This window comes from Primulina eburnea, chromosome 16 (genome assembly GCF_022965805.1).
Source record: "Primulina eburnea isolate SZY01 chromosome 16, ASM2296580v1, whole genome shotgun sequence".
Taxonomy (NCBI): domain Eukaryota; kingdom Viridiplantae; phylum Streptophyta; class Magnoliopsida; order Lamiales; family Gesneriaceae; genus Primulina; species Primulina eburnea.
Genome location: NC_133116.1, coordinates 29,423,527 through 29,495,615, shown reverse-complemented (window position 1 = coordinate 29,495,615; position 72,089 = coordinate 29,423,527). Strand labels below are relative to the sequence as shown.

Here is a 72,089-nt window from a genome sequence, read left to right as displayed (position 1 = left end):
CACCTCTCGCGCCCGAGCGGTAATTTTCTACTGCTCGGGCGCCAGCCTTTCTGCCATTTCCTTCTTGGCTTGCACACTTTGCTCCAGATTCGGTTTTCCGGTCATTTTTCCTGCAAATTTGTCACACACAAGTGAGACATGATCAAATGCAAATGTTTACTCTAAAATGAACAAAATGTAAACGAAATGTACGCATGCACAATGCAAACATACACGAACTAATGCACTAAAACATGTAAAAACCACGTCTATTAACCCCCTCATGCTAACCTTTTTCTTGCCCTCAAGCAAAATAGGTTACAGACTATAACCAAAACATGAAACATAAACAAAATGAACGTATTAACATAACTAGATTGATGGCGAAGTAGCAAACTGACATCTCCTGCCTCAGCGGGTTTGTGAACCACATCCACTTAGTCAAGACACAACATCCATTAATACCCCTTTTCAAAACATCACAAAACATTTGTACTTTTCCAAAAAAGTGTGGTCGTGTGTGCTGTGGACTTTTCTAGCTTGTGTTTCAGACAGTTTTATTCGCAAAACATGTAGGTCGCCAAATCGACAATTCAACGCAAGTTTCTCTCTCCTGAGTTCTGTTTCTATTCGGGACTAACCAGTAAATACATAAAGCGGTAGAGTTTCGTAGTTTTTGCCGCTGGAAGGATATTCATTCTAGGTGTAGCTACCTATGCACTGCTAGATTCGAGAGCTACGTACTCTTTCATATCCGAAACTTTCGTTAAGAGACGAAATATTATTCCTGAGGATATGAGATTGGGTTTCAAGGTTTCTATTCCTTCCGGTGACCAAATGATTACGACTAATATTGTGAAGAATCTGGAGCTTTGTTTATTTAAAGATGTGGTTCCGGCAGATCTATTGTACTCTCTATGCCTGAATTTGACATCATACTCGGTATGAATTGGTTATCGGTGAATGGAGCTTCGATAGATTTTCGTCAGTGATCAATGTCTATTCGACCGCCTAGTGGTAAATCTTTTGTCTTTGAGGCGGCTAGGAACAAGCAAATGCCGCACATCATCTCTTGTCTATGTGCGAGGAAACTTATGAGACGTGGATGTCAAGCCTTTCTAGCATGTGTCACTATCGCACCTGCTCTTATCAGTCAGAAGTTGGAGGATGTCGAGATTGTCAAAGACTTTCCTAGTGTCTTCCCTGAGGACGTTTCTGGCATTCCACCCGATCGTGAGGTGGAATTCTCTATTGAATTGATGTCGGGCATAGTTCCTATATCTAAAGCACCTTATCTTCTAGCACCCGCTGAAATAAAAGAATTAAAAGATCAAATCCAAGAATTGCTATACAAGGTTTTTATTGACCCTAGTTATTCTCCATGGGGCGCACTGATATTATTTGCCAAGAAGAAATATGGTAGTATGCGACTCTGTATCGATTATCGAGAGCTGAATAGAGCCACTATCAAGAATAAGTAACCTCTACCAATAATTGAAGATATATTTGATCAGTTGCAAGGAGTATCGATATTCTCGAAGATTGATCTTCGTTTGGATACCATAAGTTGAAAGTGAGAGAGTCCGATGTTCATAAGACATCATTCAGAACTTGTTATGAGCATTATGAATTTATGGTCATGTCATTCGGTTTGACCAATGCGCCAGCAATCTTGATGGACCTCATGAATCACGTATTTCAGCCGTATCTAGATCAATTCTTCATAGTCTTCATTGATGATATTTTGATCTATTCGAAGAATAAAAAGGAGCATAGTCGTCATTTGAGGACATCACTGCAAGTACTGCAAGATAGGAAGCTGTTTGCGAAATTCATCAAGTGTGAGTTTTAAGCCACATCATTTCTAGTGATGGAGTCGAAGTTGATCCAAGCAAAGTTGAGGCAGTGAGAGAGTGGCCAGTACCGAAGAGTGTTACTGAGATTCTTAGTTTCTTGGGACTAGCTGGCTATTATCGAAAGTTCATTCAGGGATTCTCATCTATAGCGGTACCCATAACCTTCTTGACAAAGAAGAATGCAAAGTTTGTATAGAGATCCGAGTGTCAAAACAGTTTTGACAAGTTGAAGCAAGCCTTAATATCAGCGTCTGTGTTATCTATGCTATCGGGGCAAGGAGAGTATGTTCTTTATACTAACGCATCTAAACTTGGGTTAGGTGCAGTTATGATGCAAAATGACCGAGTTATAGCCTATGCATCGAGACAGTTGAAAGTTCACGAGAAAAACTACCACACTCATGATCTTGAGCTTGCAACGGTAGTTTTTGCATTAAAGATTTGAAGACATTATTTTTATGGGGAGAAGTGTAAGATTTTCACTGACCATAAAAGTTTGAAGTACTTCTTCTCCTAAAAAGAGTTGAATATGAGACAACGAAGATGACTTGAGTTAGTGAAGGACTACGACTGTGACATTAGCTACCATCGAGGAAAAATAACGTAGTGGCAGACGCATAAAGATGAAAAGCAATTTATCACTCATTTATCACTTCAAATACTGTTGAAGTCTAAGATATAGCGCTTCGAGCTTACAGTGTATGCTAGGGGCGAGGCCCCTAATCTTTCCACCTTGATAGTTCAGTCAACTTTGAGTGATAGAATCCGTGAGGGACAGTCTACTCATGAACAATTGCAAAAGTGGAGATTGTGAGATGAAGCAAAGGGCTGGAAGTTATATTCTGAGGTGGATGGTATTGTTCTTTATCGAGATCGTTTATGGGTTCCTATTGACGACTCTTTGAGGGAACTCATTATGAAGAAAGCTCATGACACACCATATTCCGTTCATCCGGGAAGCACGAAGATGTACACAGATCTTCAGTTGTTATATTGGTGGTCGGGCATGAGACGATAAATGCTGCGATTTCTGACCGAGTGTTTGACGTGTCAACAAATGAAAGCAAACAATCAGAGGCCAGCGGGAAAGCTTAAGCCACTGCCTATTCCCGAGTGGAAATGAGAAAATATCACTATGGATTTCATTGTAGGATTGCCAAGAACTATTAAGGGATATGATGCTATATGGGTGATAGTGGATCGTCTTACGAAATCAGCACATTTTTTACCTATCAAGACGACATTCACCATGACACAGTAAGCAGAGTTATACATTCGAGAGAGAGTTCGCCTGCATGGGATTTCTGTATCTATTGTTTCTGACAGAGATCCAAGATTTACATCATCTTTCTGGAAGAGTATGCATGCAGCGATGGGGACCAGATTATTGTTCAGTACATCATTCCATCCTCAAACCTATGGTTAGTCAGAGAGAGTTATACAAATTTTAGAGGATCTACTGCGAGCTTGTGTGATTGATTTCCAAGGAAGTTGGGAACCGAAATTACCTCTAGTGGAGTTCACCTCAATAATAGCTATCAATCATCTATTGGGATTACTCCTTTCGAGGCACTTTATAGAAAGAAATGTAGATCTCCTATTCATTGGGACGAGGTTGGCGAAAGAAGAGAAATTTGTCCGGACTTGATAGAAGAGACCGCCGAGCTAGTAGTCAAAATTCGAGATAGAATGAAAACTGCAAAGCAGACAGAAGAGTTATGCCGACAAGAGACGAAGAGAGCTAGAGTTTGCGGTGGGAGATTACGTATTTGTGAAAATAGCACATATGAAGGGTGTTATGCGATTTGGAAAGAAAGACAAACTTAGTCCAAGATTCATAGGGCCATATGAGATTTTGGAGAGGATTGGAATAATAACTTATAGAGTGACATTGCCACCGATGCTATATGGAGTACACAATGTTTTTCAAATCTCGATTGCTGCGAAAGTACATAGCAAGCCCATCACATGTACTAAATAACGAACCTCTACAATTGACTCCAAATATGACTTATGAATAAAGACCTGTCCAAATCTTGTCTAGGCAAGAAAGAGGACTCCGAAACAAAGTCATTCCAATGAACAAGGTCAAGTGGCTGAATCACTCGGAAAAATAAGCTATTTGGGATACCGAGAGAGACTTGAGAAGTCGCTACCCGGAGCTATTCGGTAAATTCTAATTTTGAGGAAGAAATATTATTTAAGGGGGGAGGAATTGTAAGGTCTAAAATTAAAACGGCGTAATCCAACTGCATGCAAATATAGGGAATATGGAAAATAGTTAATTAGTTGATTTAATCGATAAATTGATTATGTGATATGTTTACGTGATGCTTTAGTAGTTTTCTACTTAAATACATTAAAATGTATTTTTAAGGGTTATCCGAGTTGCGATCGAGGAACGGAGACCGATAACTGAAAATGGAAAAAGTTTTTATTAAATAATTGTTTATAATTATTTAAAATATGGTTGATGCTTTTTCTTATTTTTGAAAATAAGGAGTTTTGAGGTGATTTTATTTGTCGGGACGTAATTTTTATCGGTGTTAGATTTTCAACAAAAATACGAACGTTTTGACAACCTAGCTAATAAATTCACAAACTTTATTAAACAAAATAATTTTTAATAGCACTATTTGGCTTAATGGGCCTAAGCTACCATTAGTGTTTTAATTAATTATTTAAGTGCAAAACCTACCCCTAAACCCATTATTTACACGCCCCACACCCTAAACAAATTACAAGACTCCTTCTCCCACCAATACACGGAACACACAATAAAATTCAAGAGGAAAAGCTTCGAGATCTTCAAGTAAATTCAGCCAACGTCCCATGTCGTCGTTCTTCGATTCGTCAACGTTAATTCGTGCGTTATACACGCAAATGCATGTCATATTTTTTCCTTTAATCATCCATCACACCATATTATGTATTTAATTATGTATTGCATGAAAAAAAGTTGCACCTTTGAATATTTTCGTTTATGCATCAAGTGTGAATTTTCAAAGCATGTGTTTTGATCCAAAATCATGTTTATATGTACATAATGGGCTGCCATGATTAAGAATTGAAAGGGAATTTTTTACACGATTTTAAGGAGTCCTAAGATGCACAAACATCGCTGCACATGAACACGATAGAAACTGGAATTGTGGCTTGCGTTTTTGGGGCCAACGTTCGGGTTTAAGGGGTTAGTCTTTGCATGGCTTGGCTTGGTGGGTCACGGATGGGTCTTGGTTTGGGTCAGGGAATGAGTCCTAGCCATGCTAGGACTCATTCCCTGCTAGGACTTTAGACAAGGGGCTGGGGCGGAGTCCTAGGAAGCTAGGACTCCCCCCGAGAAGAACCGCGCTTGCGTGCATGGGGTGTGCAGCCGCGTAGGGAAACTTGGCTTGGCCAGGGGGCTTAGATCTGGGCTAAGTTGAGTCAATAGGGTCCTAATAGGGTGCACAAGGGTCTGGTTCATGGGCTGGTCCGGTGGCTAGGGTCCTAGGCGCGTAAACATGCAGTCCTACCGCATGAGGAGTCTCGGCCGAGATGGCTTCGGTTTTGAGCTTGGGGTCGAGTCCTAAGGGTTCTAAGGGTCTAGGAGGGTTCCTAGAAGGGCTAGTCAGGGGTTGGCTCAAGGTGGCTTGAGCATGGCTCGGTGAAAATCGAAGACGACTCGAGGGTTAGTATCTTGGTTCGAATTAGGGTTTTCTTTGGGTTTAAAATTCGAAACATGAATGAATGGGGTGAGTCGTGGTTCACAAGGGCTAATTAAATATAAAAATCCTAAGTTTTTTATTTGAGAATTTTATATTAAAGTTTGAATTAATTCGGAATTAAAACGTATTAATAAGTGATAATTAAAGAATAAATTAAAAGTCATCGATTTAAGCTAAATAAAAATACAAGAAAATTAATGTAATATTAAATAATTAGGTGAGATGGTCTAGAGTTAACGGAATTAAGAAAAGGTCAAATTCGAGAAATTTTATGTCTAGGGGTAAAACAGTAATTTTACACCCGAAAATTAGTAAACGTCATGATAGTATTCTGAATGCTGTTTTATATGGTAATATGATTATTCTGCATGTTTATGGAATTTTATGATGAACGATAACGTTAAAAGACATGTTGCATGCTTGATTTAAAATAAAAACGATATATGCATATGTTTAATTTTTATAAGTAATGAAAATATGAAATTTTGAAGGAAGTGAAGTAATTGTGACTAATACGATGATACAATGATACGATGATATGTTAATACGTAAGGACAAGGCTCAGTTGACTGATGAGAGTGTCTTTGTTTTCTTGCTGCCCAGTAGTGTGGTTACATGTTTTTGGATCAATCGCACCAATATGAATACGAAAGTCATAATTAACGATCTGAATTCAACGAAAGGAAAATGGAATACGTATATGAATATGCTGAATATGTGATATGAAAATGTATATGAAAATGGTTATGTTTATATTTATGCATCATTATGAAAATGTTATTTTACGTACAAGTATTTTCACTATTGCATGTGATCTGTATATGTATTAATTTTTATCAAGAATATGGTTTGCTGAGTCTTTAGACTCACTAGGGGTGAATATTGCAGGTTATTTTGATAATAATGATAATGGAGGTCTTGATGGTTGATCTGACTGGACTGAAGGTGCACATAACCCGAGGACCAACGCTAGTTTTCCGCACTAGACTTATGATTATATATTATGATTTTTAGGATTATATAAAGATATTTTTATGACTTTGATTATGATTTTGAGTTGTTTTTGAGAGGTTGATAGTATTGACTTTATTTTTAAATATTGCTTTTAGGTTTGATGTTGGGAGATTTTGATGTTTTGACTATTTCCTCTGATTTTCGAATATAGTTGGTTGTTCTAATTTTAAATGGTGTCAAAAATATTTTATATATATGTATATGTGCTCGGACGAATTAAGTGAGGTTTAAAAAAAATCTAGTACATTTTAAGAAAACGAATAGTGGATGTTTTATCTAAGGTCTAGACGGTTGAATTCGAGCCTAGGATCGAAATTCGGTGGTTAGGTGCACCAGGGTTCGGTTTTCTTTTGTGCAGAAAATTCCAGCAACTTCCCACTGCATTTTGAGGGTCTTAAGTGATCTGGTCTAGGTGTTTTAAGGCTTGGTAGGTTGCGGTTAGGTCATGATTCAATTTTGGGAAAGTTTGGTTAAGTTTCGGGTTGATTCAGGTTAAAACCGAGACTCTGGTCCAAGTTTTAAAACAAATTATAGATTTTAATGCATGGGCTCGAGTTTACGTCTAAGAAATGATTAAATAAATATTTTAAGGTGTTGTGATAAATTTTTATGGGTTCGGGTCGAAATTTTAAGGTCCATGGGTAAAATGGTCAAATTAGGGTTTCACGGGTAAAATGATCATTTCGCACCTGAGTTATGTTTGTAGTCCTAGCAATGTCCTGATAATTGATAATGTATGTTTAAAATGTTTATTACGGAATATGGAATTTTTATGAAAAATGCTGAAAATACGTTGCATGTTTGGTTTCATGAAAATGTATGTACATGCATGAATTTTATTAGGTGATCAACATGTTTTGAAGGAGGTGAATTGGTTGTGACTAATACGACACGAACATGAAACATGTAAGGACAATGCTCTATTGACGGGTGAGAGTGTTGCTGATGTCCCCGCTGCCTTGTACCATGGTTATACGTAGATGAATCTATCGATACGTAGATGAATCCATCGATCAACAGCTGATATGAAAGTCACAAGTAATGATCTGAATCACATGGAGATGTGAACCCACGTCTAGCTGTATCTCTAAATCATTGAGGGTTACACAAGTATCGCATTCTATATTTTCGTTGAGAAAGTCAAAATTCAAAGAGTTGAATTTGGCAACTTATAGTTTGATGGAGATCAAACATGATGCTTATAAAAGAGTTTATAAGTTGATTCTATAGGATGGAAGAAATGGAAGTTAACTTGATTGTTAATTAAGAGAGGAGAGTGAAACTGTTTGTTTTAGTGAAAGAGTTCATTAAACTGACAACTGCCAATATGATAAGTGAAAAAATTTTGATCTTTGAAATTTTCATTTTTCATTATACAAAAATGACTTGTATTTTTGATACATCGACGCTCTCGAATATTCAATTGGGGTTATAATGAGTTCGTAATCATTTATTTAACAAATTGAGAATTTACTGATTAAATGATTGTGCCAGGGGTGGTGACTACAAACATACACAAATTCCCATAAATGTTCTAGAGGATTCTAAAATTAAATTAATCATTGATTTAATTGTATAAATTAAATAATAATTATTTAATTTAATTAATATATATATACATATTTTATACATTGATATAATATTTTATATTTATGATATTAATATATTATATATTAGACATTTACAACAAGTTATTCAAAATAATGAAGGATCTGTTCAAATACAGTTTAATAATGAACAAAGAAGATTATTACCCTCTTCTGTTTATGCTAGATCAAGATCTAGTCATTCTTTTATTTCTCCTCTAGATTATATGGTTGATATACCACAAACTTCTAGAGTATCTACTTCTCAAGTTAGAGAAGATTTAGAATCTACTAATACAGTAGATAATTTATTTTTAAATCAAAATAATATTGTTCATAAAAGTAATTTTCAAAAAGTTAGAGAAACTGATACAGTTTCATAAATGAATTTTAGTATTTAATGGATAGTAAACCAAAAATTGATTTTACTAAAGGATCTTCTGCTAGATCAAAGATCAATTCAGAATTTTATTTACCCAAATGGGAATCTTTCAGAGATTGGTACTTTAAAAGTTTCTCTGAAGAAGAATTTGAATATATTGTTACAACATTTTATAAATATAGTGAAAACCATAATAAATTAATACATTTTGTTCCTTGGTTTTTCAAAACATTTATTATAGATTATATTTCAATTCTTGAAAGAAATTATAAACTTTCTTCTGGACAGATTCAAAAATCTGTTTATCCTCCTCAATAATCTTTTATTATAGAAAAGAATAATAAAATTTTAAATTTTACTGCTTTTTCAAAATTATTTGAGAATGATATGTTACAAATCACTGTTAAACATATAAATCAAATAATTGAAAAACAAAATTATACAAATTTATATATTACAATAATAGGAGAAGAGATTAATTCTCTTAAAGATTGTATTGATAAGATTATTTTAGCTATCAATAAAATTAAACCAGATGTTCATATAGAAGAACCAGAAACTAATATTGTTTTTGTTGCTACTTCATCTATACAATCCCCTCCTGATATTAAGGATTTTAAATTTAAATCTTCTGTTTCTGATATAGAAAAATTATTAGAAGAAAAATTTAGAAATCTTAATTATACTTAATGAAGAGTTTGAAGAATTAGAAAAAATTAATAATCATTCTGATGAAGAAATTAATAAAATTAAATGGGCAGATAGACCTACCACAAATAAATATTACTATAATAAACCTACTCCCATGGATGTTCTTATTGAAGAAAATGAATATATTTTTGCTAATAGTTATAATGGGAAAAATATTTATGAATGGAATATTGATGGTTATAGTGATAGGCAAATTTATAATACTGCTCACAGAATGCTTATGTATAGTACTGTTTGTAAAACATCAGGCAATACTGATAAAAATATTGCTAAAATGATAACAAGCAGGATTTACTGGCCAACTTAAAGGTTGGTGGGAGAATTATTTACATTATTCTCAAAAAGATGAAATTTTTAATTCCATAAAGATAGAGAATAATATTCAATCAGAAAATGTAGTTTATACATTAATTTTAACTATGATTGAATATTTTACGGGAAAATTCACTGATAATAGTGAGCAAATTGAACTTTATTAAGTAATCTAAAATGTAAAATACTTACTTATTTTAGATGGTATAAAGATACTTTCTTATCTCGTATTTATGAGATTTCAGACTGTAATAATAGTCTTTGGAAAGCTAAATTTATAGATGGCCTACCTTTCTTATTTGCAGAAAGGGTTAGAAAAGTATTAAGAAAAGAAGATATAAATATTTCTTATGATAATTACACTTATGGTAATTTAATAAATACTTGTATTCAAGAGGGTTTAGCTCTCTGTAATGAATTAAAATTAAACAATCAAATTAAAAAACAGAATTTACTAGAGAAAAAACAACTAGGTAAATTTTGTGATCAATTTGGTATGGATTTACCTAATAAAGGTAAGAAGAAAATTAAAAATCAAGTTGAAAAGATTTATAAGAAAGACATTTGTCTGATAGACAAAGAGATAGAAAAAAAAAAAGAAAAGAAATACGAGAATCAGTGAAAGCTGATAGAAAACAAGAAAATTATAAAAACAAATTAATAATTTGTAGAAAATGTAAAAAGCCAGGACATTATGATAATCAATGTTGGGCTAAAAACAAAATTAATAATTTAGAAATAGATGATAATCTAAAAGAAACATTATTCAAAATAATAATGGATTCGAATAATAATTCTGATAGTGAAAATGAGAATTCTTCAGAATCTTATAATTCTGAAGATATTATAGATAATGAATCTGATATTTCTGATTTAGAAGAATGCAATAACTGTATATTAGGAAAATCTTGTATCAATCATATAGAGGACAATAATAAAAATGATGAGTTTTATAAACTTATGTCTCAATTTCAAGATTTGAATATTAATGTTTTAACAAACAATAATATTTTATAATTCTTTAAAATGATTAAAGATCCAGTATTAAAATCTACTATTATTGATCAAATGGAGAATAATGCTTCAACAAGTGATAATGATAATAACATTCTTGTTAAACAAGAACAAGCTTATTCTATAAAAGAAGTTAAAAATCTTTTACAGAAAAAATATAATCCAGTTACTATACAGGATTTAGTTAAAGAAATTGATAATCTTAAGGAACAAATAAAAATTTTACACCATAACAATAATAGTCTAAACTATCGTATTTCAATTATTGAAAATAATAATAATTCAATTTCTGAAAGTTTTGAAAATATTCAAGATATTTCATTTCCTGATAATAATCAGAAACATTTATCTGTTTTGAGTATGATAATATCTCAAAAATGGTATACTAATATTACTTTATTAATTGATAATTCTTATAAAAAGAATTTCATTGCAATGATAGATAGTGGTGCAGATTTAAATGTTATACAAGAAGGATTAATTCCTACAAAATACTTTCATAAAACTACTCATTCTTTCTCTCATGCAGGAGGAGAACCATTAGAAATAAATTACAAATTACCTAAAGCTTATATTTGCAAGGATAAAAACTGTATTCAAACCAGTTTTTTATTAGCAAAAGATATCTCTAGCCAACTTATACTTGGTCTCCCTTTTATTTATCAAATATATCCTTTAACATATGTTGATGAAACATGTATAAAATGAACTTATTAAGGTAATCCTATTTCATTTCAGTTTATAACTAAACTTGTTCATAGAATTTTAAATGAATTACAAGAACAGATTGAAAGAAAAACCTTTCAAATAAATTCTTTAAAAGAAGAAATAAAATTTCTTACAATAGATGATAAATTACAAAATCCTAAATTGCAGGAAAAAATAAAAATCATTTACAATAAATTTTCATTAGAAATATGTAATGATTTACCAAATGCTTTTTGGAATAGAAAGAAGCATATTATATCTCTTCCATATGAAGAAAATTTTGATGAAAAGAATATTCCTACCAAGGTTCGTCCTTGTCAGATGAATTCTAAATATTTAGAATTATGTAAGAATGAAATTCATTATTTGTTAGATAAAGGTTTAATAAAACCTTCTCAATCTCCTTGGTCTTGTACTGCTTTTTATGTCAATAAACATTCAGAGCAGGAAAGAGGAGTTCCTAGATTGGTAATAAATTATAAACCTCTTAATAAGGTTTTAAAATGGATTAGGCATCCTATTCCTAATAAAAAAATATTTACTAGATAGACTAGTACATGCAATTATATTCTCAAAATTTGATTTAATATCAGGATTTTGGCAGATTCAAATAAAAGAATCTGATAGATATAAAACTGCTTTTAATGTTCCTATAGGACATTATGAATGAACAGTAATGCCATTTGGCCTTAAAAATGCCCCTTCAGAATTTCAACAAATCATGAATGATATTTTTTATAATTATAGCAATTTTATAATTGTTTATATAGATGATATCTTAGTATTTTCTAATGACATTGAAACACATTTTAAACATTTACAAATGTTTAAAAATATTGTTATCCAAAATGGATTAGTTATTTCAAAATCTAAAATGATTTTATTTCAAACTAATATTCGTTTTCTTGGTCATATGATTGAAAAAGGGAAAATAATTCCTATTCAAAGAAGTATTGAGTTTGGATCAAAATTCTCTGAGATAATAACTGATAAAACTCAGTTGCAAAGATTTTTAGGAAGTTTAAATTATATTTCTCCTTATATTCAAAATCTTACTAAAGATTCTGTTATCTTATATGATAGACTTAAGAAAAATCCTTTACCTTGGACAGATAAGCATACTAAAGTTGTTCAAATTATTAAAGATAAAGTTAAGAATCTTCCTTGTCTTATGCTAGCAAATCCTTTTATGGGATAAAATTGTAGAAACAGATGCCTCGGATATAGGTTTTGGTGGAATTTTGAAACAAAAAGATCCCCAAACTAAACAAGAATATCTTATAAGATTTTATTATGGGAAATGGAATAATGCCCAGAAAAATTACTCCACAGTAGCAAAAGAAATTTTAGCTATTGTTAGATGTATTTTAAAATTTCAAGATGATTTATACAATCAAAATTTTATTATAAAAACTGACTGCAAATCTGCAAAATTTATGTTTAATAAAGATTTTAAACATGACGTGTCTAAACAAATGTTTGAAAGATGGCAGGCTCATTTAGCTCCTTTTGATTTTGAAATCATTTATAAAAAAGGTGAAGATAATCATCTACCTGATTTCTTAACTCGAGAATATTTATCCTAATGTTGTTATTTACAGATATGTATTCCCGAGGAAGAGGAGAGTCCTCTTATAGAGGGCGAGGTGGCAGGGGAAAACCCCCTAATAATATAGCACAGCATGGCAAACAGAGGCTAATAGCCCAGAACTTATCAAGTTCATCAGCCAGTAATACTGAGCAGAATACTGAATTATATAATGAGTTTCAAGAATTTTTGAAACAAAAGCAGAAGAATAATACAGATTCTCAGTCTTCAGCATTATATATTAATATTATAAAAGAAGATGATAATGATTCAGCTCTTTATACAGAGACAAAACATCGTGAATTAATTCTTCTTATAGAAGAAAAAGATCTTCAATGGGAAAAAACTCCATGGACTATCATGGATAGATATTTAACCAATACATCATATGTATATGGTGCTTATAAGCAAAGAGGATTTTATGAAAATCTTCTCATATCTACAAAAAGTGTTGATATAACTCACTTTTTTAGTAATACTCAACAAAAAGGAAGTTATAACTTCTCCAAATTTATTATTAAAAAGATCATATCTATAGAAGAATGGGGTATATCTCCATTAGTTGAAAAAGAATTTTATTCTGAACCTTATAAAATGAGTTTCAAATTTAATTTTTGGGATTACGTTGAAAGTTTTAATAAAACTTTATTTTATGAAAATGAAAAGAAGAAACATACTTGGTTTCTGAAGATATGTGAAAATATTTTTCATCATACTATTCCAAATTGGTTTTATATATGGTGGAAAATATTTGGTCCATCTGCAAAGATTTTGTCAGTGAATACATGGTTAAATGTGTCCCCATGCATAAAGAAATCCTTTTCTGAACATTGGATTGACGGCAAGACTTTATGTCTATTCTTCATGGAATTTGGCATTCCATGGATCTGGAGATGGCAACCAGAATGTGATTATACTGATGAAGGTATCCCTTGTTTAAAAAGAGTCAGTTATACTAAATTCTGGGATAAAATGTTACGAGAAGATCCAGCAACTGGAAAACTTCATGGTCATGAAACTCTTCTAAATATGGAGGAAAAAATTTCTTTATATCAGAAAGAATTCCATCATCAACAATAAAAAGAGAAAGACTCTATGAGTCCTTTCAAGATTCTGACTCAGAAATATTCTGAGATTTATTCCAAAGAGAAGATGATTGAAGTTTATATTGAGGAAATGAAGAAGGATTTATACTCCAACATTGGATGCTCATATTCAAAATCAGATAAATCAATGGCTTCCGAATCAAGTGAAAATCAGTTTATTCATTTAATGAAGATGCAGGATGCTCAAGACCCTGAGGATGATATTCCTCAATTTTCTCAGATAAATGACATTTTTGAGAATTTGAAGAATTCTTTAAAAGAAAATATTAAAGATGATTAAAATTGTCAGATGAAGAATCACTGAAGCTGGTGGAATATCACATCTCATCATGGCATATCGTGACAAAAAGTGGGTGGCATAACACTGTAGACTTTTTGCTTTAATAAAGCATTGTACTATTTACTTTAATAAAGTATTGTACAGTTTTTATTTAGAGATGGAATCTGGGGTTTCATGTCCGGCTCTTCTATCTATTTATAGGATGATTCTGTGTCTTTAAGAGGACACGATCGAGTTTGCTCCCCTCTATTCTCTCTTGTAAAAACCTTCTGAATTATCAATAAAAGCTTCAAGTGTTCCGATAACAACTTCGTAAGTTATTATTGTTTTTATTTTTTGTTTTTATATACTGTTTAAATAATTTATATTTCATAAGATTAGCCTGAATGACAGGCTAAAGCATTTGTGCTAAATTATTTACCTTACTATGACATGATCTATATTTATTTGTAACTTGGAATCAGATTGATATAATAAAAAATTTATTTAAATTCTTGGAATTTAATGTAATATAAGAGTCTTTGGTTAGAACATAAGGTAAGAAGATGAACCAGGAAATGGTGAACACAAGGTTCGAGTTTATCCGGGAAAAATAAATTCATGTTGTAGCCCTTCAGCCTGCTTAGCCGAGAAATGGCGTTTAAGGCGTTTATTGGTTATTTTTTATGAATTTATGATTCTTTGGGCTCTCGGTAAATCCTCTGTTGTTTAATTTCTTTGGTATATCTTTCGTAAATCCTTTTATGTTTTGTAAAATTCCAAACAAGAATCTTATATTCATTATTATTCTGGAATTTAAATTTCTCCTTTTCTTATCTCAGTTTGAGTTGGAAATGGTATATAGGCTGGAAACCAATAACCTCCATGTGTGCGAAAGTCACTAAAGAAAAGTTTGATAAAACAACGCCAAGTATCAGATTCCTCTTTGATTCCAAGCTTCAGATGGTAATATATTATATATTACTAAAAGTTAATAAATACATTATTATTATTATGATATATATATACATATATAATATTTATATATATATATATATATATATATATATATTATATGATAGTTTTACAATAATGAAATATATGGAGACTCGCTCTGTATATACTCCATGAAGGTCAAACGTTTTTGACACACTACTCAAGCACACAAAAAGACATCACAAAACTCTCCTCTTTTTGCTCTCCCAAGTCTCGGCCACCTTGATATTTACAAGGGAAAATTTCGGCCATCATGTTCTTCTATCGTCGTTGCATCGTCTCCGGATTTTGGAAATTCGGAGACTATTGTCTCAACACAAAATTGTTTGCGATTAATAGTGCAATCCAAGCGAGGAAAATATTTTCTGATCGTGGATCTGATTAGACGATCAAAACCAGAGCTTCGTTCATAGAAAACTACAAGAAAGACTATGTCCGTTTAAAACCTGGAATATTTTGGATTCTAGCGTATAACACGCGAATGTATTATTCTAAACGTTCTATGAATGATTTCAAATAGACGACGCCCAAGCAACGTTTCGATTGTCGAGACGTACAAATTTTAAACTTCCGCTGTGTTTTGTGTGCGAGAATTCGATGTCCAAACAACTATCACACTAATGTATTGAATTTATTTCAAATTCTCAATCTCTAGTGGAATGATATTAAAAGTCAACAAAATAATAATCTATGATACGATATACATATTCATAGTAAATAATATATGAGTAAGTTTTTTGTGAGACGGTTTCACATATCTTTACTCGTGAGAAATGCCAACTCTGTTCGTTTTTAATATTAGGCATAAAAAGTAAAAAAAATTCAATGGTGACCCAAATAAAAAATATATTTCATAAAATTGATCAATTACACCGTATCACAAGATTTTGTGATAATATATTTTATGAAATATGTTTAATGTAAGTCGAAATCACATATTTATATTCGTGAGATGGATCAATATGATTAATGTCTGAAATGAAAATTTATACTTTTAATATAGAAATAAAAAATTTAATAGATCGAATCAAACAAGAAATTTGTCTCACAAAATGTATCATAAGACGATTTCATAAAAGAATTATATTTTTTATAAGATATAACAACGTTAAACTCAACTCACGAAATATATTTTGAAAAAATGTCTCTGCATTTTTTTTTAAAAAAAATAAAAAAAATTCTATAATAATAATTAAAAAAAACTAGGAAGGGGGGTAAAATACTAAAATCCTAAGGCTAAAACCGATCACAGGGAAGACTACGGTACGGGTTTCTCGAAGCTTCACCCAAACGTGTACAACTCAGGCACACGCCTGGCAAGTCAACATCAGGGATAAAATTAAACTAAAATCGAGGGTGTTGCAGCAATTTCAAGGATCCTGGACTGGAAATATCTAGATGGTTATAAATAAGCCAAGCAGCTCTCTCCCATTATGATATTTGTTATGTTTGCATAACAAATCGACAACTTTATACCAACCCAAATACATTCAACAGTGCAAGAAATTTGCAAAAGATTTGAAAAATAGAGGAGAAGAAGCTGATCTGACATTGTGTTGAGGAGGGAAGATTGGTTGAGGATTTCGCAGAGGAAAAGGGGAGACTTTTTTGGGTCGGGTGCTTTGTCTTCTTTTATGTGCTGGAGACTGTCGGAAGGTATGTTAATGTGATCTGGGATTTGAGTTTTTCTTTCTTTTTTTTCGCGCGTATTTCTGTTCTTTTTTTGTTTTTTTCTTGATTTGTGTTGATATGAGCGTGTGAATCGGCGGACTCTTGGTTTGGATCTGGATACTTGTTTTCTGAATGGCGTCTCAAATTCGATTACGTGAGAGAATTGGGCTTTGGGTTTTCGGGGAGTTTTTTTTTATAGTTTCTGCTTATTTTGTGGGAATTTGTTTGGTAAGGATTGCATGGTTACTGAAGTTCATTTAACTTGTAACTTTAATTTTCAAGCCCTTTGATTACTTGGTTATTAAATAATTCTGGTTGTTAATGAGATTTTGAATTTTTTAGCTGGTTTATAACTTAATTCAAACCCAGAAGTTCGATTCTCGATTCCTTTCTTTGCTTTTGCAGAGATTTAGAGATGGCTCTGTTGCATAAAGATGCTATTTTGGTTTCTCAGCCTGTGAACAATTCAAGAACTCGAAAATCGAGAAGGCGAAAGGATGGAACGAAAAATGTGGCCGAAACACTCGCAAAGTGGAAGGAGTATAATGTGAAACTTGATACGAGTAACAATGTGGAGAAGCCAAAAAGGAAAGCTCCTGCCAAAGGATCCAAGAAAGGCTGCATGAAAGGAAAGGGAGGTCCGGAAAATGTTCGATTCAATTACAGGGGCGTTCGCCAGAGGACGTGGGGCAAATGGGTGGCTGAGATAAGGGAACCACACAGGAGAAGTAGACTCTGGTTGGGCACATTTAGCTCTGGGTTTGAAGCTGCACTTGCTTACGATGCTGCCGCACAGGCCATGTATGGGTCTCTTGCGCGGCTGAACTTCCCGAATTATGCCCCTTCAAGACTGGGTGCTAAAGATTTAGCTTCTGTGCCTACTGTATCCACTTCCGACTCCACCTATTCTAGCATATCCGAGGTTGGTCATAATGGGATCACGCCCAAGATTGAGGATAGTGATGGAATGTCTCACATTGGCGGTAATAAGCGTCTTGAACAACACGAGGCTGACACACCAATGAGCTACGCAAGGGAGGGTGTTAAGATAGAAGCAGTGGGGAAAGAAATCGATCAAAAAGATATATGGCGGGAAATAAAGAAAGAACCTTATGATTTCCTTTATAATAACGAAAATCAGCTTGATCCCCTCTCATTCGGTCAAATGTTTGATGCGGAGGATTTACTCATGGCTTTAGACTCTGCTCCTGCGAATGCTTCAGGTCCTGAGGTTGGAGTGCAGCAGACCCCGATTCGAACAGAGAAGGAAAGTATGGGATTGGATTTCTTGCAGCCTGGTCGTTCCGAAGATGACAATCTCACACTGGATGATTTGTTTTTCGATATAGATCCTTACCTGGTTATCTAGATGCTTGCTGAGGACCTTAGTAGTAAACAAAACGTCCAAATGATCATAAAGCTGATTCTCCAAGTGTTTTAAAGAATAGGGAAATTGGCTGTGAGAGATGGTGTTGAGAGGATCATCCTGTTGTACAGTTGTTACTATTGTAACATAGAAGTGGTAGAGCAGATGTCATGTAAGTCAACTATTGGTTAGAGAATTTATTGACTCAGATTTAATAAACAAACTTTATTTTAATATAATTTATTATTTCATGGTTTGTTTGTTTTTTTTTTTGGCAAAAACTTGTGTGAGACGGTCTCACGGGTCGTATTTGTGAGACGGATCTCTTATTTGGATCACCCATTAAAAAGTATAACTTTTTATGCTAAAAGTATTACTTTTTATTGTGAATATGGGTAGGGTTGATCCGTCTCACGGATTATGACCCGTGAGACGGTCTCACGTGAGACTCACTCTTTTTTTTTGTACTCATGTGATCAACATAGAGAAAGACTTCGATTATAATTTAATAATGAATCGTAATTCGGTGTTGAAACTCATTTGTAAATATTATATAATCTAAATTCGTTCTTAGTCGATTCAGCCGCTTAAAAAAACATAGATAAATGTCGCTTAAGCTTGAGACTAGCATATGTGATGTTGATAAGGGCAAGATTTGGACTTAAATTATATTAGAATCCATTTTGAATTATGCTTGTTTCGAACAGAATTATGCGTTTTTTGGTTTGTTTCTGTTGTCATTACAGGAATGGGGAAAATAGCGAAGACAAAGCCAAGTGGACCAAGAAGTGCACGACCATGAGCACGCCACCGGACAGATGTGTGCGCGCGGCAGCGCGACTTCACGCGCAGGCGCGCGCACCTATACAAAAACATGACCAGAGAGGCGCGCGCCATCGCGCGACATCTCGCGCACCAGCGCGCGCACCATACAACTTCAAGACCCGAGAGGTGCGCGCCACCGCGCCACATCTCGCGCTAGGGCGCGCACACAACTAAGCAAATGAGCAGCAACTAGCGCGCGACCGCGCGAGATCACGCGCAGCCGCGCGCGCACATGCACGGCCAGACACAGCAACTCGCGCGCCCCCGCGCCATTTCATGCGCCACCGCGCGCGCCGCGTCCAGAAAATTTATAAAAGCACGATCTCTAGGTCAGAAAAGGGGTTAGCCGCCGTGAGGGGAAATTACACGAAAATACACCGTCCAGGGAGAAAAAGACACGAGGGAACAAGAACAAGACGAAGAACGACGGATCTGGGGACAGAGAAGACACTTCCGATTTGTTATCTGATTCCTTCTTCTTTATTTTCTACTGTGTCGATGTCTAAATATTCAAACATGTGTTGCGTTTATTTAGAATTCGTCATGAACTAATTTTCTAGGCTAGAGAATGACGTAACTTTGTGGATACGATGATCTGACGCAGTTGTTTATTTAACTAAATTCCGCTTTTGTTTAATTGTGTTCTCTGTATTTATTTCACCGCAATTTACTGGCCATAAATTGTTTGTTGTTGATTAATTCTATAACTCGGGAGAGGGACTAGGATTATAGATCATTAGAGACACATCGTTGAATGTTTATAGCGTTCGGAAGGCGTATAACTTTAGCAAGGCCTATGTAAGAACATCGTTTATATTTATCAATTAACTTAGATTTTATTAGGAATAATTGAATCAAAGTTTGATTGATATAATTTATTCGTCACTTGGGAAAGGGGGAATAAAATAATTAAGTGTTCTTGGCCATTAAATAATTGGAATTCAGGAATAGAAATTCAACTGTGAATATTTATCGTGGAAACTTTGTGAAATCATTTCTCTAGATATTTTCTCTCATTATTATCTCTCAATTCGGTGATTTAATTAATTCATTGTTTTCAATTAATTCGTTCAAACAAACCAACCTTTTATTTGATTCTTCTAAATAAAGTTGAGACTATTTTAATTACGAGCACTGATATACATTTTTACACACACTCCTCGTGGGATCGATATCTGTACTCTAACCAGTACTAAAACTTGACACCGTATACTTGCGGTAGTGAAAACACGCAACAAGTTTTTGGCGCCGTTGCCGGGGAGTGTCAAATTTGAATTTATATCAGTATTGTTACCAATTAGTCTAGATTTTAATTTAGAGCTTTTATTTTTATTTTGTTTTATATTGATTAAGTTTTTCATTTTTTCCTGTTTGACAGTGTATGCTAAGATCGCAAAACTCTGACTTGCTTATTTTTGATCCGGAGATCGAAAGAACTGCGAGAAGATTGAGGAAAGCAAGAAGAGAAGAGATCCAAGCAATGGCTGAGAACAGAGAGAATGACAGACACGCCCAGCCAGAGGCGATTCCTATCAGAGATCACTTCCGACCAGTGATCAACAATCATTATTCTGGCATTGCTCGGGGGACCATAAATGCCAACAATTTCGAGCTGAAGCCTGCCTTGATCAATATGGTTCAACAAAACCAGTTCGCTGGAACTGCCACTTCAGATCCTCATGTTCACCTGAGAACCTTCTTGGAGATTACGGATACGGTAAAAATTAATAATGTTTCTGATGATATTATTAGATTGCGCTTGTTTCCGTTTTCTCTCAGGGATCAAACTAGAGGATGACTTCAATCGCTTCCCTTGGGAAGTATCACGACATGGCAGGAGTTGGCGACAAAATTTCTGGCAAAATACTTTCCCCCTGCAAAGTCTGCACAGTTGAAGATTGAGATTAGCACGTTCAGGCAGACTGATTTTGAACAATTGTATGAGGCATGGGAAAGATACAAGGAGCTGTTGAGAAAGGGCCCAAACCATGGCTTTGAAGACTGGGTTCAGATCGTGCTTTTCTATAACGGGTTGAACGGTCAGACACGGACAACAGTGGATGCAGCGGCAGGTGGCACGATCTTTGCCAAATCTCCTGCTCAAGCCTATGACTTGCTTGAGCAGATGACTATTAATAGCTACCAATGGCCGTCTGAAAGGTCAGGATCACAAAGGACTGCTGGAGTTTATGCTGTGGATCCTATCACATCACTGACTGCGCAAGTATCAGCATTGACTACACAGATAGCAACTATGAACAAAGTGAGTACATCAAACTTTTAGGGACCGTCAGTTGCCATTGAAGAGTCGCACATTCCTGAAGAAGTGCAATACATCAACAATAAGAACTTAGGAAGCTACGGAGGATATCGAGGTAACCCTCCCCCTAACACTTATCACCCTGGTTTGAGAAACCATGAAAATTTTTCTTATACAAACAATAAGAATGTGTTGAATCCTCCACCGGGGTTCAACACATCAAATGGGGAAGGGAAGCCATCATTTGAGGATTTGGTTGGAACTTTTGTTGCTGAATTTGGCAAGAGAATGGCTAGGACTGAGTCTAGGCTCGACAACCTAGAAACCCACATGGCAAGTATTGGTGCTACTTTGAAAATCTTGGAGTCGCAAGTTGGGCAAATAACGAAGCAACTCGCTTCTCAACCATTAGGCGCAGTACAGAAGACTGCAGACTCAAATCGGAGAGAGGTGAACGCCATTTCTATACATCATGAAGAGATTGGGATGATAGAAGGAGAAAAGAAAAAAGTTGATTGCACACCCAGCCGGGAAGATAAGTCGACTCCAAGCAAAGGAAACCGAGGTAAGAAAGGTATGAGTTCTGATTTTGATCAATGCATCGATATTTCTTTACTTCCCTATCCCCAAAGATTTTTACAATTAAAGGCTGAATTTCAAAAGAAAAAAAGTCTTGAAGATCTCAAGACCTTACACACTAACATTCAGTCTGCAGAGCAGGAAGAGTTGGCATCCCCACGAAACCTTCCGAAGAAGATGCAAGACCCCGGAGAATTTATCGTACCATGTGAAATAGGGGGTCAATCAGTGGAAAAAGCTATCTGTGACTCAGGAGCGAGCATAAATATAATGCCAAGTTCTCTCTACGAGAAACTTGGACTGAGCAGGATGAAACCCACATGACTAAGCTTACAGATGGCAGATAGATCGATCAGGACACCGTTGGGGATTGTGGAAGATGTTGAGCTTCGGATCGATAAATTGAGGCTTCTAGCAGATTTTGTGATACTTGACATGGGGAACAGTCAGAATGTTCGCACCATTCTAGGACGATCATTCTTAGCTACTGATGGAGCCATCATCGACTTGAAGCAACGAATATTGACAATGGATGTTGAAGGTCAAAGGGTGGAGATCAAAGAATCCAAAAGTTCTCACGACCCACCTTGAATAAACTGGTGACAGTCGGGCTAATGACGTTAAACCAAGCGCTGTGTGGGAGGCAACCCACGATTAATTCTCGCATTTATTTTGTCTATTTTATTTATTAATATTTATTTTATTTTATCTTTTATTTCTTGCTCTTAATGAGTTTCATTCACGTATTAATTTGAATCGTTTTATTTTTGCAGGTTATTTAAAAAAAAGAGTGAAAATACAGATGCAAGCGCGCCCATGCGCGACATCCCGCGCAGTCGCGCGCCCAAAACCAAGAGAAGTCGCAGCAGCTCGTGCGCCATCGCGCTATTTCTCGCGCGATCGCGCGCACATCATTATTGAAGGAAACCCGAGGAGCGCGCGCTGTCGCGCCACACCTCGCGCGACCGCACGAGCTCAATTATTTCCAAAAAAGACAGAAGCCAGCGCGCCCCAGCGCGATTTCACGCGCGACCGCACGCGCTCAATATATCGCGGATGACAGAAGCCAGCGCGCGGCCGCGCCGCGTGCAGCTCCCTCCTTTAAAACCCTATCTCCCGATTTTACACACACACAACTCTCCAATCTCAGAAATAGCCGCCACCCTCAGCAATCCTCTCCTAAAATTCATCCCCCTCACAAATCCTCTTCCAATTCACTCAACCCACAACCCTCCATCAACAAAACTACTACATAACTCCTTCAATCCACCTTATTATCTCACAAACACATAACCCATCTCTCCCAACACCAAAAGCAGCCGCCGCCGCCGCCGCTGCCGCCGCCCCTCGCCGCCGGTTATCATCTCAAGCTATTGTCTTCAAGGGTACAGTTTCTTCTACATTATTATTGTTTGGGATATTTTTCAGATTTCAAGCAATTGTTGGTGGGTTTGTGCTCTATATTTGTTAATTATTGGTGTGAACACAAATTGAACATTATGCCGCCGAGAAAAAGATCAAAGGATGGGGCTTCCTCGTCTCGTTCCTACGATGCTCACAAATTTTGGAACGAGGAAGCCTTTCGGGTATATGAGAGCACCATGTCTCGATCTATCATTCCTGAAAGAAGGATAGATATGAGCCACCTTGATTGTGATATAATTGAGGTAGTTGTGCGACGAAGATGGGTAGATATAGCACAATCTCCGCCAGACGCCGTGATATCTGTAGTCCGTGAATTTTATGCGAATTTGAGAATCAAACATGAGGAATACGGAGTTTTGGTGCGAGGACAACTCGTCTATTTTGATTCGGCCACCATTAATGCAATCTAAAATCTGCCGGAGTTTGAAAATGACGGGTACACAGAGTTGATCACTGAGGATGTAAACTACGATCAGATTATCAGGACCTTGTGTATCGAGGGTGCAGAGTAGCGATTGAATCAGGGCTCCCCGGTTACGCTGAAGAAATCTGATCTATGTCGTGACCCACGCTGCTGGGCATCTTTTATTCTCTCACGGATCATGCCCTCTTCCCATCAGACTGAAATTACAAAAGACAAAGTGGCGTTGATTTACGCCATCATGACTGGGAGAACCGTCGATCTTGGGAAGCTCATTCACAGCTATATCATGCGTGCTGGCACGGGACTCATGACCGTCAGCCTTCCTTGTGCACATACTATCACTGCCCTATGTCTTCATGCCGGTGTGCAATGGGGCGCCGATGAACAGGTCTGGAAAGCCAAGGGCCCAATCACAGTATTTGAGGTAGAGCGTTCGCGCTTTAGCGACGAGATAGAACGACAAGAGGCCAGGGCAGCTTATAATAGGAGGGCCAGAGCACGCCAGCCGCCGCCACCACCTTCGATCCCTCGATCAAGTTTGGGAGATCGCATGTTCCGACTGGAACAGGATATGCGGGTCGAACGTCAAGAGCAAGCTGAACACCGACACACTACTAGTACCTTCATGTCTTTTATGATGGACTTCACATCAGTGCTCGCCCAGCGTTTCCCACCGACTGGACCCGACGATGTTCCCTATCCACCACATCCAGTCTGGCCACCACAGTACCCACCACCAGTTCTATCACCACCGCAGCCCATGGATGATGATGATGAAGAGGCTTCGTACGATGACTCGAGCCCCGAGTTCTGACACTTGGGAGCGAGGTATGTGTTGTCATGTTCTTCATTTCTATACATTGAGGACAATGCATACTTTAAGTTTGGGGGGTTGATGCAATTGCTTATTTAGTTTTTTTTTTATTTATTGCGTAGTATTAGTTAATTTGAAATTTTTTTTTTTTATTGCATGTTAGAACTTGTTAGGTAGCGTCATGGATAAGCAAAATGTGTGAGAAATGATGAAAACTGAAGTGCGATCCTGAAATATATATGTGTTCATGATAACCTCGGAATCACAATTATTTTGCACGGTCGTGATGTTGATACTATCGTTGCTTAGAGACAAGTTGCATGACTATGATGCTAAATAGATGAGGGAAATCCGATTCTTGGTAAAACCTGCATGACATTGATTGACACTTTTGCAGACTTAGAAATGATCTAGACAGTCTTTCACAACATCCTTGGGCCTGTGTTCTTTGTTTACTGTCAATTGTAGCCCATTGAGCATCAAAGTTAATTGAGATGCGTACTTTTTCTTCGTGCACCTATTTCATATATAATTTTGATTGAAAATTGCATGTGACTGGTTTGTATGAGATGATTAATGGATTGACGGTAATCTAGAACTTGTTTGAACACTTTTCGAGGCGAAATACGGATAATATGAGACATAGGAATGATTTAGGCGATCTTTGGAGCCGTTTTGAGCCTTCGAGCCTACCAACTGAACATGAAGTATCCCTAGTGTCCCATTTTGATCCTATTAAAACATCAAGTGGCGTATGTCAATGACATACAATTAGCCCCCACTTGTATCTATTCTATATCCCACATCAACTACCAAATGAAGCTTATACACTTAATTTCCTACCTGATTTTGAGAGAAATAAATTCAGTGGTGTTGTAATGATTCAAATGCTCCTTGAAAAGAAAAAAGAAAAAAGAAAAAATTTAAAGCATGCAAAAAGGAGTTAGCAAAGAAAAGAAGAATAAAAACAATGAAAAGAATGAATCAAAAGTGGTTAGCAAGAAAGAAAATACGGGAAATGGAGGATATGAATGAAAAGAAAACAATAAAGTGGGTGGTGGTTCAAAAGAAAATGAAAATGAGTGAAGTTGATGAAGTTCAAATATTTCTCTCAAATTTTGATTTCCATACCTTTATTGTAGCCGTGAGCCGTGGCCTAACGTTACAAGCCTACAAGACCTATTAACCTTGTCACATTTATCCAATATACTAGTGGAGAAAAGTTGTTCAAGTCAAGCCTATGGATACCTGAAAAACATTGTCATCAAGTATAAACTTTAATCACTTGCTTGCAAGCATCTCGTTGTGTGATTTCATCTTTGGTATAATTTCGTTGAATATTCATTGAGCCAATTAATCACCAATAAAGTCCAATGTGATCTATGAATGTGAATTTGTATTTGATGAAGTGTGAGTTGAACTAAATTGAGGATTTCTCGATTCTGTAAGGCGAATGGGCATTATTACTCTATCTGAGCATTCGTTTGGGTAAATAAACATTGAAATATCACACACGCACGTGACTCTTGGGAAATCATGAATTACATTAAAATAGATAAGTCTGAGGCCAATATCACTTTTTGCGAATCCATGACTGCTAAGAGTTTCATTATTTGTTAATTGACTTCCGGTTTTTATTCTATTTTGCTAGAGACTAGCAAAAGTTTAAGTTTGGGGGGTTTGATAAGTGCAAGATTTGCACTTTAATTATATTATAATCAATTTTGAATTATGCTTGTTTCGAACAGAATTATGCGTTTTTTGGTTTGTTTCTGTTGTCATTACAGGAATGGGGAAAATAGCGAAGACAAAGCCAAGTGGACCAAGAAGTGCACGACCATGAGCACGCCACCGGATAGATGTGTGCGTGCGGCAGCGCCACTTCACGCGCAGGCGCGCGCGCACCTATACAAAAACATGACCAGAGAGGCGCGCGCCATCGCGCGACATCTCGCGCACCAGCGCGCGCAACATACAACTTGAAGACCCGAGAGGTGCACGCCACCGCGCCACATCTCGCGCTAGGGCGCGCACACAGCTGAGCAAATGAGCAGCAACTAGCACGCGACCGCGCGAGATCATGCGCAGCCGCGTGCGCACATTTACGGTCAGACACAGCAACTCGTGCGCCACCGCGCCATTTCATGCGCCACCGCGTGCGCGCCGCGTCCAGAAAATATATAAAAGCGCGATCGCTAGGTCAGAAAAGGGGTTAGCCACCGTGAGGGGAAATCACACGAAAATACACCATCCAGGGAGAAAAAGACACGAGGGAACAAGAACAAGACGAAGAACGATGGATCTGGGGACAGAGACGACACTTCCGATTTGTTATCTGATTCCTTCTTCTTTATTTTCTACTGCGTCGATGTCTAAATATTCAAACATGTGTTGCGTTTATTTAGAATTCGTCATGAACTAATTTTCTAGACTAGAGAATGACGTAACTTTGTGGATACGATGATCTGACGCAGTTGTTTATTTAACTAAATTCCACTTTTGTTTAATTGTGTTCTCTGTATTTATTTCACTGCAATTTACTGGCCATAAATTGTTTGTTGTTGATTAATTCTATAACTCGGGAGAGGGACTAGGATTATAGATCATTAGAGACACATCGTTGAATGTTTATAGCGTTCGGAAAGCGTATAACTTTAGCGAGGCCTAGGTAAGAACATCGTTTGTATTTGTCAATTAACTTAGATTTTATTAGGAATAATTGAATCAAAGTTTGATTGATATAATTTATTCGTCACTTGGGAAAGGGGGAATAAAATAATTAAGTGTTCTTGCCTATTAAATAATTGGAATTCAGGAATAGAAATTCAACTGTGAATATTTATCGTGGAAACTTTGTGAAATCATTTCTCTAGATATTTTCTCTCATTATTATCTCTCAATTCGGTTATTTAATTAATTCAGTGTTTTCAATTAATTCGTTCAAACAAACCAATCTTTTATTTGATTCTTCTAAATAAAGTTGAGACTATTTTAATTACGAGCACTGATATACATTTTTACACACATTCCTCGTGGGATCGATATCTGTACTCTAACAGTACTAAAACTTGACACCGTATACTTGCGGTAGTGAAAGCACGCAACAGATGTTGTGTATCGCGTTTCTTGGTAAGGGCATTGAGATGTCTAAACATGCAAATTGGTAATCATATGATGATTATATCGAATTATTCTTTCTCGGACTTTTCAAGTGGTTATCATTCATCGAGAGGATAAGTCTGTGGTTATGATTGTACACCATTAGTCCTTACGATCCAAGAATACTGAGGCTCTAGATGCTAGGGCTGTGCTTTGACTCGTTTACCGACCCTAGGAGGGTCATCAGGTGGCGAGATTGGGTACGGTTGCGACACATGTAGGTGCCAGTGCATTGTTGGGGGAATTCACCGCTCACCTACGGGTGTGGATATCCTATGTTATCTGATTAAATAATAGTGCATGAAATCTCTGGCCAGAGTATGAGATGCACGTTAGAGAAGGAGTTCTCCAATTGTCCATTTGATGCCACTATATATTCTCAAATATGTGTCACATAGTTAACGAATTATTATGCAAGCCTCGATGAACCAATGATTGCTAATTCAATCAGGATATATGAGATGAAGGGACCGTACTATACGTTAATCATAACCGACTGGTTCTTGCAGGAACTATCAGTGATATCTTGGGAATAATGGGACGATGCTACTAGACATTTTTACCATGATTCGAAGGGTTTAATCAGAAATATGATTTCTGACATTATCAATTGTTGATACATAGAATGAGGCAAATTAGGGTTAGCTCGAATAAAGGATTATGTCCTGAATCTTAAGGAGTTGTGAACCCACGGCTAGCTGTATCTCTGAACCATTGAGGGTCACACAAGCACTGGATCATTTGTTCCCATTGAGAATAAATCCAAGAAGTTGAATTTATATTTTGATATAGTAAATTCAAGTAGTTGAATTTATGATAATTACATATTGAAAAATAAATTCAAGGAGTTGACTTTATAAAATTTGAGAATTTAATTTATTAAATTCAAAAGTTGGTTTATTGAATTTTAAATTTTGGAGGTGATAATTTCAAGGAGTTGAATTTAAAATTTAAATAGTAAATTCAAATGTTGAATTTATAATGTATTTAAATTAAATATAATGGGTGTATGTGTTATGGGCTTGTTGGAGTACAAGACCAACATACAAATTATTAATGTTCTTGATCGGACTTTATAAGATTAATTAATTAATTAAACTAGTTGAACTAGAGTAATTAATTGATTAAGATCATTAAGTATTTAATTTAATTAATGGGCCCTAAGCTTATATATATGTGTATTAGGTTTGGGGTTAAAGGATTCCACTCATAATTTTTGAAAACCCTAGCATCCACAAGTTAGGAATTTTGAAAATCCTCCTCGCCTCCTCTCATAATTTTCGGCCTCCACCTTTGTCAAAGGGTTTGGAGCCTTATCTTGTTTGATTAATCTCAACGATAAATCCGTCTATATTTTCCAGTGCAATTTGGAAGAGGAACAAAAAATCCAGTCGTGGACCGGATTAGGAGATTGAAGAAAGAAGATTTGAAGAAAGTTTGTAGGATTTACACAAGAGCTACATTCGCTTATACCGACGTAGTTGGAGCCAAGTGAAAATTCACTAAAGTAAAAGTTTTAAACATCTTATGTATGTTTATTTATTAAAACCATACGAGTGCTCAATAATATCTTGAATGTCAAGATCTAAATTTTTTTAAAACTTTCGTTATGTTTTCGACACGAGAAAACCGAGATCCTACAAAAAAACATGCTGATACCTGTAAAAATTTCTTGCTTACATAATATTTTCTAATTAAGCTTTCATTCATTCCAAACGTACTAAATTAATCATGCAATTCACTTAATTTATCGTCATTAAATAGCACAAAATTATCATATTCTCTAAGATTTTAAATTGAAAAACCAAAACCATGATAATTAAAATCAACCAAAAAAATTTAATATTTTTTATAAAATCACGTTTTATATATATATATATATATATATATATATATATATATATATATATATATATATATATATCCCAAACCTTAGTTATTTTGGGCATTTGAATCTGGGGCCCTTGGTTGCACCATCTGTTGCCGTTAGGGTTTGCACTGCAACTATTGTGCGCCGCCGCATCTCACAGTTGCGTGACTTTGCAGCGAAAGCTTTGGCTTCGTTCTTCCGGTGCTTTTTCTATTTTTTCCAGGGAAATTTGAGAAATCGGGTAGTGGCCCTGTCTCCTTCTCTTAGCTGCTTCGTCTTCTGGCGATTTTTGCAGCATCCGAGGATGGGATTTCATTAGTATCCTCACGACCAACATGCCGCGATCTATGGCCTGCGTGGTAGACTTGGGTCGAGCCACTTGGTGGTTTCTTTTTCCGATTAATAAATTGATTGGGGCAGCGACGCTTTGACCATTAGCTTTTCCCTTTGTTTTGAATTTCCAACGAGGGTATCGGCCTAACAGAGAATGGCTGAGTTCTTTTCCACGCGGCAATCTCTGGTCAGAATATGGTGGTAATTTGAAAAGGGTTTCATAGATTACACCATCGATGCAACTATGACATGGCACATAGTATCGATTCATTGACAACTCTCGATATACCAATAGTTGTCGAATCGGTCGGGATATATGAGTTGAAGGGACCATACTGTACGTTAACCATAATTGAATGGTTCTTGCAGGAACTATCATTTGATACCTAGTGAATCATGTGAGCGATGCTGCTAGGCGTTTAACATTATTTGTTGGATACTATCATACTTGAGTTCTGACGTTATTATTCTCAAGGAGTTGATAAGTAAGAATGGAGCAATTGTGGTATGCTCATATAAAGACATGTTTAGTCCCGAATCACAGGAACCCACATCTAGTTGTATCAATGAACCATTGAGGGCCACACAAGTACAAGTTTTCTAGATCTCGTTGAGAAGTAAAATAGTTCAATGTGTTGAACGGCTTATAAAGCAGTTTATAAGTGCAAATTAAAATAGAAGTATGACTTCTATAAGGAGAATGTAACTATTTAATTTGAGGAAGTGTTCCTAAATTAAAAGTTGGCCAAACAAGTTTGAAAAATTGTGATTTTCATAAAGATTATTATGGATTAAATCAAATTAATTCAAGTGTTGAATTAATTAAACACTAGTGGACCTTGTAGATCCCAATTAGAAATAATTATTAAACTAGTGGACTCGAGTAAAATCAAGTAAAGTTTAATTGGTCTCAAATGTGTTTGAGACATTTAAATAAAAGTTCATGGGCCTTGTAATTGTTACAAATCCAAATAGAATTGCATGTTTGAGAGGTGAAGGGTTGAAGACAATTTTTGAGTTAATGGTATGGCATGCACATGCAACTTTTTGCTTTAGATTTTTGCACAACCAAGACAACTCATCCTTCTCTCCTCCCACAAGCACTCGGCCGAAATTTTTAGCACAAAAATTCTCTCAATTTTTTTTTTCAATTGTTGAGAAAAAAAAAAACACTTCTCAAAGAATAATTCTCTAACTTTTCTAGTGCAAAATTAAAGGGGAACTAGCTTGTTGGTGGTGGGCTTTATTTTGAGCAAGGAATGCTAAAAAAAAGCTTGTAGATTGTCATCCTTTGAAGAGCTTAGTTGTTTGACAACTAAGTTGGAGCCACAATCAATCTTTTAAGATTGATTGGTATATTTATCTAAACAATCTATGAATGTCATTATGTGTTTTTATTGTATTACCCATTACAGGCCCAGTGGACCGCCCATACCGCCCACTGCCCCGATCGACCCAATGCTATCCCGATCTTGGGCTCCCTCAAAGGGGCTTTTTCCCTCACGGGCTTTCCATAAGCGTCGTACGGGTTACTCATAGGATCTCCCCCTCCCTACCAAGGGGTTTCTTTCGCCTCCCCAGGACTCGATCCCATGACCTATAGTATAAGTACATTGATATCAAGAGTCCTGGTACCAATTGAGCTATTGCTACACATTAGTACAATGAGGTCTCGGTTTTTGCATTGAAAAAACAATTTTTGAAACTTCCGTTGCGCATTCGAGCACCTTAATCGATCCTCTTTCGGTTTCTTTGTTAGAAAATTTTAAAGAAGCAATAGAGAAACTTTCTGACATTAACTACCCTACTTCAACCATGTTTTTACCTTTGCTTTTCAATATTTTTTTATAAATTTATTGAATATTGTGATGATTCTATTATGGGTGATTTTGTTTCAAATATGGAAAACAAATTTTAAAATATTGGGAGAATATCCCGATTGTGCATGGTTTAGCAACAATATATTACTGTATCCTAGTCAAAATCAAGGAGTATTAGACGTGTTTTTTTGAATATTATGCTAAATTCTTCGAAAGAATTTTGACGATGAAAAGAACTCAATCATGCATTCTATCCAAGAATTGTTTGATTTGTATGCTAGTGAACAATGTAATGAACAGAATGCGCAGCCGGAGGAGAGACTGACATATAAAAGCAAAAGTGGAGCACTCAACTTCTTTCAAAATTTAAAATGACAAAAGTTCAGAGGAAAATCGTCGACAATAACAAATTACAATGAGATCCAAATTTATCTAAGCCAATATATTGATACTACTGAGAATTACGGTGATCTTGATTGGTGGAAAATAAATTCTCTACTTTATCTAGTGTTATCGGCAATTGCAAGAGATGTAGTATCCATTCAAAGTTCAAGTGTTGCTTCTGAATCAGCATTTTCAGTATGTGAAAGAATAATTGGTGAACAAAGAACTAATTTGTAGTGCCCAAAATTCAGTACACGTATAACCTATGCATTTATTTAATTATTAGATCATTTATTTATTTTTAACTGAGTTTTAGTCATGCATAATTTATTTAAATACATTATTTTAAATTATTTACGTTTATGAGATGCACGTTAAAATGTTTTCGAGTTTCATGTTTCAGGTGATTACTCGAGGCGGGGTCGAGGAAGAGACCGGTGACGATTTTGGAAATTTAAAAGGTGGTATTTCATTTTAAGTCGAGGATGGGGAAATTTATTTAAGTTATCAAGTTTTAATATTTTAAAGTATTATTATGTATTTAGATATTTAAGAGTTTGAAACTTTTAAAATTGGTGTGTAATTATTTTAATTGTAGAGTTTGATCAAATTAGTGTGTGTTAACTTTTTTTATTAGTAATTTAAATAGTCTATTTAGCTAGAGTTTCTCCTAATTAAAACACACACACACGTTACACACACTCACACACACTTACACGTTTTTACACACACTAAACACACACACTCACCTTACGTTTCAGATTTTCATATTTTAAGAGAGGAATTCTAGGGTTCTTCTCCCCATAGCAGCCGCCCCCTCCTCTGAAATATTCCAGCAAGTTTTGTGAATTTTCTTCAAAGAATTTTAGCGCCACAATCGTCCCGGATCAAGCCTCGCTCCATCTCCGCTTCGGTGTCGTCGTACGGTACTTTTAAATATCAAAAGGCACGTATAATCTGTTCTTTCTGCATCGATCATGTCATATTATGTGTTGTGTTGTTTTATGCGTAAAAATATATGTGTAACGTCCGTCGTTTGAGCAGAAAACGATTCGGATCAGTTTTGAATTAATTTTAGATCTAAAATCACGTGTTTACTTTCTATTTAAATACTGCGATTTTTCCGTCGGGATTTTGAGAAGACTTTCAACTAAGAAATTGTAGAACTTTTCGATCCCTTCGATTTGATATAAAATTCGAGATTTTTGGATGAACATTGAGTGAGTTATGACGTTTTTTGTGGGACTGCTCAAACTGCGTTTTCAGAAAAGTTATGATATTGATGTGCTCTTCAAGTTTAATTGTTGCAGGCTTCGTTGGGGATCGACGGGTGATCGTTGCTGCGTATAGGTATATTATTTATGATGTTGGGATGTTTATTGAAGCATCGTTTCTTGTCGTTAGGTGCTTGGGAGATTGAATGTCGTATAAAACCGTTTTGTGTCAAAAAGTCTTGTTCACGGGTTTTGTTGGGTTGATTGTGACGTATGGTTGTTTTGGGACAGTTGTATAGGCTCGAGTCATTGGTTTAGTAGCCTCAGATGAGCTCGTGATGTTGATTATTAGGTTGTACACCGAGTTGAGGGAGTTAAGCACAACAGGTTCAGACTTTTCGTGAGATTCTAAGTCGCGTAGGTACACGGAGGTCTACACGGACCTTGACACGGGGTCCGTGCCTTTGTTTTCTTCGCGGTGTCAAATTGGCGCACGGACACGGACCCTCACACGGATGCAGGCACGGGGTACGTGCCTTCCCTTTCCTTCGAGTCACATAATTCCCGCACGGACACGCACCCGCACCCGGACCTCAGCACGGGGTCCGTGCCCATTCCTTTTCACGACACATACCATCCAGAGCCTACACGGACCCAAGCACGGGGTCCGTGTCCCTTCTTCCTTCCGAGTATCACAGCACCGCACCTAGACGGACCTGTACACGGACCCGGGGTAGGGGTCCGTGTACTCACTGTTTGGGAAAGATTTGCAAGTTATTTTTGGGATTTGACGTCATGGTTTAGTGCAAGGATTTTCAAGGTCGTGTCATGGGAAATGTTAGAACGTCCTAAGTGTTGATTGAACTTGAGAGTAAGTATGATTTCTACGTTTAAGTTATGCAAATTCATGTTAGTATGTGCAGCAACGGCCCCAGTCGAAGTCCAACGAATCCCTCAACGCCAAGTAAGTATGTCGACGTGCAACAGGAAAATATATTAAGTTTTTGAGATATGCTAAATGTCTTGTGACCAAAGTATGTTTAGGATTGGAAAGCGTTAAATTATGAAGGGGACCAATCCGCCCGTTAAATTATGAACGGGTTAGATCGTGGTTGGAAAGCGTTAAATTATGAACGGGGACCAACCAGCTCGTTAAATTATGAACGGGGATCTTATGTATGCGGCAGTGGATACGTCCCTGTCCGCCCAGTTCTGTGGTATAGTCTGATCAGGCTCTTTTATGTTATGGGTCACTTGTTTTGAAACATGCCTCTACGCAAAATGATCATGTTATGTATGTTTACGTATGCAGTATGTTATGAGATTTTATGTTGATGGCACGTCTAGTTACGCATGTACGTATGTTCAAGTTTGTTATGCAAGTGCAAGTTTCAAGTTATGTATGTCCTATTTTAAAGTTGCATGCGATTTTATTACGTAGTACTAGTTATCCCAGTTTATACGTGTTGAGTCTTTAGACTCACTAGACTTGATCGATGCAGGTGAGTATGTTGACGAGGAGGCAGGAGGTGGTGACCAAGGGGCAGGCTTGGACTGAGCGGCAGGCTAAACCCGAGGACCGCCCACGTTATTTTACGATTCTTTTTATGCAAGTTTAAAATACTCTGATGTTATGTTTCGTTTCAAGATTTTTGGAACGGTGTTTCTTTTCAGCAAATTTTATTGGTGATGTCGATTTCAAATATTTTTATTGATGAAGGATGTAGTGACGACCGTATTTGATTTCATTTCCGCATTTCATTTAGTTTAAAAGAAAATTTTAAATTTTTCCGCAAATTTTAAGTAGTAAAGAATACGGTTCGTTACAGTTGGTATCAGAGCGGTGTTCTTGTAAAGGGTTTTGCCTACTGCCAGTCGCAAGAAGCTCACGAAGTCACACCTCAAGTCTGTAAGTTTAAAGTTTTGCTTTCTGTTATGTAGTACGCATCAAGTTATGATTTCAGCATGAACATGTTTTAAGTTGATTTACGTACATCATAAAATATTGATATATGTATATGCATGTTGGGTTTACGTGTTAGGTAATTCATTGGAACAGCATGCCTCCTAGACGGGTGATTGACCGTGAAACAAGGGATGAGAACAGAGAGCATCGAGATGAGGAGAGGGCCAATCCTCCACCACCTCCACCACCAGATATGCAGGCACAGATGCTTGCGGGTATGACGCAGTTCTTCGCACAGTTTGCGGGGAACCAGGTTGCAGCAGTAGGTGCAGGGGCGAGGCCCCAACCAGAGGCAGTATATGAGAGGTTTCGGAGGATGAGTCCGAAGGAGTTTTCGGGTACTACTGACCCGATGGTCGCTGAGGGATGGATCAAGTCCATCGAAGTAATTTTCGACTTTATGGAGCTGGCAGATGCTGATAGGGTCCGTTGTGCCATCTTCTTATTGACTGGAGACGCCAAGTTATGGTTGGAGAGCGCGTCCGTGGCGGTTAATCTGCAAGTACTGCCATGGAATGGTTTCAAGGAAGTCTTTTACTCCAAGTACTTCACTGAGGAAGTACGAACCAGACTCACCAACGAGTTTATGACGCTGCGACAGGGAGACAGTAGCGTGGCCGAGTTTGTGAGGAAATTTGAGAGGGGGTGTCACTTCGTGCCCCTTATTGCGAATGATGTACATGCAAAATTGAGACATTTCCTGAATGGTTTGCGGCCGATCTTGCGCCGCGACGTCCGAGTAGCTGGTCCCACTTCTTATGCAGTCGCCGTATCTAGGGCTTTGGCGGCGGAACAAGACCAGCGAGATATTGAGGCCGACAGACAGGGCAAGAGGCCCTACCAGGCTCCACCGCAACAGCAGCAACATCAGAGGCCCCAATTTAAGAAGCAGTACCAGGGTCCGCCAGCGAAGAAGCCTTATCATGGACCATCAAAGGGCAAGGGTCCAGTTCAGCAGCAAGGGGCGCCACAGAAGCCCGTTGCCTTCCCCGTGTGTCCTAAATGCAACCGTCAGCACCCGGGGCAGTGCTTGTATGGATCAGGCAAGTGCTTCAAGTGTGGAGCTACGGATCACATGCTGAAGGAGTTCCCGCAGTGGAAGCAGCCAACTCAAGGGAGAGTTTTCGCCATGCATGCTCAGGAGGCGAACCCAGACACTACACTACTGACCGGTAAACTTTCCTACCAAAGTTCCGTAGTAGTTTGCCTTGCATGTGGATTTTTGCTTGGGATTATTAGGGTGCTAGTATTATTTTTGAGTAACTTGAGATATTGGGCTCTTCTATGCTTAAGGTTTATGTTAGTAATTTTGGGATATAAGTTTGTTTTGTGTTGTGCTAACGCATCTCAGGAAACATTTTTATTAAGAGACTATCCACAACCGCATTGATAGACTCAGGAGCCACTCACTCCTTTATATCAGAAACGTTTGCTAATCATTTGGACCTCAAGTCCATTGGCCTAGACGTGAATTTCTCAGTAACAGTCCCATCAGGGGAAGAGCTGTTAGCTACCAGTGTGGTCAGAGATATCGATCTAGAACTGCATGGCCACCTAGTGTATGCAGATTTAATCCTATTGCCAATGCCAGAATTCGACATCATATTGGGAATGGACTGGCTTTAAGAACAGAGTTCTTATCGACTTTCAGAAGAGATCAGTACTAGTCAGACCATTGGGTATGGAGCAGTTTCTTTTTGAGCCAGATAGATGGAGAGGCTTCCCTCGCATGATTTCGTGCATGCAGGCGAGGAGACTGATTTCCAAGGGCTGCCAGGCCTTCTTGGCGAGTATTATTTCAGCATCGGATGTGACTACTCCATCTTTAGCAGAAGTGCCAGTAGTCAGTGAATTCCCAGACGTCTTCCCAGACGATGTCTCAGGTCTTCCACCAGAGAGAGAGGTGGAGTTTGCTATTGATCTCATGCCAGGCACAGTGCCAATCTCTAAGGCACCATATCGATTAGCTCCAGCGGAAATGTTAGAACTCAAGCAACAGATTCAGGAGCTCTTAGACAAGGAGTTTATCCGCCCGAGTTTTTCACCGTGGGGCGCGCCAGTGCTTTTTGTGAAAAATAAAGACGAGAGCATGAGACTGTGCATCGATTACCGAGAATTGAACAAGGTAACGATCAAAAATAAATACCCACTTCCTAGGATCGAGGACTTGTTTGATCAGTTGCAGGGAGCCACCGTGTTCTCAAAAATAGATCTTCGATCAGGGTACCACCAACTGAAAGTGAAGGATGCAGATGTCCACAAGACAGCTTTCAGGACCAGATACGGGCATTACGAGTTCTTAATGATGCCGTTTGGATTGACCAATGCTCCAGCTATTTTCATGGATCTCATGAACCGGGTATTTCAGCCGTTCCTCGATCAGTTCGTCATAGTGTTTATTGACGATATTCTCATATACTCGAAGAGCCATGAGGAGCACGACCGGCACTTGAGGACAGTTTTGCAGACTTTGCAGAGCCGTAAGTTGTATGCAAAATTCAGTAAGTGCGAATTTTGGGTGCAGAAAGTCGCGTTTTTGGGGCATATAAGTGTCTAGTAGAGGGATTGAAGTGGATCCAGCCAAAGTGGCAGCTGTCAAGGAATGGGTAGAGCCGAAGAATGCATCAGAGATCCGCAGCTTTTTGGGTTTAGCAGGCTACTACCGTAAGTTTATTCAGGGGTTTTCGTCTATAGCAGTGCCACTCACTTCACTAACCAAGAAGAATGCTAAATTTGTGTGGAGTGATGAATGTCAAAAGGGCTTCGACACTTTGAAGCAAGCTCTCATTTCAGCACCGGTGTTAGCCATGCCATCAGGGCAAGGAGATTATGTGTTATACACCGATGCATCCAAGCTCGGTTTAGGAGCAGTGTTGATGCAACAGGGTCGAGTTATAGCTTATGCTTCCAGACAGTTGAAGGTGCATGAGAAGAACTACCCGACTCACGATTTGGAATTAGCCGCCGTTGTCTTTGCATTGAAGATTTGGAGACATTACTTATACGGCGAGAAGTGTCAGATCTTCACCGATCACAAAAGTCTCAAATACTTATTCACGCAGAAAGAGCTGAATATGAGACAGAGACGGTGGTTGGAACTTGTGAAAGACTATGATTGCGAGATTAGCTACCATCCGGGAAAAGCTAACGTCGTGGCAGACGCGTTGAGCAGAAAAGTGGCAGTCATAGCACAATTGTCGGTTCAGAGACCGCTTCAATCTGAGATTCAGAAGTTTGGTCTAGAGATTTATCGTGAGGGCAGAGCACCTAGGCTGTCTAATCTGACAGTCAAATCTGATTTGCTAGACCGTATCCGAGCAGGACAGTCATCAGATGAGCAGCTACAGGAATGGAGACTGAAAGATGAGGCCAATGGCAGTGTTCTCTATACAGTATCAGATGGGACTGTGCGATACAGAGGTAGAATGTGGGTGCCTAGTGTTGGTTCGATCAGACAGGATATTTTGACAGAGGCACACACATCTCCGTATTCTATCCACCCGGGAGGCACCAAGATGTATAAGGATCTCCAGTTATTGTATTGGTGGCCAGGGATGAAGCGAGATGTCCGCGGATTCGTGTCAGAATGTCTCACTTGCCAGCAAGTAAAAGCTGGGCATCAGAGGCCAGCAGGATTGGTTAATCCACTCCCCATCCCTGAGTGGAAGTGGGAGAACATTACTACGGATTTTGTGGTTGGATTGCCAAGGTCAGTCAGGGGATCGAATTCTATTTGGGTCATAGTGGACCGACTCACCAAATCAGCGCATTTTCTGCCAGTGAAGACGACTTTCTCCATGACGCAGTATGCGGGGCTTTATATCCGGGAGATAGTCCGGTTGCATGGTTTCCCAGTCTCTATTGTGTCCGACAGGGACCCGAGGTTTACATCGTCCTTCTGGAAGAGCTTACATGCAGCAATGGGGACGAAGTTGCTTTTTAGTACAGCTTTTCACCCGCAGACAGATGGCCAGTCTGAGCGAGTGATACAGATTTTAGAAGACTTGCTAAGAGCTTGCATGATTGATTTCCAAGGAAATTGGGAGTCTAGACTACCTCTAGTGGACTTCACATACAACAATAGCTTCCAATCATCTATTGGGATGGCTCCCTATGAGGCGTTGTATGGGAGGAAGTGCAGATCACCAGTTCATTGGGATGAGGTTGGTGAGAGAGCAGAGCTTGGGCCAGAAATAGTTCAGCAGACTGCCGACGTGGTGGTCAAGATTCGTGACAGAATGAAGACTGCCCAAAGCCGTCAGAAGAGTTATGCTGATAAGAGGAGGAGAGATCTCGAATTTTCAGTGGGTGATCACGTTTTCGTCAAGATAGCACCCATGAAGGGTGTGATGAGATTTGGGAAAAGAGGCAAGTTGAGTCCGAGGTTTATTGGACCGTTCGAGGTTTTGGACAGAGTTGGGACACTAGCTTATCGTGTAGCCCTTCCGCCGAATCTGGCCGGGGTGCACAATGTGTTCCATGTCTCGATGCTGAGAAAATATTTGGCTAATCCTTCTCATGTTCTGAGTTATTAGCCGTTACAGTTGACTCCAGACCTGTCTTATGAGGAGAAACCAGTCCAAATCCTAGACAGACAGGAGCGCAGACTTCGAAACAAGACGACTAAGTTGGTCAAAGTTCAGTGGCTGAATCAAGCAGTGGAGGAAGCCACTTGGGAGTCAGAGGCCGACATGAGACTTAGGTACCCGGAGTTGTTCGGTAAGACTTAATTTCGAGGACGAAATTTTTATAAGTGGGGGAGGAACTGTAGTGCCCAAAATTCAGTACACGTATAACCTATGCATTTATTTAATAATTAGATCATTTATTTATTTTTAACTGAGTTTTAGTCATGCATAATTTATTTAAATGCATTATTTTAAATTATTTACGTTTATGAGATGCACGTTAAAATGTTTTCGAGTTTCATGTTTCAGGCGATTACTCGAGGCGGGGTCGAGGAAGAGACCGGTGACGATTTTGGAAATTTAAAAGGTGGTATTTCATTTTAAGTCGAGGATGGGGAAATTTATTTAAGTTATCAAGTTTTAATATTTTAAAGTATTATTATGTATTTAGAGATTTAAGAGTTTGAAACTTTTAAAATTGGTGTATAATTATTTTAATTGTAGAGTTTGATCAAATTAGTGTGTGTTAACTTTTTTTATTAGTAATTTAAATAGTCTATTTAGCTAGAGTTTCTCCTAATTAAAACACACACACACGTTACACACACTCACACACACTTACACGTTTTTACACACACTAAACACACACACTCACCTTACGTTTCAGATTTTCATATTTTAAGAGAGGAATTCTAGGGTTCTTCTCCCCATAGCAGCCGCCCCCTCCTCTGAAATATTCCAGCAAGTTTTGTGAATTTTCTTCAAAGAATTTTAGCGCCACAATCGTCTCGGATCAAGCCTCGCTCCATCTCCGCTTCGGTGTCGTCGTATGGTACTTTTAAATATCAAAAGGCACGTATAATCTGTTCTTTCTGCATCGATCATGTCATATTATGTGTTGTGTTGTTTTATGCGTAAAAATATATGTGTAACGTCCGTCGTTTGAGCAGAAAACGATTCGGATCAGTTTTGAATTAATTTTAGATCTAAAATCACGTGTTTACTTTCTATTTAAATACTGCGATTTTTCCGTCGGGATTTTGAGAAAACTTTCAACTAAGAAATTGTAGAACTTTTCGATCCCTTCGATTTGATATAAAATTCGAGATTTTTGGATGAACATTGAGTGAGTTATGACGTTTTTTGTGGGACTGCTCAAACTGTGTTTTCAGAAAAGTTATGATATTGATGTGCTCTTCAAGTTTAATTGTTGCAGGCTTCGTTGGGGATCGACGGATGATCGTTGCTGCATATAGGTATATTATTTATGATGTTGGGATGTTTATTGAAGCATCGTTTCTTGTCGTTAGGTGCTTGGGAGATTGAATGTCGTATAAAACCGTTTTGTGTCAAAAAGTCTTGTTCACGGGTTTTGTTGGGTTGATTGTGACGTATGGTTGTTTTGGGACAGTTGTATAGGCTCGAGTCATTGGTTTAGTAGCCTCAGATGAGCTCGTGATGTTGATTATTAGGTTGTACACCGAGTTGAGGGAGTTAAGCACAACAGGTTCAGACTTTTCGTGAGATTCTAAGTCGCGTAGGTACACGGAGGTCTACACGGACCTTGACACGGGGTCCGTGCCTTTGTTTTCTTCGCGGTGTCAAATTGGCGCACGGACACGGACCCTCACACGGATGCAGGCACGGGGTCCGTGCCTTCCCTTTCCTTCGAGTCACATAATTCTCGCACGGACACGGACCCGCACCCGGACCTCAGCACGGGGTCCGTGCCCATTCCTTTTCACGACACATACCATCCAGAGCCTACACGGACCCAAGCACGGGGTCCGTGTCCCTTCTTCCTTCCGAGTATCACAGCACCGCACCTAGACGGACCTGTACACGGACCCGGGGTAGGGGTCCGTGTACTCACTGTTTGGGAAAGATTTGCAAGTTATTTTTGGGATTTGACGTCATGGTTTAGTGCAAGGATTTTCAAGGTCGTGTCATGGGAAATGTTAGAACGTCATAAGTGTTGATTGAATTTGAGAGTAAGTATGATTTCTACGTTTAAGTTATGCAAATTCATGTTAATATGTGCAGCAACGGCCCCAGTCGAAGTCCAACGAATCCCTCAACGCCAAGTAAGTATGTCGACGTGCAACAGGAAAATATATTAAGTTTTTGAGGTATGCTAAATGTCTTGTGACCAAAGTATGTTTAGGATTGGAAAGCGTTAAATTATGAACGGGGACCAATCCGCCCGTTAAATTATGAACGGGTTAGATCGTGGTTGGAAAGCGTTAAATTATGAACGGGGACCAACCAGCCCGTTAAATTATGAACGGGGATCTTATGTATGCGGCAGTGGATACGTCCCTGTCAGCCCAGTACTGTGGTATAGTCTGATCAGGCTCTTTTATGTTATGGGTCACTTGCTTTGAAACATGCCTCTACGCAAAATGATCATGTTATGTATGTTTACGTATGCAGTATGTTATGAGAGTTTATGTTGATGGCACGTCTAGTTACGCATGTACGTATGTTCAAGTTTGTTATGCAAGTGCAAGTTTCAAGTTATGTATGTCCTATTTTAAAGTTGCATGCGATTTTATTACGTAGTACTAGTTATCCCAGTTTATACGTGTTGAGTCTTTAGACTCACTAGACTTGATCGATGCAGGTGAGTATGTTGACGAGGAGGCATGAGGTGGTGACCAAGGGGCAGGCTTGGACTGAGCGGCAGGCTAAACCCGAGGACCGCCCACGTTATTTTACGATTCTTTTTATGCAAGTTTAAAATACTCTGATGTTATGTTTCGTTTCAAGACTTTTGGAACGGTGTTTCTTTTCAGCAAATTTTATTGGTGATGTCGATTTCAAATATTTTTATTGATGAAGGTTGTAGTGACGACCGTATTTGATTTCATTTCCGCATTTCATTTAGTTTAAAAGAAAATTTTAAATTTTTCCGCAAATTTTAAGTAGTAAAGAATACGGTCCGTTACATAATTTAAAACCATAAACACTTTCAATGCTAACATGCCTACAAAATTGGTTTGCACCTGAAAAAAATAGGACCGCTGGAGCAATCGATGAATTTCAAAGCTCAATTTCCGAAGAAATCCGAAATATTTTAAACATATTTTAATAAATCGTGATGAATTTTAGATTTTCAATTGTAAAATCAATATTTCAATTATTTTATTTTTATGATTATTCATTATTTTTTCAACACAAAATACTAAATAAAAAATGTTCATTAATAAAAATAAATTTTATATTCAAAAAATAATAGTCGGACATGAAACTAGAATCGGTCCGATCTGGGCCAGAACCAGTTTAAAAATTATCGAACCGGTCCAAGATCGAATTGGTTCCAAGAGTTAAATCTTGGAACGCTGAACCGGTTCCGGCAGCATCCGACCTGGATTTGGTTGGAACCGGTCCAGAAATGGATCTGTGGAACCGACTAGCATTCCTATGCATTACTATTTCGTTAGATCACATAGGATATCCACACCCATAGGTGTACGGTGAATTCCCGACAACAATGCACTGGCTCTTACACATATCGCAATTGCACCCACCTTGTGACCCTTACGGAGTCGGTAAACGAATCTAATCACAATCTTAATATGTAGAGCCTCGGTATTGTCCCGAGTCGTAAGGACTAATGATGTACAATCGCAACTACAAACTTTTTTCTCGATGAATGATAACCCATTGAAAAGTTCGAGGGAAGGTTGTTCAGTACAATCATCATATGATTATCCATCTGGATGATCGCATATCTTTATACCCCTACCATTAAACACGATCCGCAACATCACAGATGCGAGTCTCAAGCTCAATCGAATTTTCTTTTATTTTAGGTGGCTGAATCGACTAAGAAATAATTTAGAATATATAATGTTTACAAATGAGTTTCAAGATCGAATTATGATTTATTTGTATTAATCAAAGATTTTATCTATGTCGATTGCATGTGTATATATATAATGACAATGAAATGTAAATTATATTAAAATAAAGACATTTTATTACAAGTAAGTCGATAAATTTTGTAACCAATAATTAACTTACAAGACATCTATTCTAACATTATTGACATTACTTTCGATGATTATCCACATATTTGATCGACTATCTCGTAATTTATAATACCCGTTACTGGTTATTTCATGATTCACGATTCTATTTCATTTCAATACCTGAGAGATCTTGATCTAATCTCCTCCTATTTATATTATTTATGAGGATTCTATATATAAGTCGTGGTCTATGAATATAAATTTTACAAAATAATAATTCCTACTTTATGAAATCAGTTAATTGTGAGATCCTTCGTTCACAAAAAGTGGCGCATTTGCATTAAATGGCAGATTTGCATGACCTAACGCTGTCACAGCAGAAGCCAGCTGAGCCAAGAAGTGAAATAGAGACTACTACGATGTACGGTGAAATGGGAAAATTTACTCTCATAGATTCTCACTGACGCAGAAGGAAAAAAAATAAAGGGTCCATTTACGAACCAAAAAGAAACCTCATGGGAATCCATGGCATTTGCGAGCGGTGCTCGTTTCCACAAACTCAGGGACCCACCACCCACCAACTCCCACCGTCGGATTCATCGAATCTCGAAATCTTGACCCTCCGCTTCTTCCGGCGCGACTCCCAACCAGCTTTTCTTCAACAACCTGCTGCATCTCTTTCCGGGTTTTAATGCAGTAAACCAGACAAGATACACAATCTCCAAGAACTTTTTACAGTCCTTTTTCTTCTTTATTTCTTTGTTACTGGATTCTCTCACCGCCCCCCATCATTTATTTTTGTGTCATCAGTCAGTGCTTGCCTGCTTGGCTCACTCTCGTTATTATTGCGCCAATTTACTCACATTTCTGTGGTTACAGCTGAGCTGTTCTGGGTTTCATTTATTGCTGCTTGATATAAGTGTAAACCTCCTCCACAGCCGGAATTTGTTTTCTTCCCAGGATTTTCAGTTTTCAGTCACGATTTAATTGACTCATTATTCTATTTATTATTATTATTGCTTCTGTTTTTAATGATCTTTTAATTTCTGATCAGGGATCATTGGGTTTTTTTTATTGATTATTTTGGTTTTCCTTTTGTAGGGGAGGATGAAAAAAATGTGGGATTGAACACAGGAATTGAAAAGGTGTAATTATTTTCTCTGAATTTGGTAATTTTTTAATTGTTTTATGTTTTGGAGTAATTTAGGTAATTGATTCTTTCCCCAGTTGGTGCTTGGGATTTTTGTTTGTTCAGAGGTAAAATCGAGGAGAAAACAGAGGGATGAAAATGCTGCTGTTTTCTCTTTTAAGGGAAAGTTTAATGATTAATTGGCCTCTCATTAATGTCAGCGTTCATCAGCATATATATGGTCTGAATTCATATTTCTGGTTAAAATAATAATCTTATCTCTATAATCTTGTTTCAACAATGGCTTGTTATGCCTAAGACATTGCAAAATTGGGACCCAGAAAATCGAAGGCAGGGGGTGAGGCGGGTCGTGTAGGAACAATTTGATGTCATTTGGTAACAAAAGATTAAACTTTTTTCAGGAAACTAACAACATTACTTTGGATATAGTTATAGACAATGTGGACGCAAGATTAAAATATGGGGGGATGAAACACGAATTTTAGAAAACATTTAAGATATTTTCCCTTTTTTTCCATGTGTGCCTTTGTCAGAAGGTCCTGATAAATTTTGTTCTGAATTTTGTAAAATAGAATTTTACCTTGATATTTTTCGATTGTAAAATTGTCTTTCGATCCGATAGCTGGCGTTTCTATAATGCTCGGCTTTCACTTAAAGTGTCACAAGTTTTTAGGATGCGTACTGAAATACCTATGATAGGAATCTTGTTGATAAGCAATTAATTTACTTGTGTCACTCTGCTGGCCAAAAACAGCAGGTGGATTGTGCTGAAGTCTCAGTTCTATCGTGATGGAGATTGTGCCGCTTAGTGACGAAGGAATCTTGAAGAGAAAGAATATATATGAAAGCAACCATCCATTTGATCCGAATCGTATGTCTCAATTGTAGATTTTTTTTTCCTTTGACATCTATTCCTTGTTCCGTTATTTATATTTTTTATTTTTAAATTGATGTCTTTGTGATTCTATAGCTTTTGAGGCATTTTGGTGTGATTCATGGTACCCTGTGGAGCGCTTAAAAGTTAGGGGTGGAGCTTTCTCCACGGATATTGTTTTTAACGGAAATGTAGTTGAAGAGGACATTCCAATGTCACATCTCCGTGTAAAGTCAAGAAAAGCGACTTTGTTCGATTGCACAACATTCTTAAGACAAGGAGTTGATATATGCGTGATCTGGACTCCTGGAAACTCAAATGATGAAGATGACAAAAGAGATGTCGATCCCGTAAGTACAATTTTTTCGATAGACAAGGTGTTTTCTTGTGTTATATATAGAGTTATCCTTATGTATATGTGTTGGATCGGATCAGAGTTTAGAGAGGGTGACTAATCTCTTTCTAAAAACAATTGACTTTGAACCTTTCTTAGCAGTTTTTAACCTGTTAAAAAATATTCTTGAGAGGTTAGACTTGCTGGACCACTAAAAGTGGAAGTGCGGAGATGGTCTGGCTTGACTAGTGATGAACAATATTTCACGGTTTAACAAGAAACGACTTGAAATGAAATATACAAGGACATAAAGTACGTAAAGAAATATCACAAGTGTTTTTATGGATTTCGGAGATAAAACTCTTATGTCATTCCTTCTTCCACATAGGAAGATTTGCACTAAAAGACTTTGGTTTTACAACCTCTTGCAACAACCCACTTCATTTATAACTTAGCACTGCCTAACTGAAACTCTTAGTGATTACTTTACAAATCTGTATGTCTAAGAACCCTAAGTTCACCAAACAACAAATTCAAAACCCAACAGCCAGATTTGACGGTTTAAGTTGTTGATGTGGCACAGATTGATACTTGAAAGATCTGATAGAATTTCTGATAAGCTTGTGCTTGAAATAGTAGTTTGAAGATAAGATCTCTATAGAGTGCTATGAAGTCTTTGAAGTAGATGGTATGCAAGTGCACAAGAATGCAGATTGTTCAGAGTTGATTTTTGCTCTTCAGAGGTCATTTATATATACTAGCATGATGCACGTGCGTTGCACGTAATATCAATTATATTATAAAAGTTAAAAAAAAAATTGATTTTCTAAAAAAAAAATTGAATCGTTTTGTTATTTATCTGGGCTTAATTTATTATCATATTAGACGATTTATAAGAACTTATATAACTTACTTTCAAAATTGTTTCCCAAATTAAAATTCAAGCATTTGATTTTATGTTATATTATAAATTGTAATGAACAAAATATATAAAACAAAATGAACTGAAATAAATATTTAAAAAAACTTATATATTCAATCACCACGTATAAAGCATAATAACCTAAAAATCAATCAAATTATGTATTTTATCAATGTGTAAATCATAATCTACAAAAACGAAGCATACTAAAGACAAATAATTATCAATTTAAAATCACCGTGACTAACTCATAAAAACAATATTAAAACAAATGAAATAGTAATATTTATAGTAAAATATAACTCATAATATTTAATTTAACCTCCTAAAGAATTTTTTTACTTTTTATTTTTACAATTCTATATAATGGATAATAAATTTTATATATCGATCTTTCGTAGACTAACATTGATGACTATTAATTTCTTGTTAAATAAGTTTTAAAATAATAAATAATCAACATGTGTAAAGAAATGCACATTCAAATAAGATTATATGGTAAATATTAAATAAACTCATATAATAATTATTAAATATATATTTTACACTATTGGTATGATTTGCACCATTAAAATTTGAAATATAACAAAAGAAATAAACATTCATAAAAAAATGTTATTTTTGTATCTATTGAATTAATTAGTTTGATTTCAAAATAATTAAATAAAGAAATTAAATATCGTATGTAAAAATTCTGATACTTTGACAAATGCTAATCAATGATCATTATAATTATAAATATTAAAGAATTATATCATATATTGTTTTTACAGTAGAAAATAACTTAGAGTTTTTTTATTGCTCATTAAATATCTTTTCATGAATTACATATTCAAAGTTTTGATTAATGATTGATTTTACAAGCAATACATGTAATTTTTAGTTATACAATTTAATAAAATAATTATGCCTATAACATATGTATTCGGTATAGATGACTATTTTTCATATTTTTTTGAAATCGTATTATAATTTAAAATCAAAATTAAACTCTTTACTTTCAATTCTTTGTTAAAAAACCCATAAAATATGTTAGTTATTCTACTATTGCACATATAGTTATAAATTTTTTATATATCTTTTTGTGATACTAGAATTTATTACTTAATTTCAAATTGCGTTAAAAATATAATGACAAAATTACAATAAATCATTGGAAAAAAATGTAGAGAGAAAATTTAAAGGATAAAATAAAGATGAGTTATTTGATAAAATTAATGTAGGAGTTACATTCTATTCTTGAAGTGTATAGAAGGTTAATTTTGTCATTACACAATTGGAAAACAATGTCATTTATCCACACTCTTATATGTATATAGATATCTTTTTGTGATACTATAATTTATTACATAATTAGAAATTGCACTAAAAATATGATTACAAAATTACAATAAAATAATTGGAAAAAAAATGTAGAGAGAAAATTTAAAGGATAAAACATTTAAATGTAGTATAAAGATGAGTTATTTTTATAAAATTGTTTTCCAATTGTGCAATGACAAAATTAATCTTCTATACACACTTCAAGAATGGAAAACAATGTCCTTTATCCACACTTTTTTTTATATATATATATATAGATAGTTGAAGTCTTCAACGATCGGAAATGCTTTCCAACGAATACTTGTACTAGTTCTCGATAGATTGGTCTTGTCTCTATCAACATCATACACTGCAGTGAAATGTCATTTAATTTTTAGTTTGCTTTTTCATCTTTACCTTGAATTATATCTGAAAAGTTGTTTGACTTCTGGACAAACTAAGAAACTTTCTGTCACATCAGGAGTTGGTAAGTTACTGTTACTTCATACAAAACTGGTAGTTCTAAGAACGATTGGAAATAACTTATCTTTATTGAATTGCACACTTTTTGACCGGCGTTTAGAACAAGTAACGAACCTAAAATAAATGCATGATGGTCAGAACTTAAATGTCCAGCAGCTTGAAAGATAAGTGCACTTGGAGCTGTCGGACTTTTGTCTCACCGGTCGGAAATCTGAAATACATCAAAGTAGTACTTTGTTTCCTAAAACAACTCGACAAAACTTTAGGGTAAAAAATATTCTAACAATATGTCATAGTCTAGAATTCAAATGCTCTTAGCTTATTCAGAACTTGAAATATCGTGGAATGTTTGGTTTTATTTCTGGCAATTTCAAGTTTTGTATTTAATGCTGTTTTGGAGCTTGTACAGAAGAATGGAATGTATACTTTGTTTTGTTTTCTGAGTGAGATCTCTTTTTACGTAGATATTTTGGCACATTAGGATATATAACGTGACAATCATATTTATCTTGTTTTTTAATATTTGGTGAGCTACTTACATTCTATAACATAATGTATAGAATTTTAGAATATACTATAACAATAGACAAATTATAAGTTATGACAAAAATTTGAATTTTATGTTGGTATATATGAAAATTGGGCGAACTTATATTTTTGAGAGGTTATATTGAAGCATATAATCTATTTTTGGTTTTATATCTGTTGCCTAGGGGATATTTTTCATGAAAATCTCTATTTAAGTCACCTTTCGCATTGTGTTGTAGCTCTGGATTGATGGAAAAATAAGGTCTATCCAGAGGAAACCTCATGATACTGAGTGTACTTGCCAGTTCTATGTCAGCTCCTACATCGACCAAGGCCCCGATATCCTTCTGGGAAACAAAAAACTTAGTAAAGAAACAAGGTTGTTGAATATTGATCAGATTTACGTTCTTCAGAAACTCGAACAGAAACCCTGCGATGCTAACTATTTTCGGTGGAGCTACACCGAGGACTGTTTTTCACTGCAGAGGGCTAAACTGTTTATGGGGAGATTCTTGACTGATATTTCATGGTTCCTTGTTTCATCTGTTCTGAAGCAAACGGCATTTGACATAAGATCTATACGGAATCGTGTTGTTTACGTGATTTCTGAACATAACCTGGAGAAAGATGAAAAGAATCTTCAGAGTCATTCTTATGTCATGAATTTCAAGGTGGACAATGAGATATTAACCCCCGTAATTTTAAAATTTGATCCAGAAGTCCTTGATGACGGGTCTGATGGACATGAAAATGAATTATTGTCTTCATATGATTTAACGGAGTTACGGAGGTCGAAACGTCGAATCATACAACCAGATCGGTATATGGGGCCTGATGATCTTGATTATGACTTTGTGGTGACTAGGTTAGGTGAAAGCAAGAGGCATAAGTCTGATGTTTCCATGGACGATGACGAGTATGATGACTTGCCCCTAGCACTGTCGGTTCAGTCCGATGACGAATTTAAGAAGCACGGTGGTGATGAAGATTGGGTTAGGTCTTATAAACGGAAGATGTATGGCAGTATGAAATTGTTGAAGCGTCCTCGGAAAGAATATGGAACCGTGAACAACGTAGATCAACATGCCGTCATGCCCTCAGGCACACCTGCTGAAAACGATTCGGATTTTGATGATCAAGATTTTCCCAATTTCAAATTCCCCGAATACCAATCGAAAAATATAGGAGAAATGGTTTCAAAATACTTTGCAATGACTGATTCGGCATCTGTACATAAGAAGAACACATTTGATTTTAACTTCAAGGAGGTTGAGCGTAGTCGTCGAGGGGGAGGGAAGGGCTCGCGTAAGCATTACAGTAGGAGAAACAGTGATGCTGTTAGTTTAACGAGGGACTGTGTTTATGTAAGAGAGAGTATATATGATGTGAGAGGTCTTAGAAAAGGTTCGGCAAGTGCACAAATATGCCGGGAGTTGATCCGAAGATGCATGATTAACATAGATGAAACTCTTAAAAATGAACCAGAGCAGGTCCCTGTGGTTGACCAGTGGAAAGAGTGCCAGTCAACAAAAGTCCCGAATAACGTAGAAAGAGAAGAGAAACCGGTAGGAAATGACGAAGAAGAAATCTCGGAAATTGACATGTTGTGGAAGGAAATGGAACTTGCGCTTGCGTCATGGTTTCTGCTTGATGATAACGAGGTATAATTTTACAACCTTGATTTAAATTCATGTAAGTTGCTGCCAATGTTCGTGAATTTTTTGCAGGATACCAATGCTCAACCTAGTCCTGAAGATAAAAAGTCGAGTAAGAAAAGTGAATACATCTGTGAACACGATATCCGACTCAATGAGCAAATTGGAACTGTTTGCCGATTATGCGGGTTTGTGGAGACTGAAATAAAGGATTTCTTGCCACCATTTGTAAGTCAAGTTCGGATTTTTCATACCGCATTGATGCAAACTTATTTATTATGGCATATTACATGGACTAGATTTTTTATACCATGTGTATCATGAGTGGCTTCGCATTGAAGCATAATCATAAAAAAATGCTGTTTTGAAAATGCTGCTTAATGAAATTAGTTCTCAAGGAGCTTTTGTATCGAAACTTGTTTCAGATCCTCACTATTTGTTTTCCTCTTGCAGTCATCCACTCTACCCTTGAATTCAAACAAGGATCAAACTGCAGAGGACGATTCAGAAAGTAAAATAAGTGAACATGGTGAACTAGATAAATTTTGCATTCCTGGTCCCTCGATCACTCCTTCTGTTGAGGGCCAAGGTGAAAACAACGTGTGGGCCTTGATACCCGAGCTCAAACCTAAATTACGGTTCCACCAAAAGAAAGCATTTGAATTCCTGTGGCGAAACATTGCTGGTTCTTTGGTGCCATCCCGAATGGAAAAGAAGAAAAAGAAAAGGGGTGGTTGTGTAATTTCCCACACTCCCGGAGCCGGTAAAACTTTGCTTATCATTGCTTTTCTTGTAAGCTACCTGAAATTGTTTCCGGGATCTCGGCCACTCGTCCTTGCACCGAAAACCACACTATATACATGGTATAAAGAAATAATAAAGTGGAAGGTACCAATCCCGGTTTATCAGATCCATGGTGGTCAAACGTATAAAGGGGAAGTTTTGAAGCAGAGACTGAAGTTAGCTCCGGGCCTTCCTCGCAATCAAGACGTGCTCCACGTACTCGACTGCTTGGAAAAGATGCAGAAATGGCTTTCTCATCCGAGCATTCTACTAATGGGTTATACATCTTTCTTAACTTTGACTCGTGAAGATTCGCATTACGCCCATAGGAAATATATGGCTCAATTACTGAAGCAATGTCCCGGAATCTTGATACTTGACGAAGGGCATAATCCAAGGAGCACGAAATCGAGACTTAGGAAAGGGTTGATGAAGGTTAATACGAGGCTTCGTGTTTTGCTTTCGGGTACGCTGTTTCAGAATAATTTCGGTGAATATTTCAACACCCTTTGTTTAGCTAGGCCTGTTTTTGTGAACGAGGTTTTGAGGGAGCTGGATCCCAAGTACGAGAAGAGAAATAAAGAGCGACAAACACAGTTTTCTCTCGAAAACCGGGGAAGAAAGCTTCTGATTGATAAAATATCCAAGAAAATCGACTCGAATAAGGGAGAAGAAAGGGCACAAGCTTTGAAGACTTTAAAGAAACTGACAAGTAAATTCATAGATGTTTACGAGGGGGGAAGCTCGGATAGACTCCCTGGCTTACAATGCTACACATTGATGATGAAATCCACCAGTCTTCAACAAGACATCTTGGTAAAACTTCAGAATCAAAGACCAGTCTACAAGGGATTTCCGTTGGAACTCGAGTTGTTAATAACTCTCGGAGCGATCCATCCTTGGTTGATAAAAACTACATCATGCTCTCGTAACTATTGTAGCTCGGACGAGCTGGACAACCTTGAGCAATACAAGTTTGATATGAAGTCGGGTTCGAAGGTCCGATTTGTCATGAACCTCATTCCGCGATGCATTATGAGAAACGAAAAGGTGCTGATATTTTGCCACAATATTGCCCCAATCAACTTGTTTCTACAGATATTTGAGAGGTTTTATGGGTGGCGTAAGGGTCGAGAAGTGCTAGTTCTCCAAGGTGACATCGAACTTTTCGAACGGGGTCGAGTCATGGACAAATTTGAAGAGCCAGGAGGGCCATCAAAAGTCATGCTCGCCTCGATAACAGCTTGTGCTGAAGGCATCAGTTTGACAGCTGCATCTCGAGTTATTTTACTTGATTCAGAATGGAACCCTTCGAAAAGCAAGCAAGCAATCGCTCGAGCTTTCCGACCGGGTCAGAATAAGGTCGTTTACGTGTACCAACTGCTGGCGACCGGCACGTTAGAAGAAGAAAAACACAGCCGGACAACTTGGAAGGAGTGGGTTTCAGATATGATATTTAGTGATGAACATGTGGAGGATCCATCCCATTGGCAAGCCCCGAAAATCGAAGACGAATTGCTGAGAGAAATCGTTGAAGAAGATAGAGCTACCTTGTTTCATCGGATCATGAAGAATGAGAAAGCTTCGAATGTTATTAGAGGGAAAGGCATGCTCAAGAAAATGTCAAAATCTAGTGACTGAGGATATCATTATGCATTAAATCGAACCCTTTGGATTGGAAAATTTTGGAGATATTTTCAAATAATATATATATAAATATATATATATATATATAAGCTATTATCTCAATCTATTTGAAAAGATCTTATTTCATGACCACAACATCATCCTCATAAATTTCATCGTGTCTTAAATCTACACTTACAAAATATATCATGCAAATTAATTTTAAAAAACTATATTAGTAGTACTAATAATAATAATGAATAATTAAATAATAACTAATAACTATTAACATTTACCCACTGAAGTGGACCATAGCTTACAGTTATCTGAATATATAGTTCCGACATGCGATGTCTCCACTTGTATGTCGAATTTGAGTCGGCCGGTAGGTGAAAAGGTGGATGTTGATGAACAACGGTCGTTCATCAAAGAGATCCGATTAGGGTTAGCTGTTCACGGTTCAGTTAACCGCCTGAACCAAAAACGAAAATTCATCAAACCAAATCATAATTTGGTTTGGTTTTTAGTTTTTCGGTTTTTAGTTCGGTTTAGTTTTTAGCTTGTTGATTGAACCAAACCCGAAAGCCCTTTTTTTTTGTAAATAATTTTTTTAGTTTTTAAATCAAAATTCTAGTTCGTTATTTATTTTTATTAATATTAATTTTATTATAAATAAAAACTTTAAAAATAAAAAATTGGTTAAACTGAAAAATCGAACCTAAAAAACGAATTCTGTTCAGTTAACAAAATGAACAATCCTTTTTTTTTTTTTTTAGGAAACAGACATATATTATAATAGATAAAAGTCAATCAATTACAGATTTCGTGGATGAGCCTTCCACGAGTAACCACAACCGATGCTAATCACAAAAATCAACAAAAAATATAACACCAATCTCTAATTAAATCCAAAATAGAATAATTCTGGAACTTTGGTACGACAGTCGTCCATGTCGCAACTCTAAATCTGATCTTCTCCCATACTTCGTCGCTGGTCTGTTCTTTGTCATTGAATAATCTGTCATTTCGCTCCAACCAAATTGTCCAAAAAACACAATGGACTATTATGCACCAAAAATCTTTTAACCCCTTTGCCGTGAAAAATTCATTATTTGAAATCAACATATCTCCTGCCTTTGCTGGAAATGTCCACTCAAATCCCAAATGGCGCATGATTTTTGTCCAAATATTAGTCGTGAAAGCACAGTGAAGCAAAATATGATCCTGGGTCTCCTCGTCGTTCTTGCACAAATAACACCGTTGTGGGTTTAAGACAAGCTCTGGCCTTCGTCTCTGCAAGTTATCGGTAGTTTGTATTTTTCCCAAAGCCACTATCCATGAGAACACCTTCACTTTTTGTGGGATAGGTACTTTCCATATGTTGTGATAAAATGGGAATACAGGATAAGAATCAAGCGGAAAGAATGAAGTGTAAAAAGAGTTGACAGAGAAGACACCAGACGAATCCCCTAACCAAACCCTGACATCCCCTGTGCCTACAGACAGCGATACCGACTCTAATACCCCTAGAAGATCAGTATATTCTCCCAACTCGATATCATTCAAATCCCTTCTAAACCTCACGTCCCAAGAAATGACTGAATTACCATGACTGCTGGAAACCGAGAAGAATTGAGCTATGGGTTTGTTAGAGTTCGATGCTAATAAATAAATGTGTGGAAAAGAATCTTGGAACGAGGAGAAACCCACCCACCTATCCTCCCAAAACCTAACTAACAAAATGAACAATCCTAAACCCAATAAATCAAATCCAGTTGGATACGCGACGGGGAGAAAAAAAAAAGCTTTTGTTAAACAATAATATTTAAAATGTTTGTATTGAATATTTGAATGTTGAATATTTGAATGTTGAAAATAAGAGTTGTAAATATTGAAAATTAGTGTGTGATGATGTAGGTAATGATGTATTTTATTTTTGGATTATTTGTAAAAAAATTCTATAAATAGCCTCACCATTTGTGAAGAAATTCACAATTGAGTAGAGAGAAAAATATTATAAAGTGTGTAGTTTGGTAAATTGTGAGAGTTTGAGATTTTTACTTTTTACCATAAATTTTTACTTTTTCACAATACGTTATCAGCACGAAGCTCTAAAAGTCCTCCATATTTTTCCAAGCTCCAAAACAGATAAAAAAGGTAACAAAATTAATAATATTTATTTTACTGTTATTTATTTATTGTGTATATATTTAATATATAATATAATGTTATTATATAATAAAAATAGATTTTTCAAAAACTTGTTATAAATCCTGGGAGGATGTTAAGACGACATCCCACACTCCCGGTAAGGGATACGACAAGTATAAAAGCCTATAAGGTTTTTAAACAAAATAATTTATGATACTTCATTATAATAATGTGGCATGATATACATAATTATTTAAACATGACTAATATTATATACAACATATTTAATACCATAAAGTTGTACAAATACATACATTATTTTTTTGTACACCAACGGTCATAAACGGTAACAAAACGGCTAGTTTTTGCCCTATAAATATGATCTCACAAACACATTCAATCACTCTAACTTTCTCTTCTTCTCTAAAAATTATTCTTCATCAAATTTTTCGAATAAAAAAGAAGATGTCTTTCTCAAGGTTATTTTTAATTATTTTGGTTATCATACTCACGAGTCTTGTATTTATCAAAGAATATCATCATCATGTGTTTTCTTTATTTTTACGAATGCTTGTACTTGTTGTTTATCCATTACTTTGTATTGCAATATTCATTAACTAATAAAATGCATCGTATTTTTTTATTACCATCATGTCAAACTTGACAAAGCTCGAATTCATCGCTCTTGATATTACGGGGAAAAATTATATGTCATGGACTCTCGATGTAGAAATGCATCTTGAGTCATTGGGTCTAAATGAGACCATAAAAGAAAATGACATATCAACATCACAAGAAAAGGCAAAAGCCATGATATTTTTGCGTCGACATCTCGACGAGGGATTGAAATCTGAATATCTAATTGAAAAAGATCGCATGGCTTTGTGGAAGGGATTAAAAGAAAGATTTGAACATATAAGGGAAGTTATACTTCCGATCGCCCGGGATGAATGGAATACGTTGAGATTCCAAGATTTTAAGAAGTCAGTGATAAAATTTCGAAGATGTATAGAATAATCTCGCAATTGAAATTTTGTGGGCACGAGAACTTAATTGGAAATGCTTGAAAAAACATTTTCAACTTTTCACGCATCAAATATAACTCTACAACAACAATATAGAGTGCGTGGATTTTCGAGATATTCTTAACTTATCGCCTGTCTCCTTGTGGCGGAAAAGAATAATGAGCTGTTAATGAGAAATCATCAGGCACGACCAACTGGTTCAACGGCATTTCCTGAAGTAAATGTCGTAAACAAAAATGAATTTAAATCTGGAAACCAAAATCAAAGTTATAGACAAGATTTTGGTCGAGGACGAAATCGAGGTCGAGGTCGTGGTCGTGGACGTTGACGTGGTCATGGTCGTGGTTTTGAAAATAATCGAGATAGTTACTTTTATAACTCATCTCAAAAGAGCGTCCCAAACCATCTACTGAAAAGGCATCATGAGAATACAAGTGTTAAAGAGAATCACTCAAAAAGATTTGAAAATTCTTGTTTCAGATGTGATACTCCAGGACATTGGTATCGTATTTGTCGAGCCCCTGAGCAGCTTTGTAAACTTTATAAAGAATCATTAAAGGGGAAAGAAAAGGAGACCAATTTCACTGAACAGAGTGAACCTTTGAGTGATTCAACTCATTTTGATGCCGGAGATTTTCTGATCGATTTCTCAGACAATGATCAATTTGCCGGTGGTATAAATATGTAAAACATTTTATTTTTCCATGTACTTGTATGATAATGTTTTATCGTGTGCTATATTTTTTACATATGTATTGTATTTTTATAAATGTATTGCCAATAATTTTATTTCATTGCATATTTTTGTGAAGTTCAAATATGGAAATTGCTATGAGCAAAGCTGAAGTTTGCATACTCGATAGTGGTACAACGCACACTATCCTCCGAGATAAAAGATATTTCTTGGAATTAAAACCAACAAAAACAACGGTGAATACAATATCAGGTCCTGTAGACTTGATTAAAAGATGTGGTAAAGCACAATTTTTTTTACCTAATGGTACAAAATTTTTGATCAATGATGCTTTATATTCACCACAATCGAAAAGAAATTTGTTGAGTTTTAATGATATATATTCCCATGGGTATGATACTCAAACAATGAATGAAGGGAATGAGAAATATATGTGTCTTATCACATATAAATCAGGAAAGAAATATGTGATTGAAAAACTACCAATGCTCCCTACTAGATTGCATTATACACATATAAGTCCAATTGAATCAAACATTCATAATTCTTCAATATTAACCAATTGGCATGATCGATTAGGACATCCTGGTTCAACCATGATGCGAAGAATTATAGAAAATACACATGGTCATCCGCTGAAAGACCAGAAGATCTTTCAGAATAATAAGTTTCAATGTAAAGCATGTTCTCTTGGAAAACTTATTATAAGACTATCATCAGTCAAAATCCAAACTGAATCACCAATGTTTCTTGAACGTAATCAGGGTGATATTTGTGGACCAATCCATCCACCATGTGGACCATTCGGATACTTTATGATATTCATTGATGCCTCCAGCAGATGGTCACATGTATGTTTATTGTCAACTCGAAATGTTGCATTTGCAAGATTACTTGCTCAAATAATAAAATTGAGGAATCAATTTTCCGATTATACAATCAAGAAAATTAGACTTGATAATGCTGGTGAATTTACTTCCCAGGTTTTCAATGATTATTGTATGTCTATGAGAATCATTGTTGAGCATTTTGTTGCTCATGTACATACACAGAATGGATTGGCTGAATCATTGATTAAACGTCTGCAACTGATTGCTAGACCAATGATTATGAAAACAAAGCTACCTATTTCTATATGGGGACATGCAATTTTACACGCTGCTTCATTAATTCGCATCAGACCAAGTGCATATCATAAATACTCCCCATTGCAGCTTGCATTTGGTAAAGAACCAGACATTTCTCATCTAAGAATTTTTGGATGTATGGTGTATGTGCCTATTGCACCACCTCAAAGAAAGAAAATGGGACCTCAAAGAAAGATTTGAATTTATATCGGTTATGATAGTCCATCAATCATTCGATATCTTGAACCTCAGACAGGCGACGTGTTCACAGCACGTTTTGCTGATTGTCATTTTAATGAGGAAATCTTCCCAATGTTAGGGGGTGAACAGAAACATACCGAAAAGGAAATTACATGGTATGTATCATCATTGTTACATCTGGATCCAAGAACAAAACAATGTGAAAAAGATGTACAGCAGATTGTTCACTTGCAAAGAATAGCAAATCAAATACCAGATGAATTTGAAGACACAAAAGGGGTAACTAAATCATATATACATGCTGCAAATGCCCTTGCTCGAATTGAAATTTCGAAAAACAAATTGAAGTTACTCATGATGTCATTAAACGCCTGAAGCGTGGAAGGCCAGTCGGTTCCAAGGATAAAAATCCTCGAAAAAGAAAATTCATAGAGAAACACGATGATCACAAAATAGAGAATGATGTTCCTGAAAAAACACATGATGATCACAAAATAGATAATGATGTTCCTGAAGAAACATATGATGATGAAAATGTTCTGTCAGAACCACAAACTGACGAGAATCATGAAATCTCTATCAATTATATTAATACTGGAAAAATATGGAACCGAAAAGATATAGAAGAAATTGATTATATATTTTCTTATAATGTGACAATCAACATCATAAATGATAAAGAAGATCATGAACCAAAATCTTTTGGTGAATGTAAAAATCGGCAGGATTGGACAAAATGGAAAGATGTCATCCAAGTTGAATTGGATTCGCTAAATAAACGTAATGTTTTTGGACCTATAGTCCTTACACCTGAAGGTGTAAAACCTGTTGGATACAAATGGGTTCTTATTCGAAAGCGAAATGAGAAAAATGAAATAGTAAAATATAAAGCTCGACTTGTTGCACAAGATTTTTCTCAAATGCCTGAAATTGATTATGAAGAAACGTATTCTCCTGTGATGGATGCAATTACGTTTCGATATTTGATTAGCTTGACGGTATCTGAAAATTTAGAAATGCGTCTTATGGATGTTGTTACAGATTACACATATGTATATATATATATATATATATATATATATATATATATATATATATATATATATATATATATATATATATATATGAAAATCCCTGAAGAATTTAAGATGCCTGAAGCACAAAGTTCAAAACCCAGAGAATGTTATTCTGTGAAATTACAAAGATCATTATATGGGTTAAAGCAATCTGGTCGAATGTGGTATAATCGACTAAGTGATCACTTGATGAAAAAAGGATATGTAAAAAATTCAATATGTCCTTGTGTTTTCATTAAGAAAACAACATCCGGATGCGTAATTATTGCTGTATATGTTGATGATTTAAACATCATTGGAACGAATAAGGAAATTCAAGAAGTTATGTCATACTTGAAGGAAGAATTTGAAATGAAGGATCTTGGAAAAACCAAGTATTGTCTGGGTTTACAGATTGAACAAAAAGAATGTAGAATGTTTGTTCACAAGAAAAATTATACAGAAAAGATCCTTAAATGTTTTAATATTGATAAATCAAATCCTTTAAGTACTCAAATGGTTGTTAGATCATTAAACATAGAAAAAGATCCATTCCGTCCATGTGAAGATGATGAAGATATTCTTGGTCCAGAAGTACCATATCTAAGTGCTATCGGTGCCCTTATGTATCTTACAAATTGTACAAGGCATGATATATCTTTTACAGTAAATTTATTGGCAAGATTTATCACATATCCAACAAAGAGACATTGGAACGGAATTAAACATATATTCCGTTATCTACGAGGAACGACAGACTTGGGACTTTTGTATTCAAAAGATGCTAATCCAAGTATAATTGGTTATGCCGATGCTGAATACTTATCTGATCCACACAAGGCACGTTCCCAAACTGGATGTGTATTTACTCGTGGTGGCACTGCAATTTCTTGGCGTTCACAGAAACAAACGCTCGTAACAACTTCATCAAATCATGCCGAGATTATTGCACTACATGAAGCAAGCCGTGAATGTGTGTGGTTAAAATCAATGACCCAACATATCCAAATCTCATGCGGATTATCATTTGACGAGAAGCCTGTGATACTATATGAAGATAATGCTGCATGTGTTGCTCAAATGAAAGAATGATACATAAAAAGCGACGGAACTAAACATATTCCTCCTAAGTTCTTCGCATTCACCAAGGAGCTTGAGAAGAATAAATTTATTGATGTTCGTCACATTCAATCAAGTGAAAACTCATCAGATCTCTTCACAAAGGCACTTCCTACGTCAATATTCAGAAATCACATATATAATATTGGGATGCGCAATCTACGAAATTTGTGAAGAATTGTTCGTGTTCACATAAGGGGGAGTTTATGTGACTGCACTCTTTTTCCCTTATTATGGTTTTTATCCCAATGGGTTTTTCCTAGTAAGGTTTTTAACGAGGCAGTACAAAAACACGTAATGAAGACATCATCATATCATGATCATCATCACAAGGGGGAGTGTAGAAAAATAATATTTAAAATGTGTGTATTGAATATTTGAATGTTGAAATTAAGAGTTGTAAATATTGAAAATTAGTGTGTGATGATGTAGGTAATTATGTATTTTATTTTTGGATTATTTGTAAAGAAATTCTATAAATAGCCTCACCATTTGTGAAGAAATTCACAATTGAGTAGAGAGAAAAATATTATAAAGTGTGTAGTTTGGTAAATTTTGAGAGTTTGAGATTTTTACTTTTTATCATAAATTTTTACTTTTTCACAACAGCTTTCAATTTCTATCGGGACGAAAATTAAATAGAAGGATTACAGGGCGGGTCCGACCCGCTCCCTTTTCTTTCTTGGGGCTGTTAGGGATATGCCCTACAAATCAAATGTTAGTTTGTTGGGCTAGTAGGTATGGTTAGGTTGTTTCGACTTTGAGGCTTACCGCTTTCAGATTTTCATCCTACATTGGTAATCTCTATTCGTTAAATTTAATATTTTGATATTTGTATAAATCTAGCGTGATTGTTTGTTCTCGATTATTGATCGAAAATTTTTTATATTATATTCCCGCTACGTCTTTTTATAACGCCAGTAGACGAAACCCAAGAGTGGTATCAGTTTTAGAATAGATGTCCTGCAAGCCAAATGTTGGATGAGGATTTCATATGCTCTACGTAATTGTTTCTCACAAAAATTGCGGGGCGTGCCACACATGTGATCATGCCAAAGTTGTAAAATAATCTAAATTCTTTAATCAAAATTTGGTCGTGCCACACATGTGATTTGGTCGTACGTTCTACATCCTTCGAAATGACTCCAAAAAACGAAATATAAAATGAGAAATATGATGAAATTACAGGAGGAATCTATTAACAACATCAAATCTAATTATGTTGCTATGAACTTGATCAACGCTTTTACAAAGAAGATTAATGAACATACGGAATATTTATAAGACTTTGCTACTGGAACTAGAAATTGAAATAAACAGATATAAAACTGACATAGAATTCTGTAGAGTTTTTTTTGTAGTTTGTTGTCTCTTTGTCGATCTTTTTCTTTCCTTTTCGTCTCATTCTGCATGTTAGTTTTGGCTGTCTTCCACGATCTCTCCATGATCTTCCATGTTGGGTAGTGGTTTTGACTGGTCGCATCGTGCTTTTCTTGGGCCAATAGCTGAAACATGTCTTTTCAAAAAAAAAAAATTCGCTCGCACACTCCCTCAGCATTTCGATTCTTCTGGTGTTTCTCAACATGAGATTCACAAATATAATCCCTTCGCAATAAGAGATCTTAGTTTATCCTCATTTCCCTTTCAAATCTCATTCTCCACCCTCCATTCCTTGATCTCCGTACCAAGTCCTCAAAACACCACAAACTCTCTTCCTTCTCCCCTTCGATCACCCCTTAACCTCCTACAACTACCGCTACGTGGAAAACAGAAACTTCGCGTTGCCTTGTCGTCCCTCGTTCCTCGATTTCTCCAATCGCCTGGACAATTTTAGTCGACTGCGAACCGTGTCCCGGGGCTTATTTCGCGCACCATCGAGGCCCGCTCTTCCCTTGCGTGGCTTGTCTTGGCCGCGACGTCCTTCAGGATACATCGGATATCGCTCACCCTTTGGTGGGTTTTTCTCTTCGGGTGGCGTGAGCTTCCCTTCGCTAGGTTTTGATTCTTCCACTCGCCACTCACCGACCGTGCAACTATAGGGAACGAGTAGACTCTCGGGTTTTCTCTTTTAATTAACATGGCAGAATCAGTTTGATGATGCTCTATGTGTTTATTCAAAATTTTACGTTGATGCATTGGGGTATGCTTTGTGTTCCTATAGATTATTGACCACTCTTTGGTGATGATCATTATGCATTGGTGATTCCATGTTACTTTTTATGTGCGAAACTCCTATGCCACATGGTCCACCTTTTCGTCAGTGCCAAAGTTTCCTCCCTTAGGGGTTTTCTTGTCTGAGATATGAAGTGGCTTGCGTGTTTTAACTTGCAGGGACAAACAATGATCTTTCGCTTGTGGGCACACGTTCTCCTAACCGTCGAACCAAATCTCCTGCATCTGCTACTAGGATGTCTGCTCCTGGGTATTTTCAGCTTCAACTAGTTCTATTTTGTCAAATCCCACTTTACCTTATTTCAAATTTTGTACCTGTTGCAGGCCTTCGACGATAATTGATGACGATTCCACATCGGTGGAAGTCTTCAATCATATCATTGACTCTCCTACAGTCACATCCCCCTATCTACTGAGATCGCCAACATGTTGTTTCCCCTATCTACTCTTGAGTCAAATCCTCTATTGTTCAATCGTGCCATCACGCCTCCCTTTGAGTTTTCCTTATTGTTGAATCGTCCTGTCGTGCCTCCCTTTTCTACGATCTCTCCCTTTCGCTCGGGTGGTCCATCATCCTCTTTCCTCCACAATTACGGTCGAAGATTACCCATGTATCGGACACATGGCTGCCAACAAAAAAACTGATGTGCTATCTTTTGTTAAAGATGTGCGCACTACAATCCTCGATCCGCGTTTCTTAGTATATGACGGGACCTCTCCCCACGACCAGAGTACCCACATCTTTGAATTCTATAATTGAGCTTTTTATCCTTCTCAATTGGGTTTCTGTCCGACTGTCCCCTCCAATTCTTTATACCTTCCTCATCCTTTAAATGACATGACGAAGATAGAATTGTCCCAGAAGAAGTTCACTTCCTTGTCTCTGATAGAGCTGTCATAACAAGCAAAATCTTTCAAGACTCCCGTTATAGCGAGCCTGATTTCGTCATCTAATGATTATTTTGAGTGGTGGACTACATGATATGATTGTCTTATCCATGTGGAGCTAGAAATTTCAGGTACAATTTTTATCGCTTTTGAAATGATTTTCTATTCTCATTGCTAAAAATGTTCCATGTTTGGATTGCAGATTCTCAAAATCCTCGACAAGCCTTGGATTTATCGGGTACTCGGAACGATAAAAAGGGCAAGGAGATGAAGCAAACCTCCACCCAAATAGTTCCACATGTTTGAGAAAAGAAGGCACTTGCACCCTCCCTATTGAGACAGTGAACCCGATCCACCACCCAACTACCTCATGTAATTCCCCCACTCATTTCCACTCCTATGCTTGGTACCATGATAGTGGAAAATGATGACTCCTCCTCATCCTCTGGCCCTTCAGCTGATCAAGAGACTGAGTCATATGATTATGTCCATTTGGCCACTCCTTTGGCCTCACTTAAACGCAGGAAAGTCCTCACAGAAGGTCATTCTGATGACTTGGAAAAAAATCCCCTAACGACTGGCTCTCATTCTCAGGTAATAACCATTTTATTCCACTTTTAGTTATCATTTGGATATCACTTCTACCCTGTCATTGTAGGATCTATCAGCACAACGAGCGATGATCTCTTTGGTCGAAGAAACCTTGGACTTCGATTTCAGTTTCCTAGATTCAGGACCATCTCATGGGACCTCTTCTTCGATTCTCCCTTCTAGCTTGGAGCTAGCCACTGCAAAAGCTTCATTGCGGTATTTCCTTAATATGAAACTTAATGCATTAGGGGCCATTGAGAAAGCCACTGTTTTATCCGCTGCATCCATGCTGAAAAGCAGTTCTGATTTTCCTCAAACCCCACTGTATGATATTTTAAATAATCTCCTTTCCATGTTTCAGCTTTCCAAGATTTGAGCCTCACTTGTTTGGAAACTTTGATCCAAATGGGAGACTTCAAAGCGCAAAAAGAGAAGTTGGAAAGTATGCTTATAGAGAGAAATGATATCTTAAAGAACCTCCAACATAAAAATGCGGACTTTGATTCTAAGGAAGAGTTGGTAAAGAAATTGGAGGCCGAACTTGCTTAGCATAAAGTCGACATGATGGCCCTTTTACTTGATAGTGAAACCTTGAAAGCTTCCTCTGATAAGCTCAAAACCGACATCCAGCACTTGGGTGATGATCTGGTGCAACAAAAGCATTCTTATCGGCAGTGGGAGGACACCTTGAAAACAGCTGAGCAGACTCGGGCAGAGTGTTTGTCTAAGTGGGAAGAATTACACAGCCTCGATCTTTCCTATGTGCCCAAGCATCGCCATTAATATTTCATTTTGGTATTTGGTTCGATGTTCGGACCATTATGTGGTAGATCTTTGATTGCTTGTACTTATTTGCCATGATTTGACGTAACTCATGTTGAATTTCAGTGTTGGATAATGCTTGGACATCGAATTTCGCTGTGTTATCTGTTGCTTGGGTTTGTCCACAAGTGTTTACATATATTTTCATTTTTTAGGATGTCATGTTTACAGGGGAAACTCTGCCAAAATTTCGGTAAAACCAATTAAAAACACCGGCTAAACAACATGTTTCCTTCAATATTATTGCAATCTTGCTATCACCATTGTTCATTATCGCCAAACTTTTCAAATAGTATCAAAGTGTCAAAATATGCAATAAACGTACTCTTCATGTCATTACTCCTGCTATCGAGACAATAAAACACATCAGTTGCAAAGGATCTCGTGAGCAATTATTTTTATTTATTCACAAATGCTCCATCCTTATTTACAAACAAGTTCAACGAGGAATGGCTTAAAAGCATGTTCCTCGCATATTCCAGAAACTTCCTATAAGTCAATATATCAAAATTAGCCAAAGTGGCCATCCTGCCTACTTTGTACAATACTTCTCATCTATTTCAGCTTTATGAACCATCTGTCTCTTTACCCCTACCCAACTACTGGGATGTTTCAAGTACTTTCCATTAATGCACCTTTTGTGTGGCTCCCCATCTAGACTTGCCAACCAATATGCATTTCATCCAATACTCGATACACTTTAAATGGTCCTTCCCAATTAGGTGACCATTTGCTAATTCCCTATCTTTGGATCCGAGGGGTAGAATTACTTTCCAAACTACGTCTCCCTCCCCGAATATCTTCCTATTCACTCGCTTATTGTAACTTCTAGCCACCTTGAATTTTTGAAGCATCAAAGCATTATACGTTTGCATCCTCAACTCACCCAAATCTTCAAGTTCTATAATCATTGCTTCCGTGTAGAGCTCTGGCTCCAATTCATTCTGCTTCATCACTCTAAAAGTAGGAATCGCCACTTCCATAAGCAGAACTGCATCATGTCCGTAGGTCAAAGTGAAAGGGCTAAGACCAGTAGCACTTCTCTTCGATGTTCGATAAGCCCACAAAGTTTCCGATAGTAGCCGGTGCCAATCTCGGGGGTTATACTCCATCATTTTCAACATCTTTACAAGTACTTGTGTTAGGATCAGATCTAGGCACCTTCGAGGGTGCTTCAGACACAATATTCTCAATGTAAACACCGATAAATTAAATTGAGTTTGGTTTTGAACCAAGCAGAAAATACTCGAAGTAATCATTTGTTAAGAAAGTTGATCAGTTTAAATATTTTATATTGTGTAAACTGAATAAATGAAATAAGGGGGATCAGTTCGAGCTTGTATCAGTTGAGTTATGGTAAGAATAGAACAGATATTAGCTCGACAGATCAAATCAGTTTGAAAGCAATAGTTAAACAGTTAGGAACACAAGATATGTTTATGAATGTTCGGATACTTCAAATGCTCCTACATCGCCTCTTCTACCACCCTGGGTAGGATCCACTAGAAGACTTTGATTTATAAAACACCTTGTACAAACCCACTCAGCTTAGAACTTACGCTACTGCCTAACTGAACTCCTAGCACTCAAGATTGTAGGCAACACCTCACAATTAGCATATTTTTTAATGTCTCATATGCAAAGACTAAATACACAAGTTTATTGTCTTTGTGCAAGACTCACTCAGCTTTCCAATAAGATCTATTCTCTATGTATATGTGAGTGACTGTTCATCAAGACTCATCAAATATGTTCGTTGCAGTTTGAATCTGTTCCTCGATATTTGTTTCTTGTCCTTTCTGACAACCATTCTGGACGTCTCGACTTTAAGCACTGCTGCAACGTTCATTGTTGTCCTTTGATAGGATATTTGCTTTTTATATTTTTGTGCACAGTTGGATTCCACTTTGATAATCTTGTCGTGTTCTGCAAGCTGATTGGATCCTAACTAATCCTTTGAACTGGTCCGTCTTGAGCTAGTCTGGTAAAATAAGTTGGATCGTCAGTTGAGCTGATTTCATTGATTCTGTTGAACTGGTCAGCTGGGCTCTTCATCAGTTGGCCGGGCTTCTAAAGGTCTTCTGATGAATCACCTATCAGCTGAACAATCAGTTGAACTGGTCTTTGATATTTCAGTTGTAATGGTTCAGTTTGGACAATCAGTTGGAACTTTCAGTTTTCATCTTGATAGCTTCAGTTTTGGCTCGGTAACTGATCAGTTCGAAACTTGATAAGTTTCAGCTTTCTGCGTACTTTGGTGAGTTTGTTAGAAACAAAACAACAAGTTTTGTTAACATCAAAATCGAAATTGCGAACATGAAATGTTCCAACAATCTCCCATTTTTTTATGATCACAAAACTTGTTAAAAATAAAGCGGTTTTAAAAATAAATCCTTTAAACATTTAATAATATCCCCCTTTGTGAGAATAAAAAATATTTAAACTTTTAAACGAATAAAAAGAAATTTTCAGTTCAAGGGATAAACAGTTAAAAACAATTAAAAACTCCCCCTCAAGAACGAGGTCTCAATGTCAAATAAATTTTTTGACCTCCAGGGTGAATATTATATTTGCTACAATGTGCTTCACAAAGAAGGGCATATTTCAATTCAGGATCATCAGGAACTACCATCCGACCATTAATTCGTAAAGAACCATCAAAAGAAATCTGAAATCCAGACTGATGTCCTGCAGATACTAGTTATTTAAACTTTTGGAGCTGAGCATCGCTTCGTTGGGCCTTTCGTATCTTAGATATCAAATTAGGCTCAATTTTCAATGCAAAGACGGTGACAAAATTCTAATTCGAGTGAAAAGTCCAACCAGAAGTACATATATCCTCCTGTACTCTGGTGACATTAACAGAAGCTAAAACAGAATCACGAACCTTACGAATAAGGCCATCCGCAGTAACGCTCACCGATCCAGGGTGATACTGAATCTCACAATCAAAATCCTTCAGGAGATCCATCCACTTGCGTTGCCTCATATTCAAATCAGATTGAGAAAAGAGATATTTCAGACTCTTATAATCTAAATAAATAACAAACTTTTCTCCGTACAAATAATGGCATCAAATCTCCAAAGCAAATACAATGGCAGCCAATTCCAGATCATGAACAGGATAACGAGTTTTATGAGATTTTAATTGACAAGACGCATAAGCAACCATCTTGCCATGTTGCATCAGAACATAGTCCAAACCTTTACCAGATGCATCTGTACACACTAAAAATCCTCTGGTACCTGAGGGGATAGTAAGCACAAGTGTTGTGGTTAATCTCGTCTTCCATTCAAGAAAACTAGCCTCACAATCATCTGACCAAATGAATCGCTGATTCTTCTGTGTCGGTTGAGTAATAGGTTTAGTTATTTTAGAAAATCCTTCAATAAAACGACGATAATAACCCGCTAAGCCCATGAAGCTACGGATCTCAGGAACATTCGTAGGTCTCGGCCAATTCAATACAACTTCAACCTTTGCAGGATCAACATATATGGCATGTCTCGAAATGACATGGCCCAAAAATACTACTTTGTCCATCCAGAATTCACATTTGGACAATTTAGCATATAAATGCCCACTTCGAAGAGTTTAAAGTACCAACCTCAAATGTTCATCATGCTACTTTTTTGATTTCGAATAGACAAGAATATCATCAATAAAAACAATAACAAATCGGTCAAGAAAATCTCGAAATACATGATTCATTAAATCCATAAAGACATCAGGAGCATTCGTGAGACCGAAAGGCATAACCAAGAATTCATAGTGGCCATTCCTGGTACGAAAAGCAGTCTTAGGTACTTCTTCTTCTCGAGCTCGTACTTGATGATACCCAAAACGAAGATCAATCTTAGAGTAGACAGAAGTACCCTGAAGCTGATCAAATAAGTCATCAATACGAGGAAGTGGGTACTTATTTTTCAAAGTACCCCGATTCAGTTGCCTATAATTGATACACATTCACATAATATCATCTTTCTTTCGAACAAATAAAGCTGGAGCTCCCCAAGGTGATACACTCGGTCGAATATATCCCTTATCGAGAAGATCATGTAGTTGTTCTTTCAATTCCAGAGGTGTCATGCGATAAGGATCTTTAGAAAATAGGTGGAGTCCCCGACATAAGATCAATATTTTATTCTACTTCTCGATGAGGCGGAAAATCAGGAATCTCATCGAGAAATACATCCGAGGATTCTTTCGTAACAGGAATATCAGATAAAAAAGGGTTCCTTCTTAGCCACGTCAACATCATAGATAAGAAAACCCTCATCCTCGCTAAATAAAAGCCGAGACATTTCCAAAGAGGATACCGATGGAATTTTAGCTTGGGAACCCTTTCCATAAAAATTCCACTTGGGTCTATCGATAGGTCGAAATCGAACCACTCCATGAAAACAATCGACAGTAGCTCGATTTGTCGTCAAGATATCCATGCCAATAATACAAAGAAATCAAACACATACGCAAAATTCATTTGTGTCTATTCAAGTGTACACAAAACTCAATCGAGCATTCTCAGCTATGCTCCGATACCATGATCCGTGAGGCTCCTAACTTCTAATTGTTATTACAATGAAATTTGATTATGGTTAATTAATTACAGTGGAAAACGATTTTAATTTTTTTTTTACAATGAGCCCAAAATATAATATTTGAATACTAAAAATAGTATTTCATTTCATATCGTAAAATATGCTCACACATAATCAAAACCAACTACATACAAACAATTCATATCCTCGGGACATACCTCGGAATATAGATACATATACATATATAATGGGATACACCACTAAACCTCAAATCAAAACATGACTCCCTCCAGATGTACCTTCTCCGGTCTCCTGATAACCTGAAGTACCTGCCATTATCCACACACAAAGACAACAACAGCACCCTTTGGGGGTGAGCAAGCTCCGTATGGAACAACCATCATATATACAACAAATATCTACACAATAATTTATGATATGCAATGCATGTATGTCGTGGAGATATCAGGTCAAATTTCCATCCATTGAACATATATCGGAATCAATCAAATCGCTATCAAAACAAAGCTCGAGCTGGTACACCGGCCTCAATCAGGGATACTCGTATGATAGCGTCGACAAAGCGCCATCAAATCCCAAATCTCAATCAATCATTGGGCCACAAATACTATGTTTTAAGGGCCACATAATGCAAAACATAGCATCATGTTCATAAACCCCAGAATCGAATCAAATCATATTAGGGTATCCAAAGATCATAGCTCAACGTGCATGCCATGTATCGATGTATATAGCAAATAACGTGTATTAAAAAATATTTATTTTATACATCGATAATCCAATCATAATGTCGTATATGCCACATCAATCCAACAAATAAGGCTCGTAGACACATATTCTCAATCAAATTCAATAAGACATATATCATATGATAGAGATACATGTTGTATGTTACTCGGTCGCAACATATCTTAATTCTTCGTTTTCAGTCGAAGTATCTTTAAGATTTCGATATAAAAAATCTATCTACATCAATAACATATTCATTTCAATCAATAGTTTCATTAAAATTTAACGATACAAGTTTCAAATATCCTTTGAAAATTTGAAAATTTATATCAAATTGAAATCATAACCTATTTAAATTCCGACTTCAAAAATAGTTTATTGTGGGTTATTCTATTACATATATCAATCCCGACTTCAAATACATGTTATTCCAGCACTTCGATAAATAAATGTGCTGAAACTAGAAGAAACTTACCTCAATAAAGCTCTCGACGAGAGGATTCCAAATATATAGTTTTTTTGCATTTTAATAACGTTTCGAGGTAGATTCAGGCGATAAAAATCAATTTTCTCTCGTTTCTCTCTGTCTCTCGGTTGAAATGAAATGAAAATGCAATGTACATCAGTTGATCTTATCACCTCGCCTATTTGCGGTTTCGCGCTCGGGCGGTAACATCTCGCGCCCGAGTGCGAGACGTTCTGTCCCCGAGTGCTATTTGTACCGCGCTCGGGTGGTAAGGCGCGAGACGTTCTGTCCCTCGAGTGTTGGTTGTGCTGCGCTCGAGCGCGAGCCATTTAGCCCAACATCCTCGGTTCTAATTTAGCAAAAGTGGTCAACGTGAAAGTTTTATTACTATGTATTAGTTTTCTAATAAAATTGGTTTCATTTTTTTTTTGGACTAATACTCAGATAATTATGAGAAAACCGTAAAATGCGTCACTTTTCTATTGCGGTTCAGCACATAATTCAATTACAAATTAATTACTATTCAAATATTTCATTATCACAACCACATTTCTTACTTTCAGTATCAATTATATACGTTATTTAGGTAATCACATAATAATTTCATGAATTATTGATAATAACAGTATGATTTACGATAATACGATACCAGGCCCTTACATTTCGCTGAGCCGATTATATCACATTCGATCGGATTGTTTTAACTCATATAATGATCTTTGCAATTTCACAGAATAAAATTCTTTGTGTTTTGAACCTTGTGCTTCAGGAATCTTAAATCCTTCTGGGATTTTCATATATATATATATATATATATATATATATATATATATATATATATATATATATATATATATATATTACTATCGAGTGATCTGTATAAGTAAGCTATGACAACA

General features: G+C 36.6%; 3 protein-coding genes across 10 annotated transcripts; 2 read left to right on the top strand and 1 right to left on the bottom strand.

Moving 5' to 3' along the window:
• Positions 1 to 16,354: 16,354 nt before the first annotated feature.
• On the top strand, positions 16,355 to 18,493 carry LOC140817491 (dehydration-responsive element-binding protein 2C-like). The gene is made up of 2 exons (XM_073177206.1): positions 16,355 to 16,874; positions 17,295 to 18,493. The coding sequence occupies exon 2, from the start codon at positions 17,305 to 17,307 to the stop codon at positions 18,256 to 18,258; it is 954 nt and encodes a 317-aa protein (XP_073033307.1). The 5' UTR covers positions 16,355 to 16,874; positions 17,295 to 17,304; the 3' UTR covers positions 18,259 to 18,493.
• A 25,908-nt stretch (positions 18,494 to 44,401) lies between these two features.
• Positions 44,402 to 53,644, top strand: LOC140816918 (SNF2 domain-containing protein CLASSY 1-like). Of its 8 annotated transcripts, none has more exons than XM_073176423.1 (7): positions 44,402 to 44,851; positions 45,032 to 45,075; positions 45,838 to 45,951; positions 46,051 to 46,304; positions 49,763 to 51,184; positions 51,251 to 51,406; positions 51,632 to 53,644. In XM_073176423.1, the coding sequence occupies exons 3-7, from the start codon at positions 45,870 to 45,872 to the stop codon at positions 53,600 to 53,602; spliced, it is 3,885 nt and encodes a 1,294-aa protein (XP_073032524.1). In that variant the 5' UTR covers positions 44,402 to 44,851; positions 45,032 to 45,075; positions 45,838 to 45,869; the 3' UTR covers positions 53,603 to 53,644. The 8 variants fall into 8 exon arrangements, with proteins under 8 accessions (XP_073032524.1, XP_073032521.1, XP_073032523.1 ...); XM_073176420.1 differs by having other exon boundaries at positions 45,835 to 45,951; XM_073176422.1 differs by having other exon boundaries at positions 45,032 to 45,099.
• Positions 53,645 to 66,058: 12,414 nt separating this feature from the next.
• LOC140816155 (uncharacterized) lies at positions 66,059 to 66,556 on the bottom strand. The gene has a single exon (XM_073175233.1). It carries the CDS (start codon positions 66,554 to 66,556, stop codon positions 66,059 to 66,061), a length of 498 nt encoding a protein of 165 aa, XP_073031334.1.
• Between the last annotated feature and the right edge of the window lie 5,533 nt (positions 66,557 to 72,089).

Bases quoted from the DNA above. Each gene is read 5' to 3' on its own strand.
- LOC140816918 (XM_073176423.1), top strand. From the start codon at position 45,870: ATGGAGATTGTGCCGCTTAGTGACGAAGGAATCTTGAAGAGAAAGAAT. The intron at 46,305-49,762 runs GTAAGTACAATT...ATTGTGTTGTAG, and splicing joins ACAAAAGAGATGTCGATCCC to CTCTGGATTGATGGAAAAAT. The intron at 51,407-51,631 runs GTAAGTCAAGTT...TTCCTCTTGCAG, and splicing joins AGGATTTCTTGCCACCATTT to TCATCCACTCTACCCTTGAA.
- LOC140817491 (XM_073177206.1), top strand. From the start codon at position 17,305: ATGGCTCTGTTGCATAAAGATGCTATTTTGGTTTCTCAGCCTGTGAAC.
- LOC140816155 (XM_073175233.1), bottom strand. From the start codon at position 66,556: ATGTTGAAAATGATGGAGTATAACCCCCGAGATTGGCACCGGCTACTA.